The sequence below is a fragment of the Hetaerina americana genome, unplaced genomic scaffold (genome assembly GCF_022747635.1).
Source record: "Hetaerina americana unplaced genomic scaffold, ioHetAmer1.1.p SCAF_10, whole genome shotgun sequence".
In the NCBI taxonomy this organism is placed as follows: domain Eukaryota; kingdom Metazoa; phylum Arthropoda; class Insecta; order Odonata; family Calopterygidae; genus Hetaerina; species Hetaerina americana.
The window spans coordinates 76,169,843-76,241,931 of NW_027286070.1; the positions used below are offsets into that span (position 1 = coordinate 76,169,843).

General features: G+C 40.9%; 1 protein-coding gene across 1 annotated transcript; it reads left to right on the forward strand.

Moving 5' to 3' along the window:
- Positions 1 to 2,545: 2,545 nt before the first annotated feature.
- LOC139699379 (uncharacterized) lies at positions 2,546 to 49,611 on the forward strand. The gene is made up of 2 exons (XM_071598180.1): positions 2,546 to 2,656; positions 46,143 to 49,611. The coding sequence occupies exons 1-2, from the start codon at positions 2,636 to 2,638 to the stop codon at positions 49,512 to 49,514; spliced, it is 3,393 nt and encodes a 1,130-aa protein (XP_071454281.1). The 5' UTR covers positions 2,546 to 2,635; the 3' UTR covers positions 49,515 to 49,611.
- The last annotated feature ends 22,478 nt before the right edge of the window (positions 49,612 to 72,089 follow it).

Genomic DNA, 72,089 nt, shown 5'->3' on the forward strand with positions numbered 1-72,089 from the left:
CTAATTCTTGTATAATTAATAATTCTTTCATCTTCATTTAGATTCTTGTCGCACAATGATTCGTACATTGTTGTGATACGAGTATTATAATATAAAAATTAAAAATATTTATTCCTCATGCACCTTTACAGTTCCATGGATATATAAATATTACAGAAAGCGTAATAAATTAACTTTAACTGTTCAATAATGAGGTAATTGAATGTGACATGCCATCAAAAGGTTACTGAATAAATTATACACTTTTGTTTTGTTAAGATGTCGTGAATGAAAAAGGTAGGATTCAATGTAGAGTGAAAGCATAAATGAGAATACAAGCTATGCGTGGATATCGCGTAAACTTACTGCGTTAGGTATGCTTATCATATTATATACTTAAACGAGAATGATGCCTATATATCGGCAACTGGCTGGTGCAGTTTTAATTCACACAAAATGAATGCTAAACAAGTAGGAAGTTTGAAAAATCTTCTCATTCTCTTAACAAATCAATTGAAAAAGTTTTTATCGAGAGATTTAAATATCATATTTAAATAGAATTCAATAGAGAAAATATGAAGTTTTTAAATATTAGCAAAAAAATTCATGAGATATATTAGTAGTTAAATTTAATAATAAATTAGAAAAGAAGGCATTTTTCTAGATTCCGCAAAAATATACGCAGCCAATTCAACTTGTTATACCAGTAGAACATATATGACCAAATATGTGACGAAAGGTTTCATTTTGTGACTTCCGTGTTGCAAAACCATGTTTTCCTTCTCGTTTTACGCAAATATTACATGTCTTTAGTGGTATTTAGGAATATGTAATCTATTTTTTCCACAATCATAAGCCATGTTAACTATCTCAAGAACAAATAAATACCTTCGTGATTGGAGACTTTGGAATAATGGAGAAGAATATTTTTTATTTTGACTTGTACACGTAAAATACCTCTTACAAACATCTTGAAACAAGATATTAAGGCCTAACAAGGGAAATCATCAGCTCCTCCCACAGATTATCCTGTGGTAGCGGGTAGGCATTCTTACGCTTACACTATAAAGATTATTATATAACACCATGGAAGGGGATTGTACCAATGCAGCCAGTACAAAGTGGCTGTTTTTCATTTTTTCCCATAACCATCACGAGTAAATCAATCTGGGGATTAGTTTTTAGCAGCTCTCCTAACTATTCTGTTCCCTGCCAATCCCTTCATTCCCTCATACCTCCTTGCGTGGACATATTCTACCTGCTTCTCATAATTTATCCTGAGTCTTTCTCGATAATTTTTCCACTTCGTGTTTCCTTCAGCTATGATCTTCAGGAATCAATTGACCAGTTCATCTTCCACTTTGCATCCATAGACTTCTCTCGTCACTCACTCAACGAAGTAGTTCTTCATTTGTTTCTCTGATTATCCATTTAATTTTCATGATCCTTGTGTCACCACATTCCCTGCAGTCTTCTTTTCTCTGCGGTTTCTATCGCCCAAGCCTCACTTCTGTAGAAACGTGGACTCCACACATAAATTTTAACAAATCGCTAGCACCAGACAATTAAGATAAGTGAGAATTCATTCCATGGTAGGGCAGAATCCCTGACTGAATAGCTACATCATAAGATATAATCAGAAAACATTTTTTTCTACACAAATCTCCTGTTATAAAAAGAGGAAAACATGATCATTGACTATAAAATTCTTTTAAAACTTTGATCATTACTATAAAAAATGTGATTGATAAAGTAAAATATCTTGGCAATAAAAATACAATTTAAAGATTCATATTCCATATTGTAAGTATAAATGATGTCATCGTTGTTTTACGCTTTGGTTGAGTCTCGTCAAAGTTTTTGCACACATTCCAAATAATTATTCTACAGTTATTTTCGATTTTTGAAAAAAGAGATCCTTTTTCAAAAGAATTTGGATGCACTCCAAAATAGTGCGTAAGAATTTTGATGTGCGTGCCATATCTCAAAGATCAAAATCTGGAAACCATAATTTAAAGTATAAGATGAAGGATTGAGAATAATGTTTTTCTTTGCCTTCAAATCCATCACAGTAATAAACAGCATAATTATCTTACCCAAAATAATTACAACATTTTCAAAAACTGTGTCCATTTTCTTCTCCGAAACTCACAAGAAACAGTCATTTCGAAACAGATTCCCAACCTATAAATTGAGGATCCGTTGCCAACGTTCCACAGTACTATATCAGGCCGTGGAGGTGGGAGGAACAAAAAATATCACCATAAGCTCCCTCTTATGGTTACCTCACTCCATCTAACTGACCTCTTCTGTCTTTCTCTCACACCAATCTTCCCTCATTACTCCCAAATCCTCCCCCTAAAGCTTTCCCTCCTTAAAGCCTCTTCTCACACTGTGAGCCAACTTCTGCCTCACTCCTCGCCCACCCCACTTTCCCTCCCCCCCCACGCCAGAGCCCTCGCCCTCCTTCCTCAGCCCGCCTTCCCGAGACGTCTTCCTCCTTAGTCGGCATTCGTTAGCTATCCAAGTGAGAGGCGTCCTGGAGGCAGGCGTTGAAGTCTCCCCAAAAACCCGGAGCTTAACGTGCGTTGAAGTCTCTTCCCCGGGACCAGCCAGATAGAGACACAGAAGGGAGATTGTACAGTGATCTTCGGCAATGAATAAGGAGACCAGATGGGTGAGTTAATAGTTTCCATTGGGAGTAAATGTGGGAATTTTACCGACAGAAGGAATTGGATTAACGCAAATCTGCGTGTAGGAAACCTATCGGCTTGTTTCATTATTGTGTCCTCTGCGACATTAAATATTCTTTCTGCCGGGGCTTCCAGTGTGCTTGTTTTTATTTCCCTCACTTGTATACCCCTACAACCGAACTAGTTTGCACATATTGACCTCATGCTCCCGTTTCCACGGTAATACCTCTGGGCATATGCCAGTGCGGTCGCTCACTTGCCTTAATTGGTGTGGTAATTTCTCAAGTTTATTTTTGGGAATGTGTATTGGGCGAAACAATGTACTATGTTGACGTGCACGACTATGTGAATTTTCAGTCCCGGTTGAGAGTTTTTTGGCATGTACACTACCTCTTAGGATACCTTTCACCGATAAATCAACACCATTTAATTTCAAAAGGCAAGGTCTAACACTTTCCGCTTTTGTCTGCATATTTGAAAATGTCTATTTACTTTAAATTTGACACATTTGTAAATGTCTTTTTACTAATTCTGGATAATTGGATAGAATTTTACAGAGAATTTTAGTTTTGGCTTCATTTTAGTTCATAACTTAAAATACCGAATTTGTTGAAAAACATTAAAATACTCATAATGCACAGTTAGAGTGCTGGGTTAGAGAGACATATGTTGAGACGTCCATGTGATGTACACATGCATTTAACTATAAAATTTCGCGTTTCCCTTCTATTGTTGGTCAAGCTAGAGGTTATATGTAGGTATGCATGTATCCTCTAGCTTGATATTATATGCAGGTTACTCGTCGCGGATAACAAGAACTGTCAAAAACATTCTTGTTAATTAATTTTGTCTACCGAACTTGCTCTTTGATCTTATTTTGTATTATTAAGAAAAAACAGATTTTGTGACTAATCTTTCCTCAGAGTCATTTTAAATATCTGAAAAAATGATTCGTGATATGTAAAAATGAGGTCATCACACCAAGTTGATTTCTTGTAATTACGCATCTGTGTCGATCTCAAGTATATACACTGGTTTTTTAGGTAAAAAGAAGAAAGTGAGAGATTTTTCGATAAAACGAAATTTCGTTCTCAGAATCACTTAGGTTTTCCAAAGTAGGTAGAGTATATTTTCGTTCGGTGCTATTTCGTTTCACTTAAAGGTATTTTGTCCTCAGAATATCCTTAAGAGCAGCGTCGATTATAATTCCAGTACCGTATAAGATTAACCTTGATAAATTGTAGTGTAAAATTGCTTGCTAATTCTAGTGTGTTTTCCGTTTTTCTCCGATTATGAGATAAAATTTCTCGCAAATTAGTTAATATTTGAAGATCTAAAAATATTATTTTACTTATTTTATGTATTTGGATGCTTAATTTATTTTTTATTTTAGTTTTAGGGTTTAGTTAGTATATATTTTAATTCGATGGCCAAAAAAACTTTATTATAAAAAATTGAAGTTTCAACGAGAAGATGTTTTGTACTCTAGTATAAAATAACGTTTTTGAACCCAACTCGGTATTCAAACAATTACGATAACGACGTCACTATTTAAACATAGGGACATATTTGAGAAATTACAGTAAATATTACCTTATATTGTAGAAGTATTTAGCGTTCTTTACCGGAATATGGTTAAATATTATCTCATATTGAAAATTGTATCCATTGGAATAGATCTATTTTATAATATTTGTTTAAATAGTTGTGATCAATGATGGTTGTATGATTAGAAAAACTGAGTAGATCTGACAATACTCAATATTACTGAAAGAACGGTCCCGCCAACTCTGCAGAGAAGAAGCTGAAAAAACATATATTTCGTTTCCGTTTGAAGTTGGTTGAGATTTCGATCGCTGGCGGAGTCGTTGGAGGAGTGTTTCCTGCATATGGCATTGAGGTCAGCGGCCTCCCTCTTCTTTCTTTTGCTTCCGACTTCTCAGAATTCTCTCTTTTATTTGGAATTGCTTTGATTTTGCGAAAAGATAATATATTTTTACAAAGGAGTCTGGATACTATATTCAGTGAGTTACTGTCCCTTAGTCCCCGGGTACGATGCCGAATGGCACTTCGGAAACCCTCTACATCATCCTATTCGTGTGATTCTCTGGGTCCTAAAAAACACTTAAGGAACCAAGTTGTGGCGCATACAAAGTAACTGCCCCCCCCCTAACCTGATGTGAGAATTCTACATCACAAATGGGGCTCGTTGTTAGGTGATCTGTACGAATCATTTGAAAAATATCCCATGTACGAGTATTTTTTCCTCCCTTGTCATAATAAGCGAATAATGTATTCACTTGTGACCCAATGCTGATTTACTCAGAGTTTCGTGAACAGTATGCTATTTAATTACCCATTTGAATAATAATGAAAGAGCACACCATGTCACTGAATCCCTAAACTTATACCGTGACTAAATAATTTTACGAGATTAAAATGTTGCTTCAACAGCTGGTAAACTGACCTAATTTTATTCTATCTAATTTCTGTTGGGGAATGCGGTATGTTTTTCATTTTAGTCGACGGATAATAAACTTAGTAATGCATTAGTCTTTTCTCTAGATTAGGCATTATCACATTATAAATTCCAGTTTTCCTAAACCGAATGGGTCTCCACTTATAATTCCGAACATCCACCCCTGGAGGCCCCAGTTTAATTTAATGATGTCATCAAATTTATGAGAAAATAACTAATATTGTATCAATTCAAATAAAAATATGACCTACTCGTCCATGCCTCTAATTGCTTTCGTACATTACTCAATTTCTCCTGCTAATTTGATTTTGCCCGTTGAGAAGTTTCCATTAAGCAATTTGAGTGTGTTGTGAGGTGCAAGGAAAAAATGTGAAAGTCGTTGTTTTCACGAGATTTGCCATTTCTTCACTCACTTTATTTGCTCGAAGCAATTGCTTCGAGTGCTCCTTATCTCCACTATTTTACTAGGAATTTCCTCCATGAAAAAATGTTTTTGAGTGCCAAGATCAGCTGCTTTCTCTCGGGAATCGAAATATTTGGATTGCATTCGGCCTTAGCAGGCATTTGACACTGTTGAGGGTTGTTTCCCAAGTCCTCGTGACACAGTTGAACTTGCCAGCATCCATCCATCGCTGTCGTCGCGCCACGTCCAAAAACAAGGCATGCCGTCCGTCGCCCGGCATTCTTGAAATTTTACACTCAATTCAGGGAAACGAAGAAATCCTCTATCGTATCACTTCATATCACCGACCTAATCGGCCAATTGCAGCGATATATTTTATCTATTAGTTCTTCCTTTCGATGAACCATGCAAGTGATCACAAACTGCTGCTTTGAAAGGAATAATTGGAACTACTTATATTAACCATTAAAAGAGAGATCTTCATATTTCCTTAGCTGGTCGCAGCAAGTCTGCGTGATTCATTCAATTAAAAATAACTTTTTGTAAGATTATGTTAGTAATGATCAAGCGAAGCGAACCTAAAACAATGAATATACCCCGGGAAAATATTAGAAAGGATCCAGATAATCAACTGCCCTCCAATCGTGAAAACGAAGAAAGTTTTCTTCGACAAATAGTTTGGCTATGTAGGAGGTGTGTTTTAGAGCGGGTATCATTCTTGATACTTTAATCTGCTCTAAGGTCAATAAAAAAGGGAATAAAATGGTAATTATTCCCGTCGGTGGAAAGTTCGCAGATTCGAAGTCGCGTACGCTGTACCAATCGACCATAGAATTAAACGTCAAGAACAAGAATTTATTTTCACCTTCTTCGTGGAACAAGGGAGTCAATTAAGTCAGGAAATTGACAGTTTTGAGGGCATGCTCGCGAAGAAGGAGGAGATGAGGAGGCCGGGCGTGAAGGGGAACTTTCACCCTCTCTCGGAGTACCCACCGGGAAGGAACGAGGCGTCGCAGGAATAGTCAAGAGGTCCAGGAAATCACTCATCGGTGTCATCGTTACGTGGTGCCGCTCATAATCGCGTGCTTCAGTTTTTACGTTGTGGCTTGCCGTAGCGTCATGGCCGAATGCCACGAGCGTTTATTTTTGTCTCGCATGACCAGCTAGCTAGTTGTGACATCTCGAACATAGCATTCCTTCGATTGTTTCCAAGTTACGCATTCCCAATCTGTGCATTCTCAATATGTGTATTGATTCCCGCTCTAATTTTTAAAATAGATTTTTCAAATGGAGATATTTTTTTCTATAGAAAGGCGTCAAGTATTCATACGAAAAAAGTATTCGATTTCAAGGAAACTGAGTTCGAGTCTGATGATATTTTTCTTGCTTACACGAATATCTTATTTCCAGCTCAGCGTCTAGCGATTTCACTGACGCGAATGCATCTTCATATGTGAAAGAGTATTTTCCAAGAAAGTTACTGCGTATAGATCCTTGCCTATTTAAGATGCTAGTAAGGCATTTGGTCGTCTTTCTAAAAAAACCTCATTTGGGAGTGCGCTTGTGCGTCATCACATTCTTCACGGAGGATATTTTGGACCTCAATCTTAAAAAAATGTTAAACTATGGGTCCTTCAACCCTAATGACACTATAAGATCAACGAGTGTGCATGGGGGATACATTCTGACCAGTGGACACCGACAGTGGTGGACTGAATATCTTTTAAATATTTTTCTCTCAGATTTATCCGAAGGGCATAAAGCTCTCCACCAAAAAAATCATAGTAATCAACACGAGGGTTGGTTTGATAGCAGGAGGTTGAGTTCACCTAGTACTAGGCCCTAAATGACGAGCGGAATTCACGCACAAACAGGGTAAAAATGTCCCAGTTTCTTTCTGTGTGCCAATTTAAGGTCCCCAAGGAAGTTCTGGTACCCGAAAAATCACACGGCTTGGGTGGAGCTGAGGGTGAACTTGGCTGAACCAGAGTTGTCATACGGAATCGAACTCCGACCCTCCAATCTACCAATCCCAGCGTGCTATCTAATGGACTATTGCAACCCCCATGCAGCTATCATTACCTATTATTTAACTGGTGAAAACTCAAAGATCAAAGTTTCAAAAGACAATAGGAATTGAAATTAAATGATGTTATACCATAACGAAACCTAGGTCGTAAATAAAATTTTTTTACGTGGAAAGGCGAAGTATTTTAAATTTAATTTCAATATGAAGAATTTCCACCAAGTGACGCCAGAAACTGTTTCATTTGACAATAGGAATGTTTGAAATTAATAATCTTTGTAAAAGAAATAACACGTGTTTGACATTTGTCGATAAAAATGGACACTCCTTGAGGGTAGTCTTGCTTCTTTTTCCATCTACATTTTAATATTATTTGTTATTCTTAATTGATATTCATGTATTATTATAACAAAAATTTGAAAAAATGGCATGTTTCTCTCCCTTTACAATTTCTTGGATGGGAGAACAAATGAAATTCATATTGAGGAGTAAAGAAGATACCGTGGAAATGAACTTCATAAATAAGGACATTAATAATTGTTATGGTAATAAAGGGCAAAATGTTAACAGTTTTTGAAATAAAAGCAATTACGAAGATACCGCACAAGCTGGTCGACCCATTTAAATTAAGACCGTTGATTCACTAGATACTAGAAATGTCGTTATTAACTAAAAATGAAAGGGAATTTAATTGAACATAAATTTCTAATTGAGTTATATTTTATTTCTCTAAGGTACCAAATGATTACCTATTGAATACAAAATGTGCGCGTGACTAAAAAAATTCTACTTAGTTCATTAACTGGTGTATATGTAATTTACGAAAGCTTTTAAATCAGTTCTATAATTCCCGTGGAAACACTTAACGAAGTAAATAAACTGCCGTCGATGGCATTGTATACGTTCTAGAATTGATGTGGGGGCGGCCAACTACCCGATTGCTTCTCGTCACCGAAAGTTCCGAAATTCTGATCGGCGTTCTCACGCTCATGGTTATATGAGGGGCATCACCTTACCTAAAAACTAATTTTAAATTTTTTTTGCTTAAGACTGGCTTCATGGTTATCTCTCATTTAAATATAAAGCTAATTAAAATAATGATCTCAGAAGTAATAAATGTGATAGCCTGGTCCGCGTTTAATTTTGTGAAGTAAATCGCATTGATACCGGCCATATTCATGGGATTTTATGGGTACCGTCATTCATTCCCTTCCTTGCTTCTGGACCTTGTCTAATCAATCAAATTAGTTAATGCTTTAAAGTTTGAAAAGGATCCTTATAAACTGGTACAGCATCATTCGTCATTCTGATTTAGTGCTTACAATATTCACGATAAGGGTTTTATCATTAAAATACCGGTTCATTTCGGTTAGCAATTCGACAGTTTTCGTTTCCAGTTTACTCTAAACTGGCCAATTATACTTATGAATTCCTCCTTATAAATTTAGGAGAACTTTGACTGATTGATTAAATATTAAATGCTAGAAATTAAAGAGTGGTTAACAGTGTTCAGTGGCTAATTTTGAATATCTTTAACCGCAAACTGGTGAAAGTGTTGAGCCTTGATTCATAGAGGTTAAAGGTTTATCATTCATAAGAAAAAAGATATTCGTGCTCGCTTAAAGTTGCTTGACCAGGAGCTCAACGATGTGAAATAATACATAAGAAAGCTGTTTTATTAATAGTAATTGAATAAATCTTAGGCCATAAAATACTGAGTGGCTCATAAATTTGTGTACGCAAGCAGTGTGCGTTCGTCCGCCTTCTGCTTCAGCCAGTGAGATATCGTCCATTTAAGAATCGCAATGGGATTTACGAGATTCTTCCCTATCGTACTTATGTAGTGTAGTCTTGACGAAACATTTATCCACCGAGGGGTCCCTATATGTACACTCTGAATTCGGTAACATAACCTATAATATGGACAAGGTTAACCATCTCATGGTTCTAAATTTCATTTATTAACTATTAATTTTTTTCCATCAGTAAGATTTTTATTAATAATTAACATAACCTATAATATGGACTAGGTTAACCATCTCATGGTTCTAAATTTCATATTATAGGTTATGTTTAATAATTAACATAACCTATAATATGGACTAGGTTAACCATCTCATGGTTCTAAATTTCATATTATAGGTTATGTTTAATAATTAACATAACCTATAATATGGACTAGGTTAACCATCTCATGGTTCTAAATTTCATATTATAGGTTATGTTTAATAATTAACATAACCTATAATATGGACTAGGTTAACCATCTCATGGTTCTAAATTTCATTTATCAACTATTAATTTTTTTCCATCAGTGAGATTTTTATTTTGAAGGGGAAAGTAGAAATTGGTACGAAATAAAGTCAATAGCGATCGATTTTAATATTTCACCAACAAAGCGAATATATGTTACATTTAATAGTGACAGTTCCTCTCGCCTCATGCTATTATCAGGTGTATGTCCAACTCCAAGAGATTATCTTTCCCGATCGACAATTAGAACGAAAGTTTTTTGCCCCTATTGTTCCAGTATCAAGAGTTTTAAGACTTGTGAGGATAAACGTCCTCCTCCTTAACTTAAACATTTCATTCTTAAACCCGTATTGTATTTTTTCAAAAGCTTCTGAAAATTCGTCGTTCTGGACAAGATTGACTTAATACATTTCTACCAGTTTCCATTGCTTCCCATTGTGCATTCGCTTGTCTTTCGTCGAATTCTTGTGTCTATGGGATTCTAGAATGCGAAGTTTCAACATGTCCGTTTGATTAGTAGAGTTCCTGACTTTGGGACCCTCGTAAATTGAATCGTACTTAATTTGAGATGAGCTACATGTTATTCAGATACTCGTGGAAAAAGTTTAAGGTAAAAATACTGAAAAAGAAAACATTTGTAACGAAAGTCACTCGTTTGGTATTAAACGCCAGATTGAATTCTGGAAAACGGAGATTAAAAGGGACAAACTGTATTTCGCGTCATGTCACTCAACGGTGTCTGTCATTTTAGACCTTTTAACCTTCCTTCGAACTTAAGCTCTACCGGTCGGAACGTTCGTTGTCCTTGTTGACACTGCTCGTCCCATTTCCGCTCGGCGAAGCGGCCGGCCAATTAACAGGCGCGTTTTATGACTCCGTGTTTTTCTTCATCGCGCCATTGTGGGAGTCGGCGGACCCAGGGAATCCGCCGACGCCCTCCCCCAAAGTGGAAGGCGACTCGGGAGGAGGGCGGCGAGAGTCCGGAGACTGGCGAACGAACCTCACGAACGGTTTCGAGGGTGTGGCGATGTCAAGTGTTGGGTGACGGGCGAACTGGAACGAGGCGTGCTGAGGAGGAAGCGTGGACGTGTGTGTAAGGGGGCTCTGAGCGAAGCGCCTCACCGCGCGGGGGGAATGGACGCTGACGTTGCCGCAGTTTTGGTCGACGATGGTGAGTGGTTCGAAGTGAAAGTGGAATGGATGAACAATGTCAAGAGGCGCGCCGCGCGCATCTCTCCCCCCCCCCCCGTGCAATGCATCCAACTCTTTCGTTCCTCATTTCTTTTCCCACAGCGACCTTCGACATTCGTAAACCAGTCACTTCGCTTTCGACTCGGCGTAATGCAGTCCGATAAGGCCCGGGCGAGTTCTCGTTCTCCGAGATGGCGTTCACACGCACACTCCCGAGATTCACTTTCATTGGAGGGAGACGGGTCACTTCACCACGCCGGTGTCTTGAGTCATGAGTTTTAACTCGAGGCAAGTACGGGGAGTCTTTGTCGTGAATCGATTGCAATCAACTCTTGATTAGAGCATCGCGGAGAAAGTGTTGAGTGAGCTTCTTCCTCTTCGGCGTATTTGAGGCAGACGTGGAATGATTTCGTTTCTGGTCTTGTCAAGAAAAAAAATTTAACGAGGTGAGAGGTGAGATTGGTCAACGTCTCCTCTGGGACCTGATTCTTTCGGGTTTCCACGGCAGGAGGATTTGAGATCATCCCTCACTTTTGCTGTTCCAATTTCGAAACAGAGAATGTTAGCAACCGGCTTCTCTGGGGAAGTGGCCAATGGGATCGGGGCCAGAGAGGCACCTGCTCACGTCGACGACGATTGGCGACAGACGACGATGGCGAAGTCGGCGCCTCGTGGACATTTTTCGTTGAGGAATATTAATCAAGCCCATACATTTTCCTACGAGTAGGTTGTTCACACCCCCCTACCTCGGCGGGCATTTCCATGCATTGAATTTGTTTTTCCCCGTCCTGTATGCAAGTACCCATGTTTTCTGCTTTTATCGAGTGGCGTTGAGTTGTTTCAATTGTTTATAAATTTCGGATACTGATCGGAGGGTGGGTTTAGGTTCAAGTCTGTCTGACGCCTCCGGAGGACGCTCATTGCTTCACCATAGCTGTATAATTTTCCGATCAAAAGTTATTTCAGGAAAACTGAAGACTGCATGGAAATGAGCATCCTCCTCGTAGTTTGATGCGAACAGTTAGGCCACCGTACGAAGTGAGCCCTACCCTCACGTAAAAAACAAATCTTTGGATTGATTTCTGTAAACAATGATCATGCACTTATAATATTTCTTACGTACTTCGATTATAAGCCTGTATATTTTTTACCAGCTACAGCATCGACGAGAATAATGAGTGGGCAGACACATCGGGCCATGAATCACCTCGAGATCGCTTCGGAACGAGCACTCCTCAACGTTTACATACGTCGCCGCGCTCTGTTTGTGCGTGGGGCTTTCTTTCGGAGAAAGTATTCTCAAGTGGGGAAACTATATGGATCTATGCAAATCACTTTGGCCTTCCTTTCTCTTCAACTTCCTGCGATTGGTCCTCGCGGAAGAAAAACGTGGCCATTGGGAGGTGGCTGCCTCGGGGTAAGGGTACACTCTCAACGACGCCGTTTTCTAAAACACGACTTCCATTACAATTGTAAATACTCAAAAAAAAGTTTCACAGTCGTCATATGAATGCTAAGATGATGATACAGCGCAACACACTCCACCAACATCTTGTCTCGCGTGTTGTGTGGCATAAATAATTTTCGTTTAGTTGCGTAGTGGAACTCTTATTCACCCCGGATCTCGTTTCCAGCTTAAAAAAATAAATCTTTAAAGTAATCGATTTAAATTGCCCCTTCATTTGCTTTACTCCTTAGACTTTATTATCGCATTATTGTGCTTAAGATGTTAAAAAAACGGTTAGGTACTCGTGGTCGTCTTTTGGATACTTCGAGTTTGCGTTTGAAAATTAGTCTATTTGCTTAAAGTAAATTATTGCGGTATAGGTGTACAAAGACTAGAAGAAAGCTTATTTTCTCACGTCTTTTCTAAGTTTTTATCCTAGATACTTTTGTATAATATTTGATTATTGGATACATGTGCAATAAGACAGAAAGCAAACCAACATGAAGTAAAATCACTTAAATTTTCACCACCTAACCGTTTTGCATCATTTTTTTGCATTGCATCATCTTTTATACCTTATTCATCCGAAATCACTTCGAAACCGTTTTACTACAATTCTCTAGTTCTAATCTGGTTCCTAATTTGGTATGATAATCAAAATCTTATGAATGCACCGACAAAGTACTTCTAATTGACTCCGTTAAACTAAAAAGAGAAGTTATAATTTTATATGGAATTTTAACCGAGTATCGATGCAATAGTTTGACTCTATGGTCATACTAGTCTGGGTATGAACCTATCTATCTTTCTCCAGGAAATCATTAAATCATTACGAATTGGATCCCGCTGCCAGAGAATTTTCTAATATTTCCGAGTAATCACCGCAAAAGATTTCTCCTGCCCATAACCAAACGTCCAGTGTGAATAGGATAGAAGCAGAATAGATACACGCAGGAAAGATTTCCAGAGAAGTGTTGTAAATGTATAGAGTTAACTCTTTACAATATTATCAAAATTGGTTACTTACTAGCAGTTAATGTCCTCATTGCGCATGAATGTTCCTAAGAATTTACTTCAGTTTTTGAAAAACTCTAAATACTATGGAGCGGGTCATCATTGCGAATATATTTCCAGCGTCACGTTTTATTTTACAATCATATTTAGTTGATTATTACGTTTCCAAAATTCTATAACGAATAATCAGCCAAATAATGGAAGGACTCATTAAGGTTAATCAGTCAGGAAACAAATTGGAATGAGCAAGAGCCGTGGGATGAGGGCTGTCGCGCACTGCCTGAGGAAACCCACAAAAACATTCATTCGCCATCAATCGATTTTAGACGAAACTTGAGGAATAAATTAAGGCACTTGACAGCATCAGAAGAATATTTTCAACTTGGAAAAATGGAAAAATGAAATGAATTACAGTGACAAAATGGTAGCCCGTAAAATCTGCCAAGGCTAAGGAACAACGGTGTGAATACAACTCATAATGTAATGGGCCAATTAACTTAAGGCTAAAGCACGAAAACCAGTGAGAAGGAAGTTGAAATCAGAGTTTTGAAGGGGAAGGCTGAAGACACATCCGTATATTGATGTGTGAGGAGGAAAATCAGGAACTGTCGACTCTTTCACCTTCTATGGAAGCAGAATGACAAGAAATGCACCGACTTCGGAGGCGGTCGCGGTGAAGGGGCTAATACCCTCAAAGAAAATATACATTTACAGACACAAGAAAGTTAGGTACGAAAATTCGTGGCGATTGCCTCACTATCAGTCGGGCGTGGATCGTTGGGAGAGTAGGCCTGGGAAGAACCGGTCTGTGCAACATGTTGCTTGAGATGGATGCATGCAAGATCAAATGGAGAGTGAACATTAGAAATGAAACGAGAATTTATGCCAGGCAGCAGATAAGGAAAGGTCATTTGTAGCACTGTTAGGGAAAACTAACTGGTCGCGTAGATAGACGAAATATTCGTTTGGATCATAGTGGAAATAGAAGAGTGGAAATAGAGTTTGAAGATGACAACGGAGCAAGTGCAGAGATCGGTTAAGGAGAGACGCAAGGTACAAATAGGATGAAGACATTTGATTGGTAAGAATTGAAAACTACAAGTTAACTAGTCTTTTGATTGAAATCCAAATAATAGTTTTAGGTCAGATAATTTATGGTACGCATTTTTAGACATTAACTTGTGGAACGATTTATCGCTCTAATAAATATTTGTTCGTTATTTTTCCAAATCGTTCACGTGCCAATAATAAATGACCAAGATGCTGCGTAAGTATTTTCATGGAAAATTTGAAAGGTTTGCCCCAACTCTGGATATCAAATAACAGACTATTGCGACTTTTTTCGCCAGCATGTCGATAAAATCTTAGGATAATTTCAGAGCTAGATTTGCTAACTAATAGGTTTACTCCATGACTTCAGTCCCATGCTACTTAAATAATGAGTCTCTGTTAATGAAGAAAGAGGTGTATTCGAACCGCTGAAGTTTTACGGGATGGAGCGCAGATCTGAGTGAGTGGAATTGGGAATGCCATCCTCTCTCTTGTCTTGAATTGATTCATCGGGAACGGTAAGCAGCAACGACCATTACTTTCCGCTCTCCTCGACCCGGGCGCCGTTTTTCTTAGTTTCCTGGTGAATTATTGCCATCGTCACTTCAAAACCGGGCATTAGCGCGTACGAAATAAACCCGCAGGCCGGTCGATTGTGTGCTAATCATAAGGGACTCGCAAACCCTTTCGCCTGGGACGGCAGGGCCTGCGTATTCACGTGGGCGGAGGGAGGGCAGTTAGGAGAGGAGGGGAACATGGGGCATGAGAAACCGAGCGCAATCTCCGTTTTAAAACGAGCACGGAGGCTGAATTGGCGGAGCGATCTCCCAAAACTGTCGATGCGAGGAATGAGCGGAGGGAGTAGGGGGCGGGGCATGGGCTCTTTATTTTTCCCTCCCCCCTCCACCCTCCGCAAGATTCTTCCCTTTCATTCTCAGCATTCATTCCTCCCCCCGCAACAACAACAATCCTCGTGGGCCTCACTCACTTTCCTCCTTTTGAAACACCCACGCGCTCGCGAGGGGGTCCCACGAAAGCACACCCATCCGCCCTCGTCATCGTCCGCCTCACTTTCATCTTTCACTCCGCTCTTCCTCCCCCAACACCCTCTCGCCCCCGCGACATTAAGGAAAAACAAACGGCCCGCCGCTCTTTGCCTTCTCATGAAAGAGGGAGACCCGGGGAGGAGGGGGGAGGATGTCGGACAGTATTGCCAACCGGAAGATATCTCCCACATCAGGGATTCCGTTTCGCTCAATGGTTCCGTGGGAGAGGCCGAGAGCACGTGGTTTTATGGATCAAGTCAGACGTTAAAGTTACCCGTCAACGATTCTGCATTCCCATTTCTGGCGTACTCTTTACACAACGAAGATGATTTTAATGAAAATATTAATGTGCAGTAGGGAATAATTTTAAAATTATGCCATTGTTTGAATAACGCCGAATAGAATGCCTATATTCAAGACTTCCAGCAGTTGAAGAGCACGTCAGTAATGTTTTGGCAAGTATAAAAAATATGGGGACGCAATGTTTCAGTGACTGCAGCGTTGGACTACTGACTGGAAGGCCCGGGATTTATTCCCGGGATTCTATCTGGGTGCCTTCGGCTCCATCCAAGCTATGATATTTTACTCAAGTGATTTTCCGTGTGCCAGATCTTCCTGGGAAACCATAACCGGCACATAGAAAGGAACTGGCCCCCCTTCTCTACTGATGTGTGAATTTCACTCGCCGTCGGGCTTAGTACTGGGTGAACTCTACCATCACCTATCAAACAGACCTTCGGGTTGATAACTGTGGTGTTTTGCACTAAATATGAGATGGATATTTTCAAAAATGAACACTTAGTTAACTCAGGAAAATTGATTATCATTTCTTTCAAAGAAAGAAATGGTCAACTCCGTAGAAACGAGAGTACGGGCAAGAGTTCAAGATAAATATAAATAGTATAGTGTATCTTCCTATTTCTATCGAACACTGTTCACACTTAAGCGGATCTCTCATTGCCTTATAGACATTAGAGACTTCAAATATAGCCATAGATGACGTGGAATCACTTCTATAGAAAATTTCTGAAAATAATCTATGCTCCTCCTTGGTTGGTAAGTTTTGAGCTATCCCCGAAGAGGTTCTTCTTCCTATTTTGCTTCATAAACCTGCCCCTAGCTGTTTTGTGTGTAGATAATCCATATCGTAAACTCGTTTAAATGTAATCGAGAATTTATAATTTTTTACAATCAAGGGTCCTTCCGTTTAAAAAGGACAATTAAAGATTGATAATGGGAAACTGGGAGGCCCAGTAATATTATCAAAAAGCTGCTCAAATATAAAATGTTATTTCTTTGGAGCTTAGCACAGCTTTATTTTTGCATTTCAAGTATTAAGACAATTCTAATTTAGTCATTTATTAAGTATCGCCGACAGAGTCAACGCAAGTTTAAGAAGATTAAAGATTTATTGCAGTGCATGGTGAACGATAATTATTAATACTAATATGATTTAAAGACTAAACAAAGCTTTAAATCCACAATAACCTATCATGGTACTGATTATGGTTGAGTATTTAATCTCAACGAAATATTTAGTGATTGGAAACGTTAGAGATTTGAAGTAAGAGCCATTAGAAGAAGCATTCGAGGATTTCGGTGGGATTTTTAGCCAACAATGTATACTTTGGTCTATCTTTGCAGCGCGGACGAACACGGGAGTCCAGGATTGCAAAATAGAGTTGGGTAGAAGATCGTGCTATTAAATGAATGCCGCGAAATCCCTCGTAAATCACCGAGTAAAGTCAGCTGCTCAAGCACCTCCGATACAGATCACGGGTTTTGGGATGCGGAAACCTTTGGGTTTTGATTCGGTTGGCAACACGATTCGAGAGAGATACGGCTCCTCTCCTGGTCGTGGGACCGTGGGAAGCCCTCACCCCGTCCAGCGCCGTACCCTCTCCCCCGCGGGAAGTGAGCGGGAGAGACCTCGGGGCGAAGGCAGTCGGGGGGGGGGGGGGGAGGACGGCCTCCCTCGTATCCCGCACCACCTCCGAGCCCGCACCCCTCGCTCAACCTCTTCACCCCTCCCCTCCAACCCCCTTGAAACTTCGCCGCGCGAGGAAGACCCCATAAAAACCCATCTCCTTCGTCTTCGCGAGAGAGCTTTCACTTCTCCTTTCAATTAGAAAGTGCCCGCCAAGTAGGAGAAGAGTAGGAGTGGGGAAGGAGGCGTATCCATAGGGGGTCCGAGCGTGTGGTTGGGGGTGAGGGAGAGAGAGGCCAGGAGGTAAATCACCCCTTTGATGTTTTCTCGAGGTCGAGTGAGGCATGAGATCTCTTTGCGTCACCTTACGCAGCCTCCTTCTTTCCAGCGATTTCTTCTTCCAGCGGCGAGTTTTGATTTCTCCGTCTCTCAAACATTTGGACACCGTCTTCTAAGAACTGAATTTCAATGTTGCGACGCTGAAATGGTTAATGTTTCACAGGAAGTATCGGTGGTTTCGGATGAAGCCTTGTAACTTAATTGTATTTTTCAAACCACTCAAAGAAATAAAGCATCACTAAACTTCCACATGTTTCCTTTTTTGTGGCAGAGGATGTTCGAATAAGCTAATGCATAATTAATTAAGCTGCGAGAGCTACAAACAACAAAACCGCTCCGGTGCGTCTATTTTCCTCAAGACTTAAGCGGTCTTGAAGGTATGCTTTCGTGTGCCGGACAGCTAAATTGATTTTCGGGAAATGCCAGTTAAAAGCACTGCTGGGTCAGAATTCTAAAAGTGAAATGATAACGGATATTCAATTATTTCACATCATTCAAATTTACCGATTTTAGGTCATTCAACTAGCGCGCGACTCTGCAACATCGCGGGGTTGCCGAGACAGAACGTGGTTGCTAACCAAGGCGAACAAACGGCTGAACTCCGAATCTAAGCAGTAATTATTACCACTCATATATTCAAGAATCAACGCAGTCATTATTTTGAATGGAGAGAAAGGTCATGATGAATGCCATTTCTTCTCTCGGGTCCGAATGCATTTCGCAATTTCAGTCGGGAGATTAACTCTGGCTGATTATACTACCATTATTGCGAAAGTGATCGCTATATACCCCTTTTTGCCTCCATCGAGGTTTATTCTTCTTTTGCGTGGTGGCATACACGCATCTCTTTACGTACATCTGCTTTTTCGGGCCTACATTCTTAAATTCACCTATGAATAGATAACAGAATCCAAGGAATCGTTATGATCATTCTATTCATTGCTGTAATACCGTAATTCTTGGTGTATGAGTATTTGATTCCGCGATTACAACGTTCAAAAGACCATTAATAGTGTACGCATTCTGTTTGACAGTGACATTCACGATTAAGGGATGAAATTTGATCTCTGTGCCTTCACTTGCACCACAAGCTTTCTGATGCATGAGCATGAGTATTATCACTATTGTGAGCTTTGGATGAAGTATTCAAAGAGTCATTGGGCCGTGCCATACTTTACTTGGATTTACTTCGACATTTTTATACTAAGTTATATCTTGAAAAGTATTGGCTATCTACAGGGTTCGTCCGGAAAATAAGTGTACTGAGCTCAGGAAAAATAATTTATTACACTTTTACATATCTTAAGCTAATATTCCTCAAAATAGGACCCTTGTGAGTCGATACACTTGTTCCAGCGGCGTTCCCATTCCTGGAACGCTCCCGCGAAGGCATCATCGGGAACCTCTCGAAGACTCGTCGTCGACCTCTTCTCTGCCCTCCACGAACATCTAGTGCCACCGAAATATCATGTTTCTGGACATGGCTGACTCCCCGTAAGCCTGGTTAATCATACCGACAGTTTCGGTAGACGATTTCCCAAGCTTTACCGCAAATTTGATGGAATAACGCTGCTCCAAAAACTTCGGCATCGCGTTCCGTGACGTGGGTCGAGCGTGGAGGTTCGCGTTAACAGAGCTCCTCACTACACCACAGCTCAGAGCCGACTGCCTTTTTCAGCGTCGCTTGCCAACATACCCCCCTCCAATCGCAGCCCGTCAGAGCGGTGCTGGGCGCGCCTGGAGCGGCGCGCCCAGCCCAGGAGTCAGTACACTTATTTTCCGGACGAACCCTGTACGTTGTCATTTCCGTCATTTCCTTCCTCTACTGGAATTTTGTTATTTCATATTGTATTACTCCAAGGTTATTATGATAATCAGCGATATGGAATTTTTATCTCCCTTCGGAATATCCCATTTTCGAAAGAAAGTCAAATATTATTGCTAGTATCAGTCAATAAACATTTGAATTAGTTGTGTTTAGATTGCCACTTTACAATATTTAATTTTATTCAGTTGTACATAATATGTAACATTAATTATTTCAATATTATTTTTGGAGCATTTGAATTTTTTGTTTTCTCAATGTTTTCGCTCTTCGGCCGCTAATGGCAATCAGAGGAAATGAAGAGTACCTGAAATTAATTAATATTTATAAGATTCTCAATATTGGGAGTTGATTATTTCGAGGAAACCAAAATCAATTCGTTGGCCTTTAAAAACCTTATCGATATCCGACATGAGGCGCTTTATTTTACCGAATTACTTCGTACAACCTTAATTGAGTAAGTACGCCGTCCGTCGGATGGGACGTTAAGCTGCGGGCCCCTTGGCGCCTTTAGTCGTAAAGAGTAGGCTAATGCCGACGCCGGGTTTCTCTCCACCCTTCATCCTTTCCTGTCCATCCCCTATGGTGCAAATGACCTCAGCTGTCGGTCGCCTCCCCTAAATACTACTACTATGAATTAAAATTTTTCCTCTAGTGCCACAGACAGCATCTTTGCTTTAGATTTTCACAAATCTTTCGTTAATTTTGGCATCCTTTATATGAGAATCCGTGGATCTACGGAAATGGCTGGGAAGGAAATCTATGGTCTAAAGATCGATAATACGTGTAGTCTCATCTGCCTCGATGGGACTTACTATATATAATTAGTCTTCCGATTGTGAAACAAGAAAAGGAGTTATGCTCACACATTAGAGTTAGAACTTTATGACAAAAAAGGATTTTAATGTAAAAATAGTATTGAGTAACGATTTTTGAGTGGTATCATATTTTTTAATGAAATGCAATGTTATCTACAGAATCAAAGAAGACTACTCATTTAAAATAAATGTTAGAAATAGGAATAGCCGAAAATTTCAAACTCTCATCGCCATTAAGGGAGTGAATAAATAAACAGAAGGAGAGGCTGAGACCACCGGCTGACAGCTAGTAGACCAGGAAGAGTGGAAAGCACGGATCTATGCCGAAGTGCGTGAAACCAAGGGCAGTATTTCGGGGCTCTCGTCCAGAGGTTATGGTCGCTTGAGTGCTCACGTGAAGTTTGTTAAAATCTTAAATATTCAAATTTGCGTGACACCCTGCCTATATTCAAGCTCGAATGGTTTTATTGCTATATTGTTTTTATTTCCATGGGCTACCATACGAAAATAAATCAGTGAGCTAATTAGAACCTCAAATTTGGGGAATAACGGTGAACAAAACAGACAGCTATGGTAGCATTTATACTCGCTATTCAGACAAAAAGAAATGGCCCATTATTAGTCTGTATGGCATTTTGTGTGTGCCATTGAACATGTGGAAAGCAGCATTTTTGACCGCGAACGACGGTTAAGGGTCTAGTTTCTATCGCATTTTTTATCTATTCGCTAAACCTTAGGATCAACACCAACATTTCTGGTTTGAAGAGATAATGTTTTTAAAATTTTGGCTCTTTAATTTTTCGGCTCCCTATTTAAGCCCAATTTTGAGGAAACTGAGTCATATTTTGTTTCATTAACTTTCATGAATTAAAATCAAATCAGAGCCAATGAAATCAAAGATGAACTAATGGAAGTACTCATTAATCATTAGTTAGTTTGATTGTGGAAATTCGACCTACTTTTCATTTATTTATTTGAATAATTAAGATCAAGTGTACACCCAATTTGTGACGATCAATTTCACAATTCGTAAGCACAGGCGATGGCAAAGGAAGTGCCGTCGCGCCCGTGAATCTACGGAGGGCGCTCATTTAATCATCATCTTCTAGTACAGGCAGAGTCTTGTCGTTGCAGCCATTGCTCTCTCTCTCCACTGCCGCTCTTTTCAGTCGATTGTATGTAATTGCTCTCTCAGTACTTTTTATATCATCAATGAATTTCTTTCCTGGCCTTCATCTTCCTTCTTTTCCTACTATTTAGATATGATAGTTTTTGTTCATTCAGACATTTACGTAAACCAACCAAGAAACAGAATTGTAATCAAGCGGCATCCCCGCTGAAGTATTAGTAAGTGGGGAGGACAAGGAAGATGCTGGTTGTTGAAAATACTCCGCTTGTCGATGCTTCACCTGCCCCCCACATTTAAACCTACCAAGCTCATCGTAGAATACCAATTAGCAATATTGAAAACTTCTGCTCTTTGGGATTCATAGATTCTCGATTAAGAAGCACTTTTGGGCACATTTTCGTAAAATTGCGCGAGGCCGCGACATGGTAGTGCAACTCTCGATTCGGTTCGGTGCCAGTGCCAACTCACACGCCACGCATGGCGTTCTCCCGCCGCCGCCACTGCATTCATCGTGCCATTGACCGCATGGAATGCCCAGCGCGGGTTGTAATCAACACAGAATCTCCCCCCCTCCTCCTCCTCCCATCATTCCTCTCCTCCCATCATTCCCTCAATTCCTCTATCGCATCTCCCATTCGCTAACCCGCTCCCGTTTCCCGTACACGGAAGGGAAGTTTCTCTCTCTCCCTCCCTCTTTCCGTCTTTCTCTCGAGCTGGCTCGAGACGCCATCTACGAACCAGTAGGTCAAGGTTATGCCCATTAGGCATTCATTTTTTTCAAACCCACTTTCTTTCGAAGACCCTATCTGGCCGCTGCGGCAAAAGCGACCTTCGGCAAGGTCAAGCAGCGCTGCATCTTCCACTTTTGGATGAGGAGGTGCACGTCACATTAAATGTATACTAAATAATTGGATCACGAAAAATTCAGCTACCGAAATTCGGGCGGGATTCATGGGGCCATATCCGAGATAAGTCGCCCGGGACGCTTCGCTCTATATAACCCGGACGCATTCCCTCCACGTTTCCTTCGGGGTCTTTCTTTTCCTCGCCCACAACCCCCGCTGACCCGAACTCCCACCCCCTCGCCCTCCCCATCCTAACTCCCCCCGTGTTCCACTCTTTCAACTCTTCACGTCCAAAGTTTGGGCGCATGCGCGATACTTTCTTACACCCAACTCTGAATTCCCGCTTCCCTAAGAATACCTGACTGCTCATCTTCCTCCGTTGGTTTTCCCTTCAAATTATCTCCATCCCTCGATCTTTTCGCCTTTCTCCGTTCCCGACGTAATCATGTGCCACATGGCTCCTCTCACCATTTGAGACAATGCGCCAAACAATCCCTTCTCCCTTGCCCTCCGGAAAAAAAACTTTCACGCCTCCGCCGCTTCCCCCTCGCCTCGATGGAAATGATATTGCCCGTGAACTATGGGTACCATTGTCGATGGTCACTGGACAGGTCGAGGATTATATCCAACGGAACGAAACGCACTTTCGTATTTTAGTTCCTGTTTTTGAAGTGAGATGATGCTTCAGAAGTTGGTGGTTAAGATGGTCCTCAATGGTCGTTCTCAGAAGTCCAACTTTCCACCACGAATCGTTTTGCGATTCATTTTCGTTTATATTGAGTTTGTTCGAGTGTTAAAGTCGAGGCGAACGATAGGATGTGCTCGCGCAATCTAAAAGCTAAGCTGAGAAGGCAATGCCATTAGAATTAAGTTAATTTAATAACTATTAAACCTATGCTGTGATATTTGCTAGGCGTACTTGTCTTTCAATTTGAACTTTATTTTGGAATATTCTATATCCCGAGATAAATAAGATTCTATGATTAAGACATCAAATTGTGCACGGTAAATTATGTGGTAGTATTGATTTATGGAAAAAGTTCATCACATGAAAACTGGCGGATGTACTTGCTATAGCTACCCGGTGGACGACTTCGGAACCCAGGGGAATACCACTCACGTCTGTCACATCAAAGGCAATCTTTATCATACTCTCCCTTTAACCATTAGGCCCAAAGTAATAATATTATCAATTATAAGTCATTAAATATGTGTATCGAATTTTGTCGTGCATTATTTTACCTTTGTCGGGAATCGTATTCGTTCAACTACTGTTTGTTACTGATACATTCACTCCTTTTATTTATTTCAATTACATCTGAAGGATCATAGATTATTAAGTAGAGAAAAATGGAACCTGAATTAATTACGCCCCGCGTGGAATCACTCTCATTTCTCATCCACTTAATAATGACCTTCAGTCCTCTCTAAATACTCCAGAAGGGAGTCATAAATATGGGAATTGGGAAGAGTAGATGAAGGCTCGTGAGACTAGCTTCCACCACTTGAAAATCAAGAAGCTAGATAAAGTTTTAAATGAGTAAATACCCATTTAAAAGACTAGCGGAGGAGGAGGGTTGTGGTGATCATGATTGAATACGATACGGATCACAATTGATCGAGAAATGGACATTCCGCGAGGAAAAATGATGGCACAAGGAACAGAATTGGAAATAAAGTTAAGAGGGAGGTTATGAAACTTCGAGTAAGTTAAGAAAAGTTGGAAAAAGAAAGAAGTTTAATAGAGAGTAAGGACTAAGTTGATAGGAGCGAAGGGCTGCTGAAAACAATTGTACGGAAGAAATAAGGGCATCGGAAGTAAAAATTTTCCTCTAAGGTAAGATATATTTTTAATTGAAGATATATTGCTGTAATTAAAGTGTCTTACTCATGACAATAATAATCATTTATGCCAAGAGGGTGGTCAGTAAAATGAGACAGATATGATTTATTACTCACGAAATGAAAAAGCTGAACTTAGAGAGATGAGGTATAAGGCAATTTTAAATGTATGGATAAACTAATAATAACTCATGTTAGTTTGGGTTATTTATAGTTCGTTATTATTCAAAGTTTCAATCACGTCACGTCGGAAGAGTATCGAAAAATGAATCATGACATTGTTAATTGAATCTTCTTCTTCCGGAGAATTCATTTATAGACGTGAAATTTGACCCCAGTCGCGTAAAGGGCACCCGCTCAATTTCCTCCGTCCCCTCTCCCTCTCACGATTATTAATTAAAACTTCGCGTGAAGAAATGCTCCGAGGTATGCAATCTCAACCTACAAATTATTCCGTCCTTCTCAGATCTCTGGTTTTTATCCGCAAAAACCCCTTCGTGTCCTTCCCAACCCCAGCGGAACTCGACTTCCTCCCCTTCCTCCTCTCCTTTCCCCCGGGAGAAAATGCGCCTGCTTTTAAAAATTCATCTGGGTCCAGGAAGCGCCCATCGAAATACGGAACGGCCGAGGGAAAATGCGTGGATTGGACAGTCAAGAAACTTCGAACGAAGGTCATCCCGATCCGAATCTGGCTTTTGTGCAGTAACATTCCCCGCATGAAATGATATCCCAACGGATGAAGGAGGGTGATAGGAACATAGTCGTGCGCCGGCTCAGGAATGAGGCGATGGTGAATTGTCCAATAGATCCCAGTGATAAATGCCTTCAATTAACCACGCACAATAATGTTTCTTACAACATGGAGAGTATCGAATGAGTTGGAATGGATGGAAATTATTTGTCCACAGCTCCTTCGAGACACTCAAAATTAATTTTCAATATTTTTCCTCAATCTGGAACGAGTTATCAGATTCGCTGGTGATTCGTACAGCATCTGAGCCACTAAGTAAGGAAGGAATGGTTAATACTGATCTTTTCTGTAAGAAATCGGAAAAAAAATCTCAAGCATACTAAAGACACGGGAATCGACAGCTTGCATAAAAAATAATAAAATAATAATATAAAATAATAATAATATTGTAATATTTAAAATGAACAACAGATAAACTCGAGAATAATTTAAACAGCAAAAGATAATGCTTTGTATGGTAGAAAATGACTAAAATCAATTAAAATTAGATCTCGTAACTAAATATTTATCTGTAAAGTATAATAGTAATATGGTAATGCTTCATCGAGATCTTCCACTCTCGTTTAACAGATGCACTACATTAATGTAGCACATCTACTGAAAGAGTTTTCTCTTTAAAGGTTTAAAAATCAATGAAAAATAATTTCTTTCAAACACCTGATCTTTGCGCCATTTGCTTCTTTTTTCTAATCGGCCAAAAAGTCAGCATAACTGCTTATTACAGCACTTTACAAGATCTCTCGCAGCATTCGAATGGATGGGATTATTTTATGGCGTTCGGGCTAGAACCGAATAGAAAGTATATTTAGTGGGCGATCCGTTCACATGAGAACTTATTTAGCCAAACGGAGGTTATGTGCGATGATTACGGCAGCCTCGGGCGTGTTGCCGGGTTTTCGTTTTGGATCTGATTAGATGCGAATTCTCACCAACATACGTTGATTGAAAAGTCGGATTATATTGAGGTGAGAGAAATAAATGAGAAAAAAAGATATGGGGTCTTAATGACTCAAATTCCTTTCAAGCAATGATAAGGAGGACAGTTGTGTGTTCAGGCCCAGTGGAATGGGATTTCACTATGAAAAAATCCATCGTCGAGTCTGGTATTCGAAGCAAAATCTCGCATCGCCGGTGGGCTGTATGAGCCGACCGACAGTATTCCGACGTGTGACTAGTTATAACACCGTTTCATTGAGAGATACGGGTCCAAACTCAGTACCAAGTTAAATTATTTTTATGGTTAATTTTCATTAATCTATGAATTAAGTAATTAATTGTTTTGGCTGCAGAAAATGGGATAATGCTTATGTTCAATGTGATGAGGGTGTTTTACTTGATAAACCATCCTGTTCAAAAGAGTTTTCAATCAAATCCAAGTCAGTAGATTCAGAGCTCCGGGGTGAACACGAAACATCCCGGAAAAGCCGGAATTTCCAGAGCGACGTCGCGGAAGGTTCTCACAGAAATCTTTGAATTGTTTCGTAAATATTTTTCCTGGGCTAATTTCCCGTCCTATGAAAGTATAGAAAGGAAATAATTTTATACAAGACGAGGAAAATAGATATGTTGAATGGCATGGCTACATTCATACACAATAAAGAGCCTGAGACAGTATTTGTAGTCAGTTTAACGTTACTTCCGTTTAATTTAGTTTAAACTGTTCTTGAGAAATAGTTAAGGGTGCCTTCATGGACCGTCAGAGATATACTTACACGGTATACCACCTATAAGAGTCGAGAAGTCGAAAAGAGTAAGAATTGGCCAAGATATAGGAATAGAGTACCCAGCAAATGTAGGGTAAAATATACATTTCATTTGCTGAAAATCATGGTATCTAACATTCTCAAAAAAAATGCAAGAACCTCTATTTAGGTCAATTAATCAAAGAGTATATCTAATACAATAACTGTACATAGTGGTGATATTAAGTTGATATAATACAGGTATTAATACTTGTATGAAAATATCTGCGCTACATTTTCCGTTATAGCTTGTCGGCACATTGGTATGCCGTTATACGCAGAACCTACTAAAAGTTACCGAAGTAATTTTCATAAATTTTGGATCGGAAACCGTCACTAGTATACGTCCCTTTTTAATTACCTTTCCTTTAAATCTGATTATCTCTGTCGCTACCAACCAAATACATGTGGTCTCCTTCTGTGCCTTATTCGTTGTCTCTCTCTGGTAGTCATGGTAAATAATTTACGATAAAAATTATTTTACCTAATTATAACGAAATTAAACGGTAACAGCACTACAATTATTATTAATAATATTTCTAAAACAATTATTTCACACCTAAATTGGGTTATCGTATTTTATGGTGGAGGCAATGACATAAATGTGTTTCAATGTTCGTTCATAATTGGAGCCCTCATCTTCATCTCACATACATATCTTTAAGTTTTACAAAATCTGTTTGAGGAAAAGAATTGACATTAAAAAAAAGAAATTGAATACCCAGTGTCAACCGAAGTAAAGATTTTGAGCTCTCCAGAACCCGTAACTGTCATTCTCCCGGCGGAGTTACCCCGCGCGTGATCTACATCGTGCGAGCTCCATTAATCAACTCTAAATGAGCTAATCAAAATATATCTTCATTTAAGAATTCAAAATATTGTATAGAATATATCGTGACCAAAATAGATCTACCAAAAGTGACATTTCACAGATATGATTTGACTATTATATTGATTTTCTCTGTCAACATTTCAAAATGTGTGCTACCATTTCCGGTGAATGTGGACATCCACCAGCTACACACAAGCTGTGCAATTTTTCGGGGACCAAAAATGACCTTAACACAGGCGTCACAAGGAAAGGAGCAGTGCCACCGTGAAGTTTCAATGGCACGCATCCCAGAGCTTACCCTCACCTATCAAGCCGGGGACATCACTGCGAAAATTAAATTAAAAATACCCTTTGACTTGAAAGGAGTGGCATTTTGGATTATTATTAGGCTAAATAAATTCTTCTTGGCATTTACTTCTTAAAAGGTTTTCTAAAATGTGTACTTCCGCAGATACTTTAATTCAAATGACCCCATGCAAAAATACTTTTTCTTCTTCCTGTCAATGTGTTCTTTCCGGCCGTTAAATAGTTAGCTATTAATTTTCAAATTCACCACGTTGCCCTTAATTATTTTCTGCATTTCAGCAAGCAGGTGCTCTGGTTCTAAAAATATTGTAGCTTTTTATCACATGCATTAAATTTTTCTCATTAAGTAACCAATAATATTCTAAAAAAGTACCTATTTCTTCATTGAAATTAAATAAAGCTCCCTTGCGGGGGGGATCGAGATGGTGCGGGGGCTAACGTAGTGGCTTCCCACCCTGAGGGCGCGGGTTCAAATCCCGGCGGTGTGGAATATTTTTCAGAGGTATCTCGATCCCTACTTGAGGTGCTTTGTGGAGGGCACTTTGAGTGAGTACGGCGTCCGTCGGATGGGACGTTAAGCTGCGGACCCCTTGGCGCCTTTCGTAAAGAGTAGGCTAATGCCGACGCCGGGTTTCTCTCCACCCTTCATCCTTTCCTGTCCATCCCCTATGGCGCAAATGACCTTAGCTGTCGGTCGCCTCCCCTCAAAACTACTACTACTCCCTTGCGGGCTTTTTACTACCAACTTATCCTAAATCTTCTCTAAGGAAATCGCTATATGCGCATTAGAATTTCCTAAATAATTGCGCGCATTTTGGTCGTATAATACGATCTTTTGAAGGGCTTTATTCTCAAGGGCTAAAAGATCAATGAATAGCATTGCTTAGCCGTTACCATAGCGGTATTCCGGAACTGTAAAATAATTGTGATAAGGAAATTCTACGCTTTCAGCAGGCTATGCTGACCCAGATCCGTCGTTTATATTTATCATCTACATAGAATTGAGTTGTTTTAAATTCAGTTATATAAAATGAATAATAAAATGTAGAATCCATAAAAGAGACTACTATATATTCCATATTTCCCCAATATATTCCTGCCCGCATAATCAGTTTCGCGTTCAATGCCCTTTATGGACTTAATATTCTAAATACACGGATGATGGTCAGAATACTAATTTCATTTTCTCATGCTGTTATAATCGAGCTATACAAAAGGTTACTTATTTCAGAGAAAACACAAGCGTTGTAATTGGACCTATGTATTATGAAAATACTTTTTTATTTTTCCCAATTATTGTAAACTATGACATATTGATGTTAAATCTCTTTAATTGTTATAAAATGTTATAGGAAAAAGTCAAGTCATCAAAAGTTTCAAATTAAAATTTATAATTGTTTATTTTTGTCTTTTAACGTTCCAAATCAATTCCCGTTCCCGTGATTTTTTCATATGCATATTCTGTGGAAATAATATTTTATTTTAACAATTATTCTGAATGCGCTATTCCTTCAATGGTGCTCTTGAGAAAAATGATGGCGGGGGAAAATAATGTGAAATCGTGCTAATTCTCTGGAAGCAATAAACGTGAAAATAACTCGCTAGATATAGAAATAGAAACTCGATAGCAATAGAAATAAATCATTTCTCTCAGTAAAGACGAGAAATGAATATTCAATCGAAATTAATGGCCACTGCATAATCGCCGTCGTATTGTCTAGAACAATGGCTCCAGGAGAGAAAAAGTATGCTTTAATCGCTCTAAGCAAGTATTTGTCGGGGGAAACAAAAACATGAAATCTGGAAAGCCGGCTTACTGCATACTTGGCCGTTTGAGTCCAGCTTTTTATCGCTGGGAACTTACCTTTTCATAGAATGTTTCTGAAAACTATCCATCACCTCTGGTGTTTTGGAAATGTTCGATGCCCCATGAAGAAACCGGATTGGATCCAACGATCCATTTCGTCGCAATAGCAAGGGCCCCTTTCTTTTAAGGGCTCAGAAATGTCTTTCCTCGCTCTCGATTTTCAAGGAATTCGGGAGTGCTTATAATTTCGATACGAAATGTACCCTCCCACATTTCCCCTTCGAGAGGCTTTTCTGTTGGAAGCGATTCGAACGCTATGAGTTACCTGGTTAGTCGTATATTCTCATTTCTGAGAGATGGTTATTTTATCTATTATTTGAAAGTTCCATTTTACAAACTTCCTCACTCCTGAACCCAAACATCCTTCAAACTTTCCTCACGAAACTCGCTGTATCAGCTCGATTTTGACTCGCTTCGACGGCTGAGGTCGTTTGGCAACTTGATTTCAATTCAAATAGGTTTCGGAAAAGAATGAAATTACGTCAATTGACGAGGCGGATTTAGATTCAGCGACCTTAGGTTTAGATGCCAAACTCATCGGACCGTTTCGATCAGCTTCAAAGCTCGTTGGGGCAATAACGTCTTTGAAAATCAATTCAAAGCCGCCACGTGGTGGCGAATTCTGCCATTTCACACGCGTAAAACACGAAAAATATGAGAAAGAATTTCATATCGGAAGCAATTATCAAGAGAGAATTTTGTTCATTGAGTAAACTATGCTCGTATACGGTGATAAAATTGTGAAAATCCGAATATGGCAAAAAACGAACGAAGCATCTACTGTACCGGGACCAATGAAGAATTATATGCTAAAACCCTGTAGAATTCAACTTTTTTACCATTCTTTAAAAGGATTGAAGACGTGGTTTAATTAACTGTTAAGTGCTGCAGAGATGACATGGGCAACGAACCAAAGGATATCTTTGAGAAAACATCCAAATGACGTACCGGATGAAGAAAGTTGACAGGCTTTTGAACGTGGGACACTCGGAATCGCCCCCGGAGCCACCGGAGACGGATGTCGATCCGCGTGACTTGATTTCAGGCGGCAGGAGGACGCGTGCCGCAGCGCGCCGTCCCAACAGGCGATTCCCCATCCCACGGTCACTTACCGCGAGGCCGAGCTGGTGGACCGTCCGACTTGCCTGCGGACAAACAATGGACCCCTCCCATCTCCCAGCCAAACTCCACGAAATGGCATCCCCATTGAATCCCCAATACATTGCACCGCCGATGGAAGATTAGGGCAAAGGCAGCGCGTCGGACGGGAGGGAAGAGGTGCGCACGAGGCGACGGCGTCTTCCATCGGGAGAAATTGCGCGAGTAGGAACGAGTTTGATGAGAGGGCCCCAGATTTCACCTCGCTCGCATCCGGCACGCAGGTAGGGGGAGGTCGCGGAGTGTAAAGGGGCCATGAGGTCGTCGAGGGGTCTGAGAGAGAGAGAGAGAGAGAGGGAGAGAGAGAGGTGGAGACAAGGAAGGCAGGGGAAATGGTAGCATGCGTCAAGCCCAAGATAAATAAAATTTCCTGTGTCGTAACAGCATTTAGTCTCTAAACAATCCATTCGGTTATCGAGGCTACCTTCATAGGTGGTCAAATTTATGCAGTGCTACACGCATTTCAAACTTTTAAATGGGATAGCGAATGAATGACAGGGATAGAAACAGGTGTGAAAAACGACAAAATGTGTTCTCTTTTTTTCGTAAATTGGCTACGATTGTTCTAATGCAGTTTAATGTATTATAATAAATTTTAGCGTGATGGATGTCGAATAGGAAACAGGCTTAAGCAGGCACTTGATGTCTCAAGATATTTGTGCCATTGAATAAAGAACTTGACCTCTTATTCGCGCAAATGTTGTCAGGGATCGCAAAAATAAAAAATCAAGGCGCGGAAAGTAGCGCGTGGTTCGAATAATAGCCTGTCTCCCGCGCATGCCGAGCATATAGTATATATTGAAAAAATGACTGATTAAGCGACTACTTTTAAATGGAATATAGACGATAGCTATTCGAGAAGCAACCTATTGCTATCTCGTGAATAATTGATATTTGCTTTACTTAAGCTTCGTTACTGTCTTAAATAATATATTTTCATATTTATTTTGGCCACCCTTGGGAAGCTGAATGAAGGCAGATAAGTAAATGGTGCAATGATGGAGTTTAAATACCAATTTCATAATGGAAATCTAGCGTGCCATCGGTTTAAAAGGACCCTATAATTGTTCAGATGACGAGTTGAGTAGCTTCAGGCGTGATGTGGTGGAAGCCGAACATAATGAAGTGGAAAAGTGCTACGATACGACGATTCATTATAACAGTTATTGAAATCAAATGAAAGGAATAGATATGTGATTATTCGATGAACTTGTAATGGTAAACAGAGAAAGTCTACTTGAGAGTCCCGAGAAAATTTAATGAAGTGACTGGACACATACTCAGAGACGATGAATTGAAGAAAGATATTTCTTTATTTAGTAAATAGGCATGATAAGAACATGACTACGGCCGCTTTATGAATAAAAAGGCCTTGTTGTGGAGAGTTATAACTGGAGAGAAAAAATACACACTTTCAAGCATGCGTAAGACCGCGGAATTTAATAGAAAGATTTTCGACTAGGTAAACGTTTCGAAATGATCTGCACAAAATAGAAATTCTTTTAAACGAGCAAAGAGGTCGAGGGACCATCAGGCAATTGGATTTCTAACGCTCGCCAAAGTTGTTTCCAATCGCCGCTGTATACGCCACCGAAAGTAGATACGTACAAGCATGTTAACACAATGAGATCCAGCGCGTAAAACACAATCTATGGAGGATCTTGACGTCCCTGCTTGCCTCTCAGTGTGTTACCACCCACTGCCTAGTTTCCTCTCATTAATCTGAATGGAAAACTAAGCGAATAAGTATATTTTCACATTTTCTAACCACAATCAGCCTCCCGCAGCAGTTTCCTGATCTCCTTAGATCTAGAATCATAACTCATTCCATATTTGTCCATTGCGGGTGAAAAATGAATTTTCGTCAATAATCCCGCAGTAAGCGAAAGTGAAGAACTCGTAAAAGAGATATAGATCACGAATTTTATGGGTTTTTTCCACAATTGAAGTGAGAGAGGGTTTTTCTCAGAATTTGCAATTGATGATTTCCGATTGTGAGTGTGATTCTCGTGGCAGTCATTACCTCCACGAAAGCAGGTAAGTTTCAGAGTTTCTCTCTCGGGGTGGAGTGAAAATTCTTGCTTGGAATTGTTCCTCAAAAGCAAATTCCCGCAAAAATGCTTCCCGAAATTTTTTTTTCGTTTTTGCTCCCAATCCCAACCCAGTCGTATGCGGCAAATTGAATTGTAATGGAGGAGCCTATTAAAAGTTTTCGCTTTCGACGGTTCGGAAAAAATAGAAAGCAATTGTGTCGGGGCCAATTTTTCCTGAATAAGCAGTGGCATGAATCATAAGTTAAGTGATAGTATCTAATAGGATCTAAACCTATGAAAGTAGCATCGATTTTCATCTATTATGAAGTACATTTTTTAAACAAAAACTAATATTGACGTAAAAGATTGGATTACTAACGACACCTTTAACTGTGTAGCAGTACCAATTACCGCATTATTAATCACGCAAAGATATTTCGGAGATAAACTGTATGCACTTCAAAGTAAACATATTTAACTGTATAACAGTCGTTGTAACTGTTGTAATTTCAGGGGTTGTCCGAATTATTTCGCAGTTAATACCTCAACATGGAAAATCCAATTCCAAAACAATTCATGAAACCATTTCTATTGTCTGATCCCGCATCTTATTTTAAAATAAGTACTAAAATGTTCCACGTAATGATTGGTGCCTGTTTGAGAGCAAGTGATTACACACATCTGCTTTCTGGAGTAAATTCATGAAATAAAATTTAGAATAAATGGAGTCTCTGACAAGTTGTTACATTTACAATGAGAAAAAATGAGAATCGTAACAAACAGCGATTTTAAATGGGTCCGTCTTCCAAGTCGAAACCAAGCATGAAGAGGGAGTCGAAAGGTAAGGGGTTAAAGGTTCCTTCTCATAGCAGTACTATGGTACTCTATGAACGCGGACCCAGTGAAACAAGATGGCACCTCATATCCAGTTTCCAGAGGAGCAAGGGGACCATCGGGGGCGTCCGCAAAATCATTGAGGTTTTCGATGAGTCCTTTAAACACCGGTTGGACTAACAAACATCGCGTCACCATCATCCTCTGTTAGTACTTTTTTATCATCAGTTGCTTCCCATATGGAGTATTGAAGAGTCACCGGTTTTTACATTGCCCATCCATCAATGAAAGTATCGCGTTCTGCAATACGATGTTCAATTTAAAATACGTGCCTCGCCTTCAATCACAATTTATAACATTTCATTTAATTTCCTCGAGCTTAAAAAAAAAAACTTTTCCTGATTACCAAGAGCTCGTGTCATCACGTTTGGATGGCAGGATTAAAATTCGAGCAAGAAGACACTTTCGATTCTCCCTCGAGTAATGAAGGGAGAGGCAATCACTCGCCTTATGTGGTCATGACTGCATTTATACTACGTAGTTTGGCATGGGTACTTTCTAAAAACCTTTCGGCTTCGAAGTCTGAACCCTTCGCTGCAAAATTCGTTCGTTCCATTCTTCGTCTCACCTCCAGCTGGTGAAAATGTCTCTCTCTCTCCTCGATGTCCATCCGAGTGATCCACGCGTTCTCTTTTAAGTAGCCATCTCACTGGTCTCCAAATGATTTGCAGCTGCGGTGCTGTATTTTTGTCGTTTTATTATTTATAACTTTTGCGAAGGTTTTCATTCCGTTTTCCAAATGTCAGAAAACAGTTTGACAGGTGCATGGCAGGTGAGCAGCACCAATCAATGAAAGGGAATTGGATTTCATAACGGTCGGAAGGTGGTCGGAGGGTAAATTCCGGATATGTAGGATAGAAAGTTTTAGGAATTATTGAGAGGAAGCGGCCCGATCGGTTTTTACTGACGGAAATCAATCAGGAAAATTTGGAATGAAGAGAAAGAAAGCATATTTTATAACCCATGGAGTGGGGAAGAAGATTCAACGACCAATAAGGAGAGCGGAAAGAATTGTTACGTAGTGTGCAGTATTTCTCCGATCGGGGAGAATGAGAACGCGTGGAGATCGTTTTAAGGTCCAACTTTAAAGTTTGAATGGCGATCTCTGCGGCGCTAAGCTTAACCATTCATGAAGTACGATGACTTGTGTCACGCTGAGCCGAGAGTGATTTAATTGGCAATTCACTGGACAGAAACGCACTACACATTAAGGTATGAATACGCGCTGCGCGATCATTCCGCAACGCCTCCACCGACTGTAGAATGAACAGCAGCGAACAGTGTGTATTATGTTTAAATGACCTAGGTGTAAGAAATGAAAGCCCCAAGCGGGGATCACGTACTAACTGACAGCTGAAAGCACATGTTGCTATAAGTGGGCATTCGATTGGATATCCCACCTGGGCGCTAGATCCTCGGTTCGTTCATGCCATTAATTTCGCCGGGGATGGATCCAACCTTCTCTCTTCCACTCCAGAGAGTATTCTTGAAGAGCACACCTTTCATCCTCACCGGCCTACTCACTCCCCCCGCCCTCCTCTTCCCCTCGGACCTCTTTGGCCAGCGCAGTCTCGTCTGACACACTTGCTGCAAGGCAGCAATCAGTCGGGAGCTGCTTCGACACGACTCTTCTTCTCCCGCAGTAAACGATTAAAAAAATGGCGCGTGCTTCCCTTTCCGAAACAATTTCATGCCCATTTGGTCAAGAAACCGCTGAGGATCTCACTGCATCGCGGTTGAGAGATCGGTAGGATTAAACAATGCTGGTTAATGATTTTCGATTTCCAGTAATTTCGCTTTGCTAGCAAGTAACTTTTGGAATACAGAGTGCCAATCATCTTTCATTCATGATTCTGTGAGCGTGGATATTTGGGTGGGACTTTCGGACGAAATTCCGGTTTGATGCGTATTCCTTCATACTCACCAAAATTAGTGCATTTGATTACCTTTGGAGATTTTTTGCACATTGCATCACGGCTAAGTCTCGGTAAATTATAAGATTCAATGAGACTGCCTTTATTTCATAACAATTTCATATTCTACTTTGTAAATAGATACTATCACTAATTTAATTAATTCCATTAATTAAAAACTTTTCGTTGCCACTTCAGTTTTAACGATGATTATAATGCTCTTAGTATGATGTGGAACGGGATCGGCGATCATTAATGATGCTTTTTTGAAATTACAGCGTTATGAAAATGAATGTCTATCGTACATTTCACAGTTTTTTACACCCTTACCTGTGGAATGCATGAACAGCCTGATAGCAGCTGACGGAGGCTACAAGCAGTAAATACTGCGATAGTCCCATTTCCCTATTTTCCTATTCTCAGGCGAAACAATGAATTATTCTCATCCAATTCTCGGAAGTTTATTTAAAGATTTCAAAACAACTCTTGTAATTGTGGTTTAGAACCTTGGACCGCATCTGTTTGATCTACTATCGATGCAAAATGCGACTCTACAAAAGCCCTTCGTCAAAATGAACGGATTCAGCAAGCTCAAGTATAATTTGCATGAACTGCGCTGGGGGCGCACAGAAGCCTGTTTCATTCGCTCCAGATAACATTTCTAGCAATCAGATGCCATGTCGAGCCAGAGTGAAGGGATCGCGGAGAGCGGATTTGCGCGGGTGATATGAATCGTTTCCCTCCCTCCGTTTTTCCCCAGAGGCCCACTCGGATGAAAGTGGATAGGAATTCGATCTTTACCCTTCTCTCCAAAACACGACCCAAATGCGCGACGCTCCATTCCCACAAAAAAGCGTTTTCTCTTTTCTCCTCACAATTCGTTAATCTCAAGTGGTTTTAGGCCTTTCAAATATTGATCCGACTCCAAATTGCGTACACTCCATCAGCGATGATTGTATATTCTGAACACAATGCCGTCATAACTTCTTTCCATAGATTTGCTCGCTCACGAGTCAATTAACGATATCTATAGACTAAGTTATCACGAGTCTCTGGATAAATAACAGAAGGCCATCAAAATCACGATATATAGACTTCATGCAACTTGCTTCGTTTATTTATTTCAAGCAAAAAAACGACTCTTTCCTCCTGCGTACGAGTCTTCCTGTATGCACCGGAGAAATAGTCGTCGGTAAGCAACACAGCCACAAGAATATATTTTAAGTTTACTGCATTTTCTGCATCTGATACATTGACCCGAATAACTCTATATGTAGTTTAAATTATATTTTTCGTACAATTCAATTTATCATTAAATTAACAATGAATCCTACACAATTAACTAGAAGTTTGGGTCTATGTATTTTGAATCAATATCAGCAGCTGATTTTCAAATTCTCTTTCAGCATGTAATCAACTTTTTCATGTTACTTTTTTCATAGGAATATAATAACATTACGCATAATCATTAATGACATTCTAGTAATTGGAGTATTTTAATTGAATGCTCATGATTTCTTAATAACTGATGAGTGAAACCTCATTTAGGGGAACACGTGTTTGTCATAGATCTAATCATGGCTATGGCTGTGAGTAAACACTATTGGCAGCCCAAAAGAACACTTGAAATCACAAATCAGGAGAAACATACCTCACTCTTAAAAATATCAACTGATTATTGTTATGGGTGAATGAAGTACAGCGAGAGGGTATGAAGTATCCTGATAATCGATGCGCATCAAATCTTTGGAAAAAAATCAGTTGTGTTTATTTGGTGAAATTTAAAAATATGCATATGAATCAGTAGAATTTCAATTCAATCTCAAATTATGTTGCCTATACATTACCAATAAAAAATACAACGCATTTCCGCAAGATTTCTTATGCTATGTTAGAACTAAGAAATAATTTTCAAGCTCTCCCGCCTCTGCTCATTTTCTTATCTGTTAATTGATATTACCTTCACGCCCGTAATTTATTCGCCCTTAATAAAGTCGCACGGAAAACGTAGTGTGGGAATAAACGTGACTTTTGGTGGTTCGATGACTAAGCGACAAATCTAAGATAAACGAAATTAGCACGGTTTACTAACTGTGGCACGCAGAGCATGGAATGGAATCGGATTTGCTCTATTTTTCCGATTATTTCCGAATGCTAAGATAATCTCATTGCTATTACTTATCCCTTTTTTTCACTTGCTCGAGATCGAGTAGGATTTCGTTTTGGTCTCTCTTGATGCCATAGGTATAAGCAATGCTACACTACTCGTACTGACGAACAGATCAAATAAAATTCACCTCCATCACGTGCTGAACTGCACTTAAGCCGTACTTAGTGTAGGTATGTGCACTTTTTTCCTTCCCATAAATAATTAGCAGAATGATTCATCTTTATCAATGAAGCCTGGTTAAATACCGTCGAAATTTTGACTAAACGCATCCTTTCTTTTGGGATTTCTGTCTCCTGGCCAAGATTGAAGAGATCAGCTTGCTTCAAAGATCCATGAAAACATTTTGATTGATGACACTGAATTTTATTATGTTTTTGCTAGTTCGCATTTGAAGCTGAAATAATTCTTCACTTTACATCAAACTTCCTCTCTACTGATTTCAAAATGAACGCTAACCTACCGGAGGAATTTCTATCAACGCCTATTCATACTTTCCATCTATAAAACGCACTATACCACCAATACGCTTGAGGTTGCTTCCCCTACGCTTGAGGTTGCTTCCCCTACTGCCTTGTCAATTTCCTTTCCTTGATTCCGGAACTTTCCTTCCTTTACAACCATCCTTTAACTACGCTTTAATAAATATTTTCTCCGTCGTGCTCAAAGCCAGAAATGCATACATTATTGTGAGCACTCAAAGTATTTCTTCCGTGGGAATGGAGATGGAATCGTTTTCTTTTTCATTCATTCACAAATTCTTTTAATTTTACCCTATGTTTGGTGAAAACCTTTCGCTTCTTATCCTATTTTCTTTCTGTGAAACTTATTTTAAATCTTCTCTGCCAGTTTTTAAATGAAAACATGAAGAAAATATAAGCATTTAAAAGTGCATATATCGCTTATCCATCTATATGTACATTGCTTCAACTCTGGTCATCTTTCTCTTTCTTATCTGAAATCTTGGATTACCCAGCGTGAGAACCATCTTTAGGGTGTAGGTCGTGATATTGACCCAATTTCTCTAAAAAATTAAATACATTTTACAGAATCCTCACATGCCTCAAAAACGAACATAGGCTAAAATGCTTCAGCGGCTAAATAGATTGGCAAGAATAGGACCATCTTGCTTTCGAGATTTTCCCAAGCGTAGGATTGAATGCACTATTCTATTGCTTTCTCCTTATTTAATATTAGGTAGGACTGTTCCCGTCAAAACGGCGTCGGTATTTTTAGAACGACGATAAAAAATTCATTAAAAATGCAACTGCATGATGCAATCGAATTTCTGTTCAATACGAGGGGAAGGGAAGTAAGATAGCAAAGACGACGGGAGAATCAGTAACGCATCACATTTAAGTGCTCACCTCCACAGAGTTAAGGAGCGGTGTAAGGCCATCACAATCACTGCGTCTATTATCTAATATCTACAGTGGATCATCGAACGTGGCCATATTTAGCTATATGTTCCACAAATATTTCTCCCCAGCTTTGAAATCAGTACTTTCACACCCTTCATAACCTTAATGATAATGCGATGGAAATTCGATGGATGTATTTAGTTTAGTCGACGGCGAGTACGCTTGAGACAGCACACGTTCAAAAAAAAGGCGCAACCTTATGCTCGTTCCGTTCGGCACTGGACTTGCAGTCCGGACATTTGACCTCTAAATCCCCGCACGATCTGCTTTCTCCAGACTTCTCCCACTGCCGCAACCATTAAAAACACTCTCGAGGCCTCACGGGAGAAATGTGTCACGCTCGCATGAGTGTCATCGCATGAGAGAGGGTTGACGTGCTAGAAAATAAATCCTCCTCGGAGGAGGAGGATTATACAACGGAAAACGGAAAATTTAAGGAAAATATTTTTTGAGACTGCCAATTGATGAAATTAATTTAATAATTGATTCAATTCAGTTTCACCGCGTGATTGGCATCCATCCCACCGAATCTTATTTCTCCCTCATAAAATTGTGTATGAATTCATGAGGCATATTATTTAGTTAGCTGTTTTAGAGAGAGATTTTTCTGTGCCGCGATGGTTCCACCGTTTAAAACCTGTAATATAGATGTTAAGGATTAAACAAAATCTTGCATAATTAATGTATGAATTGAATTTTATGATAATCTTTAATATCAAGAAGTCACCAATGTCAAATGCTAATATGTCACGTCTCACTCCTAGAGGGATTGCAGCGGTGGATAGGGCGACAGTGGGCAAGTTTCTAAATCTTAAGGAAATTTCAATGCCTCACCAACCAGGTTAAATCCGATCCAAATGACTTGAAATTGTCGTCTTATTCTCCTCAGAGACAATCTCAGCATCGTTTTTAGCTCATCTTTTCATTTTCCAGTTTCTTGATTCCCCGTTGGCCCGATCCCCTCTTCTTACGCATTTGGTGATCATATTATGAACAGGACCGTGGCATTCCTATCTCTAAATGTATTCAACGGTGAGTCTTCAGAAGAATGAAATGCATTCTAAAGCTGCTTGGATAAGATGTGCTGTCTCGATTTATGATTGGTTATTAGAGCATCACATATTGAAATATTGAACGAACAGCGTGCTTTCACCGCGAATGCAAAACAAAAGGTACGCATTGTGATTCCATATTTATAAGCCTATCAAAATGGAAGGATGAGTTGTATTCACTCTGCTTCGCCTCTTTTATTTAAACTTTCAGTATTTAAATGCCATGAAACTTTAAAAGGGTACCTAGACATGACAGATATAATCCGGCAAGAAAACCTTTTTTGTGGTCATGTAATTAGCTATTTCCCTTATCAATTCGAATGTTGTCGAAGAATCAAGATCTAAAGGGATTGAATGAGGAAAAAAGACTATGTGAACGTGACTTGGGCTAGTTTTTTCAGGCCAAGGATTTGATCCATATGAAGTTTTAAAGGGTTCGTGAGGTGTATATACTTATTATATGACAAAGCAAAGAATCTGCAGAGTGGAAGTGAAGCTAATGGACATGATTATACACATAATAATAAACATAGCCGATGACCTATGCGACCGAAAAAAAGTACCGTTACTTACGGCTTACTTCTTCAATGCTTGAAATTACTGCACATGTGTGCAAACACCTGCTCATCTATATTCAGTCCGTGGCTCCCTCAAGCGGGGAGATTCGAATCGAGATTTGACGGGGCTGAGATTCTATTTATTCCTCGCCATGTCGAAATTCAGCGAGTGAATGCCCTTCTTTGAAACACGTTGAGGAGCGCCTGCACACGGTCCAAAGAGATGTTACCGTCGATAGTCTCGCCCCGGCCGAATGCCGCCAGGTCACATCGCATGGGAGCACCCAAACTCGGTGTCACCACTCAAGGAGTGCTCGATGGCACATAAAATCCTTAAACGATGAGGTAAACTCTCACCGTGCCAAGAAATATGTTGAAAGGGAAAGGGGCTCCAAACAAGAATTAAGCATGTGGGAACAATGGAGGTGAAAGTCTTTTCCGAACTTCTTTTTCGTTCTTCCAAGCGCCCGTATTCATCTTGCTCGGCCTTGATGCTGTCAAGTCTTTCGTCGGGATTCGAATATCTTTCAGCCTCGACTGCGTAGTCTTTAACGTAGAATTTCTGGAGACTCAAATCTTCTAGGGAATCAAAACACTTAACTAAAGAACCGATGGAATGACACCTCCGTCCAACTAGACTCTCAAAATAGTAGAGGATCAGAAACTGTTGACTGTTTCCAGTTCTTTCACTTTCACTCGGTGTTTTAGTCGTGAGGACCGTGAGAGGGGATTAAAAGACTGGAAATTCACAACCACGAGTTGAGTCAAGGCACAAATGCGACACATTTGGGAAGAGATGATTCTATGTACTAGGGCGGAATTAGTATTCGGATCACCCCTTCGAGTGTTTTAGTCGAGCAAGTTAATGGTTCGATATTAATGATAACTAATTTCGATACCGTTGATGTACACATTTCACGATGTGATATTGCCTTTTCAGCAGTTGAAGGTTTGTTTGATTACATGCCAATAGCCATTTTCTGTCGGACTAATTGCGCACGATATTCATTTAAATTCTTTTAGACACAGGGATCGTCCATACTGTCCGTTACTGTCTGTTTTTAAGTTTCCCTTTCAATCCCTCGTCCCTCTCCGCGGGGGGAAATTCCTGCTACCTGCAACGTTGGGTCGAATTCCCTTCCTTTTACTGTCTCTTTGGGGGGTTGAGTGTTTTGTGGTGCATTTTCATGTGGTAGTGATGTTTCACATTCTTGCTTGTTGTGTCCTGGCTTGCGTGTTTTAGGATGGCTTTCGTGCTGTATCCTGGGGTGCAGTTTTTTGTTGTTTGGCGGTGTATGTGTTTGCATGAGTATTGGATGGAGGGAGTTTTGCATGAGTGTGTGCGCTGCTGGGGTGTAATTTTCCGTGTTGTTTTTTGCATGTGGTATTTTTCGTTTTTACGGTTGGTGACCTAACACCCCCCGCCACACGCCCTTGCGGCGGCTTGCGGGGTATTATGTAGATGTAGATGTAGATGTAGATGTTACTCCGAGAGGAAACGATGTCGACTACATTGAAACCAATTAACGTTGGAACTAATGGAAAATAGTGGAAACTTATCACAGACATCTGGAGCCACGAAAGATGACCGCAGTCATAGCCGTGGAGATAATAAAACGAGCCATTGACCACTATAACATTTTATTATACAATATTAAATGTTAGTTGTTTCCGGTGTAAGCCTCAGAGGCTATTTTTCATCTATCAATGCTTTCTTACATTAAAAAAATATTTGTATGTTAACAATATTTGGTTCACTTTACCGTTCTATCCCCTCGAAGGGTGCATATGAAAGGAGAGATGAAAGGAGAGATCATGAATACCAAAAGCATGAGTCATGTATGCCTCCCATCACATTTATTTTTGTCCTCCTGGGAATATGCTCCTTTCAATTTGTTCTCTTGGCTTTTCCAAGCGGTGGGGTAGCCTTGTGGGCGCAGGCCACGAAAGTCTCGGGTTCGTATCTGGTGAGTAAGGATTCAGTATACTTAAATGTAAAACTCTCAAATGGTGTCCGTGGGAAATACAGCAATAGGCGCAGGAAAAGGGATTGCTTCCTCTCCCCCTCTCGTGTAAAACGCTATCTAACACTATAAGCAAACCTACTGAGATTTAAACTTCGGGTGGATTCCTCTGGATGAGATTCTCACCTCGGAGTTAAATAAACTGCGTGAAAATAAAGCAATAGGAAATGTTTCAAAATACCATAACTTTCAAGAAATGGTTCCATTCACCTTCATGAAATCCGCAAGAGATTGCAATTATTCCACGCTCACTATGCCATTCGCTAGGATACGTGAGAGTTACCAGTTAATTTGATTGTATTGCTTGCACAACCGGAGAATAATTATCCCTTAGTACCTGCTAGATGGCCAGGATTAATTTTCCACAGGGTCATGATATCTCCCAGTAATAGCGGATTTTTGAAAGTTGACCATCTCTGTTGATCTCGCGTTTGTTTAACATAATGATTTATCCATCCCATGAAATTAAATTAAAGTGAGCGCAATTTGCACCATTAAATGCATTTCTCTCATCGGTATCTTATTCTATTAGAACTCTATGCACTCAGTATAATTAATTTCTTGTGGGCTTTGTTCTGCTTCCCGCAGTTTCCGTCGCATGGGTTGTTTTGTTGCCAGCAGTATCGCCCCCATTCCTGGAGGTCACTTCAACCCGTAGATTCCTCCAGAACTCGAGGAGAAACTGTGGTCAACGAAGCAACTATAACGACATATGTAGACTAGCGGAAGCAGAATGGATCCTTCAATTGATGGTCCAGGGAGCCTTCAGAATAAATATGAATTTCATTAGAGCTTGATTAAAAAAGACCGGAATGGGATCTTATCCGTATCGCCGAGAGCACTGGGACAAGTAATAGCGGACAAGTGGAGTAGATGAACTCTTTTGCATACGCAGGTGTAAGAGGGGTTTTTTATAGCATTTACCTTCATTAAGAACGCGACTTTTGTCTATTGGTGATACTATTTTAAATGATAATGCAGAAAAATGGGAAAAAGTTGGTGTGTTATATTTAAAAAAACATTTTACGAAGTAGGTTAAGATCAATCAAGGTGAAAACTGAGTATAAGTTACAGATCTAGCCGAGTAACGAAGTCTTCTCCGCTTTTTTTATGTTAAGTTTAAATAACTTTGGAAGGGCCTATTTATATGAATCAGAGATCGGAAGTAACTTCGGTCAGAAAACGTTTCATTCCAATCTGGTCGAATGGAGTCTTTAAAAATATTCGAGCACACTCTGAAAGCTTTCTTCAGGCGGTTCGCATTGATACGGATTTGTGGTCAAATATTTGATTAATGTTCAAAATACTTATTCATGATGAATGGAAAGCCGTTGATGTAACTTACCTCGGCTCGTAGAATGCTACTTCTTGAAATAAAGAAAAGCCCATTAACCCCAAAAATGGATTCCAAGTTCTCCGGGACAAACAATGTCCTCATTATTCTCTATGAGAGTGAAAACTTTTACGATTGGTGATTTTGAATTCATAGCACATATACTTTCCATACCGATCCATCGCCAAGTACTTCCAAGGATAAAGTTGCCCCAAAAAGGCCTAGGGCAGGGGCAGGAAGTCTATGAAAGGAGGGTTGCTACTGATGTATCCGGAATGCCATTCTGAGACCGCCACGAGAAGAATATTTTTTTATCAGATTAGTTTATATTTTCCGATTACTACTATAATGTCATTGAGTAAACTGGCAACATTTATGAATATGACATTTGGTGAGTTTAGTTGAACTTTTTTTTTGGGGTTAGGACGAATTCTGCCGCTTTTTTACGAAACCATGCAAGGCAACCACGGTTTTTCGATACTGGTTCTGAAGGAAGTTTCATCCAATGAGCCCAAGGAAAAATATTGCGCTGGCCAATATTGAGCTGGCATTTTTTCATGCGTCGATGGAAGAGGACGCTTCTAAAATCCATTAAAAGAATGCAAGGAAGTCCTCCTATTATATTCGATAGTGTACAGCAATTCAAGGAGCGTTCGTAAAAAGTTTGGATTTTAAAAAGAACCTGTTTTAATTGAAGTGCAATATTTGTGATGTGGATCTTACATGGAAAATTTGTAAATGGTCTATTATTCAGTTTTTAGATCCCTACTTAGCTATAATACAGGGAATAGTGGAGTATGACATAGTACGTCGAATATAACGCTAAGATAAGGACCCCTTGGCACAAGACATTTTCTAGCGAACTGATAATGGATTCTAGGCCTGTGCAACTCTTCGCACTTCTATGATCTTAGGAATTACCCATTGATTTCTCTCTTATGCCAAACAAGATACTTAGCATCCGCGTGCATCTCATCCAGGACCCTTTGTTAGTTAAAAATATCGAAAGAAAGAGAAGCGTCTCCTGGTAAACATGGCAATAAATATTGGCTTGTCAAAAGCGGCAAGTAAATGTAACCATGTATATGTATACGATGCATGGGAAATATCACATTTGAAGTATCTCTCACACGCTCCGTAATAATTTGCCCTTTCATTATCTCTCAAAGTTTAGAGAGTGATTTTTATAATTACCACATTTACTGAATAAACGAAAAGTACTTAAAGCGTTTACAAACAGATTTATCTATATTTTACATTTATATTTGATTTATATGAATGCTCGCTTGATATGCAACGTAGAATTATGTTCCTTATTTGCAAATTTATTCACTGTCTGGAAATGTCACTATCATGTCTGGAATCATGTCTATCATTCCAGATATTTATTACAAAGGAGTAATTATGTATTTCTAATACGAATAGATACACAACTTGCTAGTAATAACTTGATTTTACATCAATTATGTAGGTTTGCATTCTGACTGTCGTACATTATTCTGCGAGTGATAATCGAAGCTAGTCTACTTTTCTATCGTATCCTTCCCTAAAAACGTCTGGACGATGGAGTTACAGGATTACTGAAGTGATTAAGATGTTAAGACGGGTTAAAAACATATATCAGCAGGAATAGGAAAATTATCGTCGGGCTTCAGAAACTCTTTATCTATTCTACGTTTCAGACCACTGTCCAACACTGGTATGATGCCTCTTTAGGTGAAAAAAATATAAGAAGAAAAGATAAAATAATTCCATTATACTGAAATTTCAATGTTTTGTTTACCAGGTCACCGGCGCAATGGCAGCCCTACAATTGGTGGTCTTCATGGTTGCGTGCATGACGTCATCTGGGGCGCATGGTAGCGCTGTGCAGCCGTCATCCCCTCCTCTCGCAGCTAAGAAGTCACCTCTCGATGGATCGCCCAAGTCCCCAGCCTTTCCGGCCCACTACTTTGACCGGCACACCCCCGCGCTGACCATTCGCCACCTACCCTCCTCCGGCGGAGACCTCCATCCACCCCCGCTGCCGCCGGCCGCCCGCCACTCCCGCCTCCACCACCCGCCACACTTCTCCTCGCAGTCGCCCAGGAGAAGACCCGCAGGCGGCGAGACGGCCCCTCCCTACGCCGTGCAGATGGAGCCGCTGGTCCAGTACTCCCCCAGAGATCCGCTCTACGCCAACACCGTGGATTCCGACGATGAGAAAGGCGACAAGGGAGATCAGAGGAGCGCCGAGGGACCGGAAGAGCCTCCGCAGAGCCTGGACGAGGACAAGGAGGAAGGCTTGGAAGATCAGGACGGCGGCGCCGCAACCTTGAGGTCCCAGCACGCCGAAGACAAGTCTTCGAGCGGTCACCCCATCAGAAATTTCCCTTCGGAAGTCGGGGAGATTCGCCGGGCCCACCAACCTCAATACCCGTACCACCCTCTTCCTCCCGCCTACGGTTCGCCCTCTCACCACGGACCTCATTACGGACATGGCCCTCGATACGTGGTACTGAAGGAACCCGAGCCGATCATCGAGATCATAGTGAAGGAGTCGAACGTGAGCCTGCCCACATTACCAACGCTGCCCCAGCATACCCCACCCAAGCAGAGGGAGCCAGTGCAGGTGTTTTACGTAAAATACGAGAAAAAGAAGGGAAAGAGTGGTGGTGACGGGGAAGATGTCGTCTTCGACCGGCCTGTGGCAGCGCAGGCTCCGGCATCCCCGGAGCCCCTGCCTCCAATACACATACCGGAACTGGACGTCAGCCACAAGGGATCTCTGCCCATCACACCCCTGCCCATATACACTCCACCGCCGAATATTGAGACTACAACACTGAGAGCCCTCATCCGCCCGGATTCTGAGCAAGTTCATCACCCTCACTCTCACACTCAGGCCCTCAGAGTGTCATTCGGTGAGGAAAGGACTCATAGGAAGGAATCCGAGGCTGTTGAGGAAGAGCAGTCCGCCCCACAGCCATCTTTTGCGGCCCCAAATCTAGCATGGGCTGGTCCCAACGGTGGTTCGGTCCCACCCTTCAGGCAATTACCGGAGCAGCACTTTCGCACGCAGCAGCCAACGAGGTTTTTTTCGCATCCACAACAACAGCAATTCGGGCCGCCATCTGAGCATAACAGACAAAATCATTTCCCTACGCAGCAGAGACACGAAGGACAGTCTCCAGACTCCAGAGCCTTCTCTGGTCCTCCTAGATCACTTCCTTCCCCAAGTCACATCACTTTAGGTCCCAATTCCTTTACTAATGGTCAAGGTTTTCGTAGCAACCCTGGATACCCCCCGATATTCTATTCTGACGTGCAGCAACAGCAACATGCTCAATACCGACAGCAACAACTACAACAATTCCAACAGCAAAATCAACACAAGCACTTGTTGCAGCTTCAGGAACAACAGAAGCAACAACAGCAAGCCTTGCAGTACCAGCGGCTTCCGCCACCTCAATTCCACCCTCCTAACAAACCTGGCCCGCCATCGCATCTCGCGGTATCTCAGCGACATATCCCAAACCCTCATCAATCACCGCCAAGTTCTTCCACCCCTCCTTTTATTCGTCTCTCAACCAATCAAGGTGGACGCTTTCCAGATGCACCGCCCACACAAGGGAGCCCGGTGCAAGTTGGGGAGATTGTTAAGTCCATTCCGAAACTGGAACAACATCATGTCCAAACACCGCTGGCGCAAGGACATCCCTTATCCATACCGCATCAGGATAGAAGACCTCCACAAGCAATTCCCAGTTCGCCGCTATTTCCTCGAAATCAACCGCTTACCCATTCCCCGCACGGACCTTTAGGGCCCCTGTCACAAAACCAGTACATACGTAATCAGCAATCACCCAGTTCCCAGCAGTCAGCTCCCCCATATGTCAGACAGCCGCAGCAATCAATTCAAAATGGTCCTTCGAGTCCCCGTGCCCCGTTGGAGCCAAGTAATGAACCACATCAGCAAAATATTAATATTCAGCATTCCTTCCCCCCTCAGCGTCATCCCCAATCCCAACAAAATGTCGACACAAGTCCTCAGGGACGCAATCGCTTTAACATTAGACAGTACGAGCAGCCGCAACAGCATACACCGACAACCGTTCAGCCGAGTCTCCATCAGCAGCATCCGGGTACTCCAAAGACTTCGCAAAATCATGACCCTTCGTTTGGAACTACCATCCTACATTATCCAACAACTCCGGCTAGCACGGCACATCAGATCAATTCTTTGGGTAACAGAAATCTCCACCACAACACAACCCCCCAGCCTCCAACATCCGTGGATCCCACGACGACAACTTCAACCGAGCGGCCCATTCCGGAACTCCCCGATGAGATTCCGGATGATCTTCGACAACAACTGCTATCTTCCGGTATCCTCAGTAATGCAGATATCCAGATACTAGATTACGATAAGATTGGAGATATCCCGATCGAGTCCCTGCCCCCTGAAGCCCTCAGTGGACTTGCCAGTAGCGGTCTCCAGCCAGCCGCCAGCGAGAATCAACCGGTGTCCGTTTCGGCGCCCCAAAGAGGAAAAGGGAAGAGGAAGGAGGCGGTGGAGATGAAGGTGGTTCGGTACAATCCCGGCTCCGAGGAAAGCGCAGTTGACGGACTCATCCGGGACGACGTGGAGGAGACCAAAGTCCTGGCTCCCGTTTCCACCTCAAAGGAGGGCGAAAAAGATGAGGGCTATCGGCGTTACCTCCCCCTCAGGATATCCGGGGAAAGATTCCCGGTTCCTGACGTCCCCGAGCTAAGAGGTCGCAACGTGACGAGTGTGGTGGTACTGGCACCCGTGGGGTTCCCGGCTCACGGGAGAGAGAGGCGGGCGGAGGGCGAGGAGGCGGTAGAAGAGCAGGCCGAAGAAGGCCTTCTCTCCTCCGGAAAGCTGAATGCTCTCGTAAAGAACCCGACGGGGAAGAACTTCAGGGAGTGGTTGGATGAAGAGAGGAAGGCCTCCCCGGAGGAACAGGCGGTGGTTCTTCTCGTGTCCCCGAAGGAAGATCAGCCGGAGGAAAAGGGTGACATTTTCATGCTGGACGTGGGCAGTGGTCGAGTGAGCCAGTTGAGGGGGGAACTGAGTGCCGCCTTCGTTCAGGTGGCCAATGAAAACGCCAAAGACAGTGGATTGGGGCACAAAAGACATTCGGATGCCAATTGATGGTAATCATCCAAAAGGACATGTTCCGGAGAAACTGCCATTACACGCTGAGCATTGCAATAGTCGTTGCATGGCATTCATTGCCGGTGACAGCCAATTCTTTGTAATATCCTATTTCATTGTACAGTGTCATGTTTTCTCAATTACGTGTACATATAATATATTTACATTTTTAGAAAAATGCATTATTCATTTCTTACATCATCGAGTATGCACGCATATAGCGTATGCCATCAACGATGGAGTTGGTCCAAGTCCTTGCATAAGCAAAAATTACGCTTTAAGGATAGTTGTAAATTAAATTAAAATAAAATCTGTATTAAACACTCTTTCAATTCGAAATATTATCAACTTTCTTTATGGCAATAAAGTGTACTGGAAATATTTTCCTTCCGGTAAGTGCATATGGCAATTAAATATAAATAAATGATAGACAATACCTTTCATTACGTTAAAGAAATCAGCAAAGAATATAGAAGACTGAATATATGACTTTTTCTATTGAATTTTTGAAAATGTGTGAGGGAAAAAAAATAAATAGGGGTAAGAAATAACCGCTGCAATTCTGTTGAAAAACCCCGATAGGAAGATAAAGATTAAATAGATTTCTTTTGTCCATGGAACTTATTAAACTTAACCTTTGCAGCTGATCTTTCTTAAATTAATATTTTGATAGTCGAAAAGTATTTTTGAGTGATATTACAATTTAAATTACTAGGATTTTAACCTATAATAATGTCTTAGTCATCATAAATCCCAAACATTGCTGAATAACAGCTAAAATAATATTGAAAACGCCATGTGAATTGGGATATTCTTATTTTATTCAGTATTATAACATAAAGTATTACCAAAAAACAATTGATGACTTCATCTGGATGTTATTTCAGAATTTGAGTTTGTACAGATGTATATTATTTATTCTTATTATGAGATAATCTACCGGTTAAGGAAGGTTTTTGGATGGACAAAACTACCAAATAAATATTTTGTGACCGTTAAAAAAACACAATCCAGCAACCTAGTCTACATCAAATCCCTCTTCATCTCTGAGTACTTTCTTCCTCCCTTCACCCCGTCCAACATCCCTATCCTGTTCCTTCCCTTTCCTCTTTTGCCCAACATTCTCCCCTCTATCACAGTCCTCAACATCCCACTGCCGGTCAACACCCCCTTTATCCACTTTTCCTGCCTCCATAGGATTGCTCTCAACAAAACCCTCTCTTCGCCCACCATACCAAGTACTTCCTCATTTGTTTTCTTCTCTGTCCATTTCACCTTCTCCATTTTCCACACCCACATTTCAATAGCCTCCAATCTACGTATATCCTGCTTCAGTGACCACGTTAACGTGTCGTACATAGCTACGCTCCATATCAAAGTTTTAACGAGTCTTTTCTTAATATCCTTACTCAACGTCTCTGTCATCAACACCCTCCTCCTTGTGTAAGCCTCTTTCCTAGAGCAATTCTTCTCCTTACGTCCCTACTACTTTGACAGTGTTGGTCCAAAACACTACCGAGATACGTAAACTGTTCTACCTGCTCTATTTATAGCCCTCCTATTTTAATGTTAAGCTTAGCCTTTTTCTTTCTAGAAAACCGCTTAACCTTTGATTTATTTATATAGATTTTAATACTGGATCTATCCCACTGTATTTTCAATTCAATGATCAATGCTTGAAAACCTTTACTTACTGACAAACTAAAACTTGGTGTTCAGCAAACCCAACTGATTTTACAAATATGCCTCTGATATTTAGTCCTACTTCCAGCTCTCCCCATGCCTCCTTAATCATTTCCTCTGCATATAGGTTGAACAGCAACAGTGATAATGGGCAACCCTGCCTTACACCTCTTCCTAACACTGCCCATCCGGACTCCCCGTTTCCCACTCGCACCTGCGCAGTCTGAGACATGTACAGGTTGCGGATTAGCCTCCTTTCCCTCCAATCTATTCCTATTTTCTGCAATATACTCATTAGTTTTCCTAATTCGTAAGTCTCAATCGCGCCCCAATAAAGTCAATAAAAAAAATAAATATTAGTGATCTCATCTAATGGCATCATGCCTGCCTCTCCCCTTCCTGAACACAAAGTGTGTACGTAGACGTGTAAATGTATGTGTATACACACACATATACAGGGCGCGTGCCGAAAGTAATGTAATTAAATTTCCAGCGCCGCTTCTATTGGTAACAGTTGGATTAAACCACGTTGAGTAGTTGAAGGGGACGCTAAGCCTTGCTACCTAACTAGTCTCAGTGATCTCCAAGCTGTGGAAATGGTAGGATGTCAGTTATTGTAAACCTCTGCGCGGCGACCGTGTAACGAAAGACTAACCGAGCGGAAATTTCAAGTGAACTTTTGCAACGTATTGAAAATTAACCTGATTTTTAGACCACGTCATCACTGGTGATGAAATCTGGGTTTTTGGATTCGATCCAGAACAAAACGCCAAAGCTCTGAGTGGCACACCGACCAGTACCCCAGGCCCAAAAAGGCTAGAATGAGCCAATCAAAAGTGAAAACAATGCTCATCGACTTATTCGACGGTAAAGGAGCGTCTATAAGGAGTTTGTTCTTCAAGGGCAGACAGTTAACGCTGCCTACAATGTGGATGTGCTGGAAAGACTCCGAAAACGTCTTTGGGGGGGAGCAAAGACATCTCCGCTACTTGGCAACTCCATCACGACAACGCGTCTTGCAACAATGCGCAACGAGTCCACGAGTTCCTGGCCAAACAACATGTCCCAACGCTGCCCCTTTATACTCCTGACGTCGCCCAGCAGACTTTCTTTTGTTCCCTCAGATTAAGACGGCCGTGAAAGGGACCCATTTTTCTCCCATGAAACAGAGCCAATCAGCCATGACGAAGACTTTGCGAGAGGTCCCGGGGGGGGGGGGGGCTTCAAGGGCGCTTGCCAGTCATGGCAGAGTCGTTGGAAAAAATGTGTACATGCCCATGCCAAATTCATGCTTCCTCTGCAAACTTTCCAATTCCTATCACTGTATCTTCCACCATGCTTCTTTTGCTTTATTTGTTGCCCGTCTCAATTTATTATTTAACTCTTTGTTATTCCTTTTGCCTCACTCTGTGTTTACATTCTTCCATTTTCTCCTCTATCTTTGTAATCGTCTCATCCGTGATCCATGGGTTTCTTGTCCTTTTCTAACTCACGATTCCTATAGTTTCCTTTACGGTGTTCGATGTCCCTTTTTTGATACAGTCCCATTTTTCTTCGATAGTGCTTAGCTCTTCACTGTCATCCATCATATTCTCTACAGCATGCTGATACTCTTTCCATTTAATGCTTCTACATTCCATTTCCTAACCCGCCACCCCTGCTGTATCTTTTTGAAACCGACGCTACATTTCGTAACAACTAAATTCTGGTCAGGGTCCACATCCGCTCCCTGGAAGCTGTGCGAATTAATCATCGCACTCTTCCTAAATCTATGTCTAGCCAGTACATACTCACCAGTGATCGTCACTCACTGTGAGTGACGAATAGTTCATGTGAGACTAAGTCTGTCGAGAAAAAAGCACTTGAGTTTACTTATGAAATGATTGTAAGATGATATAAGTTAATAAGATATAAAATGATTAAATTGTCTGCGGTTTTGTAAAAATGCGAGGGGAAGTGCAGGCTGTGTGTTGTGGAGCGTGTGTCCCGTGTCGCATCCAGGTGGATGACGAACAAATCAAAGCAGGCAAGGGAATGAGGTTCAGCATTGCAGAACTTATCTCCATATAGCTTTCGTGATGTGTATTCATAAGACTTTTCACCGTTATGGCCGCAGCAGAACACAGGCGCGGGCGGAGGGGTTTTTTCAATTCCACGGCTAACTAGCGAATCGAAATTCGGAGCCGTCATGAACAGGCTGGCCTATCGAGTCGGTGCGTTATCCAATCGCAAGTTGACCAATTTTTTCAAACAGACATTTCAAGGAACCATTCAATAGTGTGTAAAATTAACTTTTTCTTCAAATATAAGGGCAATATTTTATATTTTTCAGGCGAAACTCTTCCCGATTTTTGCGATGTGGATTATTAAATGGCATATTCTATCAAAAAGAAATCCTCAATTCCTCACTCGAAGATTTTGTATGATGGACACTTAATGCTCCATAATGCTGCAATCAGTCGTCCATATCTACATTTTATTTATAGAATACCCTTTACTGTAAACTTGGGATACACTATCACCCAATTTTATGCTGTCTTTTGCGTAGAGTAGTGAAGCAAAGAGACAGAAAAGTTCAGGGTTTTCTTTGATCTTCTACGATTTAGATATACTGCATCAATACTTATTTGCATATTATTACCCTTCCCGAATTGTCTCTCCGCAGTGTATTAATACAAGCTGTGATCAAAAAAAGACAGGACTGATTTTATAACTTGTTTATTTCGACGGATACAGCTTAATCGAACTTGTCACCCTCAAAGTACATGCCCTGGCTGACGACATACCTTTGCGAACGTTCCTTCCAGCTCTCGAACCCTGCCTGGATGGCCGCCTAAGGGATTCTCTTCGGGTACGTGGTATAATTAGTCAAAAGGTCTGATGGGGTCTGGAGAGTAGGGTGGCTGTGGGATCACGGAAGTTCCGTTTCTGGCGAAAATCTCCGTCACGATCATCGCTGGGTGAGCCGGCGCGTTATCGTGGTGGAAACGCCATTCATTGTTTATCCACATGTCCGGCCTCTTTCGGCTCACTGCAACCCTCAGTCTCTTTATAACCTTTAAGTAGAAATCTTTGTTGACGGTTTGACCTTTGGGGGCGTATTCGTAATGAAACAGCCCTTGCCAATCGAAGAAACATACCAGCATGACACTCACATTGGACCGGGACATGCGAGCTTTCTTTGGTCGCGGAGAATGAGGACCTTCCATTGAGAAGACTGGTCCTTTGTCTCAACATCATGACCGTACACCCAGGTTTCACCAGTCACCGGTCACCGGTTATAATGATTTTAAGAAACTCTGGGTCGGCATTGGCTCGATCCAGGAGTTCCTAATAAATGTCGACACGTTTTTGTCTCTGTTCATCAGTCACCACCCGCGGGATTAATTTTGATGCGACGCGCGTCATGCCCAAAATGTCTGCCACCCCGTTCGCGAATCTTCATCTGTTGAGGTTCTGCCTGATTTAAAACGACTGCACCATTCAAAACACTGGCTTCGACTCATAGTTTCATTAACAAAGGCTTGCTGAATCATTCAAAAGGTCTCCGTAAAACTTTTGCCAAGTTTAAAATAAAATTTCACGCACACACGCTGTTCCTCTAGCTCCTTCATTGCTGCCGTTGTACGCGGCGAGGAACAGGTGAAGACACGTACCGCTGCTGCTGTGTAACGACTCGACGTAAATTAGCGCAATACCTCTCGTTTTAGTCGTCAGATGGTTTGCTAGTTTGCGTACTGTGTCTCGTTTCGATCCGTTGAGCAGTTTGCGGAATAAAATCATTCCGGTCTTTTTTTGATCACACCTTGTACATTTGTTCACATCATGTGGCTGAGGAACTTAAACTTTCGAGGCATGTTCATAAAGTAAGGGCCGTTTGCTTATATTTAAATATTGGCGCTTCAGAACAACTTTTTACTCCTGCAACGCCATCTAATGATTTTATTGAGAAGCTATAGCAGCATTTGTTTTGTTTCAGAAGTCGTTTGCTTGTCCGTGCATGCAAACAACAATGTCCGCGACAATCGTTCATCCCGCCAGCTGTGAAGCGCGTTGTTCTGTCATACGATTCTTGTATTTGCAAAAGGATTGTCGGCTGCTGAAATACATTGGGAGTGATGCCTAGTTTATGGACCTATAGTTATGAGTCAAGGAAAGGTTAGACAATGGTGCCGTGATTTTAAAAATGGACCAACAATTGTCCATGACGAAGAGCGAAGTGACAGGCCCAATATTCTGACCGATGAAATTGTTTCGCAAGTGGAACAAAAACTGCGACGTGATCGTCGATTGACGATTAATGGCCCGGCTGAACAATTTCCTCAACTTGGACGCACTGCTGTCTACAGTATTGTCACGGAAAACCTCAGATACCACAAATTGTGTGCAAAGTGGGTACCGAAACACTGCTGCCAAAACCAATAACAAAATTCAAGATTTTTGTTGTGAACTCTATGTCCACCTTCCTCTTCTAGTACTTAAAACAGTGGCTCGGTGGACAATGTTTCGAAACCGAAGAGGAAATCAAGAACGGCGTAGTCAATTGGTTTAACTCTCAGGCGGCGAGCTTCTATGCAGAGGGGTTGAAGACGCTGGTGCAGCGGTACGAAAAATGCTTACAAGTGAACGGCGATAATGTAGAGAACTGAAGTAGGTTTGTAGCTAACTAAAATTGACAATTAAATCTGTTTTATATGAGTATGTTTTTTCCCGTGACCAAACGGCCCTTACTTTATGAACATCCCTCGCAATATAGTTGCCGGCTGCTTTAATTTTGTTCATGAGTTCATATGAATGCCCTGTGATATTATTTCCGTGATCTAATGCTTCCTTCTTCTTCATTGCCACTGTCGTCAATTCGCTGAATAGCTGAAAAAAGTTGAAAATTTAAATAGATAAATAAAATGACTCCTAATTACTCAAGTTTTAGACAGTCGGTGTAAATATATTGTCCCCTCAACTACCTAGTGTGTTTTTTTCATTTCAATTTGGAAAGACCTTTGCTTGACAAGTAGGGAGACTTTTTGACAGATTTAAAGAAGACTTTCGATAGATGTCAGCACGCAAATTTTACGTGCTAAGGTTAGTAGTGTGGAATGATTGAAAGCACTTATGATAAACCGAGTTCAAGATCTAAGCCCCAGCTGAGTAATAAGCGTCGTGGAAGATGTTTCAGGTTAAAATTGCGGCTAGTAATAAATAGATGGTGCCCATGTAAACAGTGGATCTTATGAACTTCATGTGAAAGTACATAAATTACCCCAAGTAGAAGAGGGAAAGGAACCGCAACAGCATAATCGCTGAATACATGCGGGTTGTACCTTCCGACACCACATGCAATCAGGGTGAGCAAAGTCTAAAAATGTCTCATTTAAAGATACTTCAGGATTGCTAATTTCAACCGCTCTGCCCATCTCTTGCATTCAACTCTCATCCATCGTCTCAATACGACAATGCCTTTTTTCACACTTATCTATTGCTGGTGCATCCATTCACATTCTCTCGTAACACATACGAGGGTCATCCGGAAAGTAGTACCCGTTCGTGAAATAAAGACACAACAGTAAATATTAACAAACATAAAAAATTTTATTTGAAAGAGGATACTTTAAACTACTTCTCAACATAATCTCCAAGCAAATTAAGGCATTTGTCATAACGTGTGACAAGTTTCTGTATTCCTGCTGCATAGTCCTTCGCCGCCAGCTCATTGAGATACGCGAGGGACCCATCTTGCACAAATTTTTGCATAATGCAGATGGTGTTTAACAATTTCATGAACAATTGTTCGAGAAACATTGGGAAAATGCTCACAGATGTCATCAATTGTGACGCGCCGATCGTTCCTCACGAATTCGTCAACTGAGCTCACCAGTTGGTCTGTAATGACAGACGGTCTCTCCGAACGCTCATCGTCGTGTGTGTTCCCCCTCCCCATGTTGAAGTTGCGACACCACCGCCGAACAGACGACTCGTCCATTACATTGTCTCCATACACCTCCTTTAATTGGCGATGAATATCACATGGGCGAACGTTTCTTGCATTGAGGAATTTAATCACTGCCCTCACTTCACAACTGGCGGCGTTCTCAATTTTTTTAAACATTGTAAACAATCACAGAAACAACACAGGCAATGCTAGCGTCACGCAACTTGGCTCAGAGAAGGCAGACAAGCCACTGAAGCTATCTGACCTCGTCCAGCGGCTACTCGCGTCGTCAGCACTTCATGCGGCACGAACGGGTACTACTTTCCGGATGACCCTCGTACATTGCTCACCCTAAACAAATGTACTTGTATTGCACTATTATTTCAATGAAGCTATTCAGGGCTCCCAACAGATAATGTACACTGTTCACAAGAGATAATGCTTGCATCAATACTGTACCATCGGCGTGTAGTAGAACGAATAGAGTTCCGTCTGAAGTCATCACGCTTACTTCATCCAGGCATTCGTCCCAATGAATTATTATTGAACGCCTTCGGTGACAGCAGGCAGCCTTATTTCACAAAATTTTCATTTATTTTAAACCAAACGCGTTCGAGATATCTTTCACTCTTACTCTTGCCTTAATATCTTCATGAATCCCTTTTATTATACGCATGCTGTACATTCACTCCGTGTTCTTTTATACCATTCCAAATACTTCCCCTCCTTACCCTGTTCTATGCTTTCTCCAAGTAAAAAAATTTGCATTGAGTTTTTTTCCCCCACTCATTCATTTCTGAGGACGAAACAGAAAATCTGCGCCTCCTATTTTAGGCGTGGAATCGCTTTCAACACCGAGATTTTGTTAAACCTTCCCTTCCGTACTTTATCAATGTGGCGTACTCTATACAGAACACTTTCTTTGTTATACCCAGAAGTGTCAATTGCTCAAAAATGTTTCCATTTAATCTTACTGGCATTTTCTTTACATTAAGGTAAAATTTTAGCATTTCTGAAATCGCTAAGTACGACTTAGTTTTAAATAGCTATAGGCAGGCAGAGGTTGAATAATTCATACAAATGATAATAAGTAAGCTTACTTCCGCAATGCAGTATTTCATCATCTGCTGGTTTCCCAAGTTGTAGGAGCGAATTTTTCAAAATTCTCATTAGTTATACAATTTCATTTTCACTTACGTCCGTTTTCCCTGCAGTCCTTCAATCTCACCACCCTGAGTACCTCACTTTCATATCCAAACTGCAATTGTAAAAATCCTTAGAATGCTCTGACAGTCAGTCGGACTCCGAATACACACTGAAATATACCACCACTCTTTTTTTCCCTTCTCATTCTTTCCTTCGCCTTTAGCTGCATTCATGCCGTAACAATTCTATTCATTTGCAACTGTTCACACTCTTTACACTCAATTGTCCTTGAGATGTTCTCTTTCTTGCAACCCACTCCCCCCGTATTCATCTTTGAAACATCTGTATACGTATGGCGTCATTTGGCGCCCACTGTTTTACTCATGCCCCTCGTCAATAGTCTCTATCTTGCATCATTTACATCACAACCAATAATATTCCAAAAATTTAGCATCATTTTGAATAAATATAAATTCAACAGATTCCGGCGAGATGTAGGGGAAGTTCGTCATAATGAGAAACACAAATTTGAACTTTTCCACGGATTTATTTGTAACGTACTACGCGTTTCAGTTAATCGAACAATCTCCAGTAGTAGGAGTAGTTTTAGGGTAGGCGATCGACAGATTTCTCCTCTGGATCACGCCGACAGAATGCGACTTTACAGGTCGATCATTCGCCCGCAGTTTCTCTACGCTTGCCCCGTGTTTTCCATCCGAAAAACGCTCTCGCGTCACCTTGAAACCATCGAAACCAAGGCTGTTCGGTCGTTACTCCAAGTGAGTCGTTTCAGTAGGATGGCCGACGTGCGAGCGGCGCATTAACTCCCGTCCGTCGCGGAATTTATTCGCTCGCAAGTCGCGTCTTTCAAATCCCGCCTCGCACCGTCTGGAAATCCGCTGCTAAAATCCAACTGGGACTATGATCCCGGAGAGAAACACACTTATACACTGCCTAAAGATATTACTCGCCTATTAGTCTTTACTATGTCTCTTAATTTTAAATTTTCTTCATAGTAATAAGCCGCTTCACGGCCGGACGGATCTCTTCCTCCGTCCTCCAAGTTATTTTAGTATCATTTTATCCTCTTCACGGTCTTGCTGTCGCCCGCTTCCTCTTGCCCAAGTGTAATTTCCCGCAGTGGGGAATGGGCGATCCTCGCCTCCGCTTCCCCGTTTTGTACCGCTCCATGCTCAGAGTGTGCCGGTGGGAAGTTAGTGCTGTTAGTGACGTACTTCTTTTTTCTTTTTTGTAAAAAGCCGTTCCCTGTCGGCTTTCCTTTCCTGTTAGATTAAGAATTCCTATTTTATTCCTAGTTTTAAGTTTCACTTTCTCGCAAACCGCACTTCCACCTCAGCCATGTTTCTTTCTTCAATGCCATGCGTTTCTTAAGTACAATGACCGGTAAAGGTGGGACTTCACTCACCGGGACGGTTTATACTTGCCCGCTTGGGCAGTCAATGAACTTTTGTGCGTGGTCATTTGCGCCATTAAAGATGGATGGGAAAGGGAGGGGGAGGGAAACACGGTGTCGGTATTAGCATAGTCTCTACGAAAGGCTCCAAGGGATCCGCAGTTTAAAGCTCCATCCGACTGACGTCGCACTCACTCAAAGTGCTCTCCACAATGTACCTCAAACCACTAAAAAATATCTGCCGCCTCCGGGAGCCGAACCCGGGCTCTGTCGGTGGTAAGCCTGTACGTTAGCACCCTCACCATCCCAATCCACCGCTATGTCCAGGTACAAGACAAGCTTCAACTTGTGATACATTATATTTGTACCTGTTTGAGGAAGGTGGGGGGGAGGGGGAAGAAAAGAGGGAGGAGTAAGAAAAGTGGGGACAAAGAGGAGAAATATGGAAAACCCAAAGAAAGAGAGAGGTGAAGAGAGTAGGGGGAAGATAAGCACTGGTGGCCACTATTGAGAGGAGGGTGGCATGTAGCTGGTTCCCTGGCGGTAGGAAGGAGGCAAGAATAAACAAGGGTTAGGCAGGAATGGGGCACAGAGGCAGGTTGAGGGATGAGGTACAGGTGATTCTAAGGAGGGAATTATCGGGGAAGGGTTGTTCGACACAATTATGCTGAGGGTAGTGGGTAGTTGGATGGGAAAGTACACGAAGTAGGTACACGCCTCCACGATTAATTCGATTTAATCCTATTTCTATGAATATACACAACAATTGTTTACCATTATCATTTGCATTATCAATTCGGTGACCCGTTGGGGTCACCCAGTCGCCCTACCACTTTCTGGGAGGCACCCCCGCTAACATCCACAGAAGCTAATACTAATATTCTTTTACCAAGTCCTCACTATTTCCTCTCATTTGTTCTCAGAACTCATTCTTCGAGTTTCTTCTCTGCCACCCATTGATACACAGCAATGTCATCGCAACTGCTCGAAAGCCAACTTTCATACGAGACCACAGCGGCCAGGGAGGTTCTATCTCGTAATTACTTCGGTCTAAGCGTACGAGGTCTTTTAAAAAAGATCACGATTTTGTGTTTTTTCAATAATTATTTATTAATTCATGAATATCTATTTTGTCCCCTTCGAAGTAATCCCCATTAGATATTATACACGTGCGCCAACCACTTCAATAAATCATTTTATGTGATCTTGTTCAGCTCCTCCTCCGATGCAGTCTTTATCTCGTCAATCGTAGCGAAGCGTCACCCTTACTACATGGGCCTCTTCAGTTCCAGAAAGGTCACTGGGGGGAATACTGCGAAATCATTGGAAAGTTATTTTTGGCCAAAAATTCGTGAGTGTGAGCAGGGGCGTAGTCATAGCCCAAAAGCCAATTTTTGTTCTTCCACATATCCGGGCGTTTTTGGCGGATTTCTTCGCGCACAATTGTAAGTAATATTCCAGATTTACCGTTCTACGCTTTGGCATCACCACGCACCTGTAATCGAAGAAAACTGTAAGCTAAACTTTCACATTCGGCCGAAATTGGCGCGCTTTTTTCGGTCTTGGCTCGTGCTGCAGCTTCCACTCCATTGGGATGATTGGGAGCTCGAGAGTTTCCTCGTCATTACCATAAACCCATGATTTGTCACCAGCTATGACCCTCTGGAGCAAATTTTGGTCGTCGCAGACAGAGTCCAACATCTCATTAGCAATGTTAATGCGTTCCTGTTTTTGGTCGAAATCGAGCAGTTTTGGAACGAATTTCGTGGCGACCCGTGTCATGCCCAAATCACTGATAAAAATTGAATGGCAATCGATATGTTAAGGTCCTCGGCAACTTCTCTAACGGCGATTAGACGATTTGCCAATACTATTTTTTTCACTTCATCAATGTTTCCGTCTGTTGTTGACTTGCTCGGGCGTCCGGCACGCTCTTCGTCCTTCACATCTTCTCGGCCATCTGAGAATATTTTGCACCACGAATAAACGTTGCTTTGGTCCAAGGTAGATTCTCCATATGCCACAGTCAACATTCGGAATGCGTCCGCGCACTTAATTTCGCTTTTCACACAATTTGATACGAAATTCTTTGATCCATATTTTGGAACAGGCAAGCATCGAAGAACAGCCAAAACATATCCAAGCAAAATAGCTGTCAACAATTAACTGAGCACTCAAAATGGCCGAAATTTTCGGCATACGTGAGAGGCATGAGTACCAAAATAACACCACAAAATATCGAAAATCAAATGTACGCAACCCGCGAAAATTGAAAATTCGCGTTGCAAGTGAGTAGAAAGACCAAGTCCTGGGCCAATAAAACAATGATACGGGCATTATTTGGGATTTTATTGGCGACGCCACGGAGGGAAAATAAACCAATAATTCATTGACTAGGACTGCAACTATTGGTACTCTGCATTTTAAGGCAGGTTTTGGATGTACATAGCAAACACAGGCATACGACGATACATTTCCCTGCCTCTTTCATCAAACGCAACCTAACTTCCAACACTACAATATCAGGACGGCGAAGCAAACATTATTTAGGCATTGAAATTTTAACCGGATTTGACAAGCGGGATCCAGCTCTTGTAGTGAGAATGATATGGTATTTATTGGGTTAGTTGTAATATTGGATTAACTGGTATTTGCGATAAATATCAATTAGTTGCAAGGGTGTAATTTTGATCGCGCGAGTGTATATTTACCACATGGGGTCTTATATAATGGACTACTGTCGATTTCAGTTTTATGAACATGAAATAAACCTTAAAAAAGTAAATAAAATAAACACATTATTGTGACAGGGTGAGTTACAAAAGATTCGACAACATTCACAAAGAATTTCACCTTAAAATAATTGTCAAATCAAACAAATAAAAGCCAGATTAAAACCAGATATTGATTTTATGCTTGTTTGGAATTCATCATGTTCAATTTAATATTTTTATTGAATCAAAATTATATGCTTTTAATAATGATAATATTAAGTTCTAACCAAGTTTGAACATCATCTCATATTTTAAATCAGTTTATTTACGAACCACTGAGTAGGTTTTGCAGGCTTCATGCTTTTTTGGCTACGTGAATATTCTTTGTAGGATAAGTACACCAAAATGGCAAATCCGACATTAGAACCAACTAGTAAACTCGTAGAATATGGACATCCGTTTACTAATAGGAAAACCATGTATGATAATCCAGAAATAAGCAATCCCTGAAAAAGAGAAATATTTTCCAATCAGATCTCGTGCTAGGTATATAGTATACTGCATAACTGCTATACTGCATGAAGTGCAAAATCATTCCAACATTTCAATTTTATATTAACGAGCGTATAAATATTTGTGTTTATGCTATTTTAGCATGCACATACATCTACTAGAATATTTTATTTTGTAAAATTGCTAAATGCACCGACATGAACAAATGTTCCCAAAACACACCTAAGATCACTTACGATTATAAGGGATTCAGGGCCAAAGCCAAGGATTTTCGGGAAGTCTTAAGAGATAACGGGAAGAGTCAACCCCAGACGTACTCTTATAAATGGGCAAAGGATGGGTGAGGGAAATTAGAGAATATATAAGCGGTCAATCAAATTATAAAAATAAATAAATAACTGAAAATAAAACTAATAATAAATATAATAAAAAAACTAAACCTAATTGAAATGAATAGATAACGCAAACGGTTAGAGCAACGAAATGGAAGGCTGCAAATAAATCACGTACTCTCTAGCTTGGATGTACTATGCAGCATTGATCCTTGCTATTCGCCTGTATTCACACTCAATCAGGGCTTACGAGAGGTTTCCCTCTGCGCTAGGGGCCCCCTTACTTTTCCACAAAGTGCGAGTCACAGTACTAACGTCGGAAGAGATTCTACGGTAGACTTGTGAGTGAGTGAGTGAGTTTTGCAAGGGTTAGGGTGTCTTCGCATACCCAAGCAAGTGAGTGATTGGCGGGCCACTGGCGCAGAGGGGAACCTCTCGTAAGCCCTGATTGAGTGTGAGTGCTTGAGACTAGCAAGGATCAATGCTGTATAGTACATCCAAGCTAGAGAGTGTGTGATTAATTTTCATTTATTATTATTATAATTTCAATTTTATTCCGTGCGTTTGAATGCTTGAGACTAGCAAGGATCAATGCTGTACAGTATATCCAAGCTAGAGAGTTCGTGATTAATTTGCATTTTTCCATTTCATTGTTCTAACCATTTGCGGTATCTATTTATTTCAATTATTTTTAGTTTTTTTATCATATTTATCATTGGTTTTATTTTCAGTTATGTATTTATTTTTATAAATTTTATTGATTTAATCCTTATATCTTCTCTAATTTCCCTCACCCATCCTTTGCCCATTTATAAGAGTACGGCTGGGGTTGATTCTTCCCATTATATTCATACGGCCGTAGTTGCCGTTCGCCTAATACAGTCTTAAGAGAATGCAAGAAGATAATATTTACCAATAATTTGAAAGCAAATCCGAAAGAATTTTTGTCATACGTCTGAGACGTTCAGGGAAAAATTATAAATTAATTTACTCAAAAATGATAATGGTGAAAGAGTAGCCAGGAGTTTGGAAAGTGTCAAATTATTAATTGATTCTTTCAAAGAGGTTTCACCAATGTCTCACCAAATGCCACCGATAGCTTACGAAGTAGTACCGGTCAACCGATGCCGAAAATTGAATTGAATTTCGGTAGGCTAGGATTTATGGCTGGTGACCTAATACAGGCTAGGATAAAAGGCTAATGACCTAATGCAGGGTAGGATACATAACTGGTGACCTAATACAGGCTAGGATGCATGCATGCCCACATTTCAAAGGCATCCAATCTACGTCTTTCATCCTGCTTCAGTGACCACGTTTCCGCGCCGTGCCGCACCCCCTTCATCCACTTTTCCTGCCTCCATAGGATTGCTCCCAACAAGCCCCTCTCTTCGCCCACCATACCAAGTACCTCCTCATTTGTTTTCTTCTCTGTCCATTTCACCTTCTCCATTCTTCTCCACACCCACATTTCAAAAGCCTCCAGTCTACGTCTATCCTCCTGCTTCAATGACCACGTTTCCGCGCCGTACATAGCTACGCTCCATATCAAAGTTTTTACGAGTCTTTTCTTAACATCCTTACTCAAAGTCCCCGTCATCAACTCCCTCCTCCTCGTGAAAACCTCTTTGCCTAGCGCAACTCTTCTCCTTACGTCCCTACTACTTTGACCGCGTTGGTCCAAAACACTACCGAGATACGTAAACTGTTCTACCTGCTCTAGTTTTTGCCCTCCTATTTTAATGTTAAGCTTGGCCTTTTTCTTTCTAGAAAATCGCAAAACCTTTGTTTTATTAATATTGATTCTCATCCCATACATGTCGCACTGAATTTCCAATTCACTAAGCAATGCTCGCAGCCCCTTGGCTGACTGACAAACTAAAGCTTGGTCATCAGCAAACCTAACTGATTTTACCAATTCCCCGCCCACTTTCATTCCTACCTCTATTTCTTCCCATGCCTCTTTGATCATTTCCTCTGCATACAGGTTGAACAGCAACGGTGATAATGGGCAACCCTGCCTTACACCCCTTCCTAACACTGCCCATCCTGACTCCCCGTTTCCCACCCGCACCTGAGCAGTCTGAGACATGCACAGGTTGCGGATTAGCCTCCTTTCCCTCCAATCTATTCCTATTTTCTGCAATATACTCATTAGTTTTTCCCAATTCACTCTATCAAACGCTTTTTCGAAATCTGCGAAACAGGCAAATACCTCCTGGTTGTGTTCTATATTCCTCTCGATTAATAATTTCATTACTGTATTGGCATCATGCGGACCTCTCCCCTTCCTAAACCCAAACTGATCATCCCCCAAGTAATCATTTTCCCTACTCTCTATCCTTTTGTTTATGATCCTGAGAACAACTTTAGCTGCGTGGGATATCAAACTAATTGTCCTATAGTCCTCACATGACGTGGCCTTTACCTTTTTCGGAATCGGAACTAAAACTGCTGTCACAAAGTCTTCCGGCCAGATTCCCTCCTCATAAATACTACGGATCAGCCCATATAGCCTCTTCCTCCCACATTTTCCTAAGCATTTTAAAAGTTCCACGGGAATGTTATCTACCCCCACGGCCTTATTTAGTTTCATCTCCCTTAATGCCCTTTCTATCTCATTGACTAGTATGCCTGGACCTAAGCTGTCTTCCTCTACGTCATTTTCTTTTTCAATGTCTAACTTTGTTGGTCTGAGTTCTTTACTATACAGTTCTTCTATATACTCCTTCCATCTTCTTGGATCTTTCCTGCGTCAACTATTACCTTACCCGCCTTATCTCTAACTGTTAGCATAGGTCTTCCTTTCTTACTTCCCGATAACGATTTAACTTTGCTGTGCAGCGCACCGATTTCACCCTTCCTCTGCAGACTTTCCATATCCTCGCACTGCGTCTTCCACCATGCGTCTTTTGCCTTATTTGTTGCCCGCCTCAATTTATTGTTCAATTCTTTGTACTTCATTTTGCCTAATTCTGTATTTATATTCTTCCATTTTCGCCGCTCATCCATCTTTGTAATCATCTCATCCGTGATCCATGGTTTCCTAGTCCTTTTAGCGTTAACGGTTCCAATAGTGTCTTTTGCGGCTTTAGACAACCCTTTCTTGATACTTTCCCATTTTTCGTCGATAGTATTTAACTCTTTGTCATCCTCCATGATTTCCTCTACCGCCTGTTTGTATTCCTTCATTTTCAAACCATTTGATGCTTATGCATTCCATTTTCTAACTCGCCGCCCTACCTTATCCTGTTGAAATGGACGCCACATTTTATAACTAAATTGTGGTCAGAGTCCGCATCCGTTCCCGGGAAGCTGTGTGTATTTATCACACTGTTCCTAAACCTGTGTCTAATCAGGATATATCTAGATGATATCTTTCTGAGTCACCTGGCATTTTCCATGTATACCTGCGTCTTTTGTGGTGTCTAAACCAAGTGTTTGTGATGACTAACCCCTGTCTCCTGCAGAACTCAACTGCTTTCTCCCCGCGGTCATTCCTCGTGCCTAAACCGTAGTCACCCACCTCATCACCATCTCTTCCTTCGCCTACCGTCGCATTCCAATCCCCCATCACTATCAAATGTTTCCCTGCATGAACACACGCGATCATGTCCTCTAACTGATCGTATATCCTATCGACCTCTTCTTCCTTATAGTTGCTCGGTGGCATGTATACCTGAATAATAACCAAGTTCGTCGGTTCTGCTTTTATCTCTACTAGTGGTATCCTATCCGTCACCTGCTCTATGTTGACTACGCTTCTTCCAACCTCTTCATTCAATACAATGGCAACCCCTCGTTGGCTCTCGTCCCCGCCGCTGTATATTATTCTATACTTATCACTCCAGTAATCCCCGCTATCTTTCCATCTCACCTCGCATAGACCTAAAATATCTATATTTCCCCTTTCCATCTCTCGCTTAACATTCTCCAATTTCCCTGTCCTCATCATTGTCCAAACATTCCACGTTCCTATTCTAACTAATTTTGTCTTCTTCTCCTGCGTCTTCTGTCCTGCTGCTGCTGGTTTTCCCTTGCAAGGGTTTCGTGGGATGACGACCGCGGAAGCCTTGCCTCCCCCGCTGCCGGGCATGACACACGGCCGATTGGGCCGAGCCCCGTGGTTGCCAGGACTCAAATTATGTCTATTGTCCATCATATTTTTCTAGGGAATGATAATTGAGGTGGTTTCCCGTTGCCTTCCTCAATAGTGTTTTTAACGTGACACCATCACTTACTGGCCGCCCCACTGGGGTCAGACGCCATTGCAGCCGCCTCACTGAGGAACAGACGCTGCGTGGACTACCTTTCGTCTGGCTCCTAACCTTCGACCTATCTGGCATGGGTGACCCTACCAGGAGCAATAATTATTACTCCCGCCAGCACAGCTCTAGGGGTCATCGGAACGCACAAGCCCTTCCACCAAGTCAAGGTTGTAGTCCGTGGAGGGATTATATATATATATATATATATATATATATATATATATATATATATATATATATATATATATATTTATATTTATATATATTTATATATATATATATATTATTAGGTAATAAAATACCATAAAAAACAATAAACACAGTAATCAACCCGAAGGTCGGTTTAGTAGTAATGGTAGAGTTCATACGGCGTGTAAATTCACACATCGGGGAAAGGGGGCCAGTTCCTTTCCCTGTGCCGGTTATGGTTTCCTAGGAAGACCTGGTACCCGAAAAATCACTTAAGCTTAGGTGTCGCTGCAGGTGTCCAGAGTGCCAAGCCCAGGAATCGAACCGGGGACCCTCCGGTCAGCAGTAATCATTTACCATAGCTTTTGGATGGACACAAGCTACGCCAAGAGACTACGAAATATTTATACCCTCTCTTGAGAAAACAGAACTGCAAGTCATTCAGAACTCCAATCAGCCCCATCGTTTCCGCATGTTCAATAGCTTCCTTCATTCCGCCTAACATCTCTATCCCCTATTCCTTCCCCTTCCTCGCATTCCTAACTCCTTTCCTCTATCACAGTCTTCAACAAACCTAAGCGCTCTCCATCCACCTTTTCTAATTTCTTTGCGTTCCCCCCAAAAGTCTTGAGCAATCCGTGAAATGTGTCGGATGCAGATAAGTCGCTTCTCCAATCGAATCTCCTCCTGTTTCCTGCTATACATTCGTTAATTGGAGTAAACACACCATGGCTTGCTTAAGGGATTGTAGCAATATAATTCATACAGACAGTGAGGGTAAAGCTAACATCCTAAATTCATTCTTCCAAAGCGTTTTCTCGAACGATGTTGCCACCGCATATCTCCAAGAAACAATACATACTCCATTCATGGAAAAAAATAACAGTGGACCAACAAGGAATTCTAAAATTGCTTAGCGAGATTAAACCCAACAAATCCCCGGGTCGCGAAAATATACCAGCTAGGGTGATGAAACATTTAGCTCCAAACATTGCCCCGTACCTTGAATTTATATTTAACAAATCCCTCACAGAGTGCAAAGTACCTAAGATTTGGAAAACCGCGCAAATAACGCCTATTTTTAAAATTGGTGACAGGGAGGATCCCAATAATTACAGACCTATATCTCTCACTTCTATCTGCTGCAAAATCTTAGAGCACATAATTGTCAATTCAATAATGAGACACCTTGACAATATTAACTTTTTAAGTGAAAATCAACACGAATTCAGGAAAACCCGCTCCTGCGAAACCCAATTAGGATTATTTACACATGATTTACTTTTATCTTGAGAGAGAGGTAGGCAAGTGGATGCCATCTTCTTAGATTTTCAAAAGGCATTTGATAAGGTTCCACATGGTAAACTTATTCATAAATTAAAGGTCGCGGGTATAAACAAGGGTGCCATAAGTTGGGTTAAAGATTTTCTTTCAGAGCGGGAACAGAGGGTGGTCCTTGATGGCGCTAGTTCCGACAGCGTTCGAGTCACGTTGGGGGTACCTCAGGGAAGTGTGATCGGGCCGCTGCTTTTCTTGATTTTTGTTAACGATTTGAACCGCGAAGTGAAAAGTAAAATTAGGATGTTCGCGGATGACACGGTGATCTATCGGGAGATATCTGGGGATGAGGATCGTTTTATTCTAGAGCAGGATTTAGATTGCATTACTAAATGGTGTTCTAACTGGGGATTGACTCTAAATTATAATAAGTGTTCAGTGGTAAATTTCTTTAAAAGATAAACGGGATTTGCTTACAAATTAGCTGGAGGTGACCTGGCAGTAGTTGATACGGTAAAATACCTAGGTGTCACATTCACAAAAGACTTAACTTGGGGGACTCACATACGTACAGTCTGCGGTCAAGCATATAAAAAATTGGGATTCATTAGACGCATTGTCGGCAAAAGTGACTCGAAGGTCAAGGAACGTTGTTACCACGCTCTTGTAAGGCCTCATTTAGAATACGCATGCAGCGTGTGGGATCCGAGTGAAAAAGGTCTCATTCGGGAAATTGAGAAGGTTCAACGCCGGGCAGCCCGTTTTGTAAAAAATTCCTACGATAAAACGCAAAGCGTCAGCGAAATGCTCATGGATTTGGGGTGGGAATCATTGGAAGAGAGACGATTCAATGCAAGATTGAAATTATTAAATAAATTTAGATCCGCATGTTTCAGCACCGAGGTCTCGCAAATTATTCGTACTCCTACATACTATACATTAGTCGCTTGGATCATGCATATAAAATTCGGGAAATAGATGCCAGAACTAGCCGACTCAAGGACTCCTTCTTCCCACGGACAATACGGGATAGCAACTGCAGGGTTATAGATAGCAAAAATTCCACTTGCCACCCTTAGCGTCTAAAAAATAATGAGTTGTATTTAAATGCATGCTCTTCCACTAACCTTATGTGTTTTGCTATAATAACCCATTCTTTCCGAATTACCTCATTCGTGTTCTGTTCATCTGTTTTTAAGTCTCCCTTTCAATCCCTCGTCCCTCTCCGTGGGGGTAAATTCCTGCTACCTGCAACGTTGGGTCGCATTCCCTGCCTTTTACAGACTCTTTGGGGGTAGAGTGTTTCGTGGTGCATGTTCATGTGGTAGTGGTGTTTCACATTCTTGCTTGTTGTGTCCTGGCTTCCGTGTCGTAGGATGGCTTTCGTGCTGCATCATGGGGTGCAGTTTTTTAGTTGTTTTGCGGTATATGTGTTTGCATGAGTATTGGATGAAGGGATTATTGCATGAGTGTGTGCGCTGCTGTGGGTGTAATTACCGTGTTGTTTTTTTGCATGTGGTATTTTTCCTTTTTACGGTTGGTGACCTAACACCCCCCGCCACACGCCCTTGCGGCGGCTTGCGGGGTATTATGTAGATGTAGATGTAGAATTGTATCCAATTTACCCTATCCAATACCTAATCTTAAACTACGATATTAACATACATCCTTTTTTATATTTTGTTCCTCTATGCTAGTTTCCTCTTTACTGCAATGGCGTGCCCCACTCCTTGCTGATACCAAACTGCACATCTCCCAACTAATCACTAGTCCTCTCCATCCATTTATGGGTGATCCCGAGGGCCCTTTTTTGCTGAGTGCTCAACCAAATTCTTTGTTCTCGCGTGTAGCCGCCTTTCCTTTTTTGGGAAGGAAACCAGCACTGATCCAAAATCTACTGGTCAAATTCCTCTCTCATGCACGTTAAAATTTTCTCCATAAAAACACTGACTCTAATTGATCTGCAGTGCTCGATGAAATATTCTTAATCGTTGCCACTAAAATTTAATTTGTTATCTGTTCACACTTACCTGGGAACATTTTCAGCACAAACCACGACCAAAGGATTGCAACGGTATGATGACACACATGAAACATTTCCATTTTTCCTCCTTTTATTTTCAGATATACCTAGTCAAATAAATGAAATAAATCAAATCAGTGTTCAATAATGCTACCTCCTAGTCACGTAAAAGTCAGGTTGATTATTCGTACGCTTGAGTGACAAGTATATATCTATTTGTGTTTATAGAATAAACAACTGGGTAAATATTCATACATTATTTTCAGGAATATAACGACCCCGATTTCGAATATTTATTTCTCCAAGGTACATTGAAATGAGAGGTTAAATTGAAAGTCACACCATTTGGCAGTATCAAATTATCGAAACGCGAGCAGTTTGTTATATTACGTACGTAAATTATCATTAATGTTCACTGTATAAACCCAGAATATCTCTTAAAATGTCCTTATATTACGCGATTTATATTTGGTCCAATTTGATCATTTCGATCTCGAGGCGAAGGAAGGGAAAAATTATCCCATTCGGTTTCCGACTTTTTTGATAAAATGAAAATTAGAAACAAAAATTCGAAAGGCATTGGTGCAGTACATATTTTCGGGCCAGAAATCATGGGTACAGAGTGGGTATGTAATATGGCGAGAAAGTTTAAGAGATGATAATTCCAGCACACCTCGTATATCTGAAAAGGAAATATTCTATCGTTAGAATGTAATTCATTTAAAAAACTATGGCCACCAAATTTTCATATTACCAATTGCATATTTTATTCTGTTACAGTGTACTCGATTTATTTTTAGGCGTATTGACATAATTTATTATTTTCAATGAACAAATTACAATTAATGGTGATTCTTTCTAAATTAATGTACTAAAAACATGTCATTTATAATCAGCCGAAAACTTACACGCTTAGTTACCGGTGACTGCAAGGACATTTCCATTTTGCATTGAGTCAATGACGCTTTAAGAATACCGTTCCTGAATATCTAAAACACGAAAAAATATTTATTTTAACAGGTATTTAATACATTAAAATATCATTCAAAGATTAATTGCTAATTAGAATTCAATTAAGTAATT

Excerpts from the sequence above, each read along its gene's own strand:
- LOC139699379 (XM_071598180.1), top strand. The coding sequence starts at position 2,636 with ATGAATAAGGAGACCAGATGG. Across the intron at positions 2,657-46,142 it reads TGAATAAGGAGACCAGATGG|GTCACCGGCGCAATGGCAGC; the intron begins GTGAGTTAATAG and ends TTTGTTTACCAG.